The sequence below is a fragment of the Sapajus apella genome, unplaced genomic scaffold (assembly GCF_009761245.1).
Source record: "Sapajus apella isolate SASKATOON/1434 unplaced genomic scaffold, GSC_monkey_1.0 scaffold108, whole genome shotgun sequence".
Classification (NCBI taxonomy): domain Eukaryota; kingdom Metazoa; phylum Chordata; class Mammalia; order Primates; family Cebidae; genus Sapajus; species Sapajus apella.
In genome coordinates this window covers 4,174,815-4,246,903 of record NW_022437048.1, presented here as the reverse complement: position 1 = coordinate 4,246,903, position 72,089 = coordinate 4,174,815, and the positions used below count along the sequence as shown (strand labels likewise).

Below are 72,089 nucleotides of genomic sequence, written 5' to 3'. Positions count from 1 at the left end.
TTTTTTTAATATTGAGTTCTATAAATTTTTAATATGTTTTGGACATTAGCCTCTTATCAGATGGATGGTTTGAAAATATTTTTTCCCATTCCATAGGTTGCTTTCCATTTTTTCCAGCTTAATTGAGATATAATTGACAAATAAAATTTGTATATGTTTATGGCATACAATGTGATATTTTGATTTATGTATATGCTGAGAAATAATGACCACAATCAAACTATTTTACATAATCATGACATCACATAGTTATCTTTGTGTGTGTGTGTGTGTGTGTGTGGTGAGAACACTTAAGATCTATTCTTCCAGGAATTTTCAAGTATACAAAAAATTATTAACTCTAGCCATCTTGCTGTATGGTAGATTTCCAGAACTTATTCATCCTGTCTAACTGAAATTTTGTACCATTTGAGCAACACCTGCCCATTCTTCCCACCCACCGGACCAGCCCTTGGCAGCTGCCATTCTGCTCTCTGCCTCTGTTGAGTATGACTTTCATTTTCTTTATGATTCCACATATGAGTTAGATCAAGCAATATTTGTCTTTGTGCCTGGCTTATTTTACTAAATAGAATATCCTCTAGGTTTGTCTGTGTTGTCTCAAATGACAGGATTTCCTGCTTTTAAAAGACTGAATAATATTCCATTTTAAATTATATATGTATGTGTGTATGATATACATATATCTGTATATGTATATATTATATATTTTATCTATTTATATTTGTGTTGATTACATATCTTGGCTATTGGTGAATAATGTTGCAACGAACATGTTATTGCAGATATTAATATTTCCTTAAGATAGTAATTTTGTTTTCTTTGATGTATAATCAGAAATGAAAATGGATTGCTGGATCACATGGTAGTTTTATGTCTAAATTTTTGGAGAACTTTCGTTCTGTGTTCTATAATGGCTGTCTCACTTATATTCCTGTCAACAGGGTGCGAGCATTCTTTTTTCTCCACATCCTTGCCAGTGCTTGTTATCATTTGTCTTTTTTTTTTTTTTTTTTGAGAAGGAATCTTGCTCTGTTTCCCAGGTTGGATTGCAGTTGCACAATCTCTGCTTACCACAACCTCTGCCTCCTGGGTTCAAGAGATTCTTCTGCCTTGGCTTCTCCAGTAGCTGGGATTACAGGCACCTGACATCATGCCTGGATAACTTTTGTATTTTTGTAGAGATGAGTTTCAACCATGTTGTCCAGGCTGTTCTCGAACTTTTGACCTCAGGTGATCCTCCCACTTGGCCTCCCAAAGTGTGATGATTACAGGCGTGAGGCACTGCACCTGGCCAATCTTTTGTCTTTTGATAATAGCCATTCTAACAAGTGTGAGGTGATGACTTGTATTGTATTTCCCTGATGATTAGTGATGTTGAACATTTTCAGATATCTATTGGTTATTTGTATGTCTTCTTTTGAGAAATATCTATTCAAGTTATTTGCCCATTTTTTTCTTTGGCTATTGAGTTGCATGAATTCCTTATGTATTTTAGTTCTTAACACTGTGTCAGTCTTAGTTTTGTTCTCCATATTTGATGTTTGGTGCATTGCAAAAGATGGCATAGCTTAGTAGGATGTTATTTTATTTCAGTTGCAAGGTAGGAGGGCATTGATGATTGTAGAAATGGGGAGAAGGTTCATATATGAATTTGAGGCTGTATAACTTAGTTTTCTGAGCTTTGGAAATAGAGATTTTTTTTCAGTCTTAGTAAAGGAAGTATTTTAAAATTTTAGAAACAATCAGGCTATTGATAAATTATATTTAAGTGCTAGAAAGAGCAATGCACTGAGAATAATGATTTTAAAAAATCTTGAGGCCTGTGCAGTGGCTCATACCTGTAATCCAGAACTTTGGGAGGCTGAGGCAGATGTCTCTATTAAAAATACAAAATTAGCTGGGCATGGTGGTGCATGCCTGTAATCTCAGCTAGGCGAAATTGTGTCTCAAAAAAAAAAAATCTTGATTCTGCTAGTAACTTGCTGAACCTGGACAAGTCCCTTAATGTCTCCGAACCTCTGTCTTCCTGCTTATAAATGATATTTCTATATAACTTCAAACATCCCTTCTAGACATAAAATTATGTCACTCTGATTTTTCTCTAGGGTCGCAATGATTCTTTGCTTACTTCCACAGAGTATGAAGGTAACAGATATCCCTTATCAATGAAAATTGCCTTTAAAAGTATAAGGCAGCAAACTGTGTTGCCAACGGAATGCGTGGAAATGTGCTGTGAATCTTGAACCTAAAGGGGTTGCCTGTAGCTCATTCTCTTTGCTGTGCACCATCTGCAGTGTTGATTCCTGGTGTGCTGTGATTCTGAAAGAGAAGTACTCCGTCTTGAATCTGTAGTTTTTGGCAACCTGTTTCTAGATGGGACACATGTATTTCAGTGGTGACTTGCAAGGGCAATGATGCCCCAGCCTTAAGTGTGTAACTCTTAGGTAACACTAAAGTTGGCACTTGGCAACCATATAGGAAAAGAGGATAATGTCATGTTAGGCCTAATAATGTGTTTTGGGATGGAAAACGTCAAAATCTATACTCTACCTAAGTATAGATTTTGATAAAGTTATCAAAATCACTTTGTAGTAATCACTTTTTTTGTGATGTTTACAATGTATTCTATTATATATGGGGCTTACCATCTACCACTAAGGAAAGTATAAAAATTAGGCTGTGCCAAGTATTTTTCTCTCCTTAAAGTAATTTCCATCAGTATTTTCTCATCTTCCTCTGCTTTAATCTCTTCTGTGAATGTGATAGTGTTCTTAAGTCATACAGCTTGTAAGGCGAGGTGCTAAATCCTCAAATCTGAGGATTTAGCAGGGCAAGGGAGGGAGAGATAAATGGTAAGAAGGGAGGTGGAGGAGTTTATTGACTACTCATGTAGTGCTTCATTGTGAGTAAAGAAAAGCAGATTGGTCATCTATAATAAAATGTATCATTTGCACAGTTGTAAGGTTTATTTTACTGTAAATCAGTATGCATATTAGCATTTCACACATATCTCTGTCTCTCTGTCAAGGGTGTTTGCAGATTCTTTGTTGTTTCATACGTAAAGGCATTTTTTATCTTCTGGTGTCTTCCCGACGGACTGCCTCTTGAAAAACAAGTCTTCCAGTCTACACAGATGAATCTATCTCTTCATGACTACTCTGTTTCATTTTTGATTAGCTCCTCAGGAATCACAATTTCTGTTATGATTAGCAAAAATAATAAGATGGGGTCCATAATTTAACATTATAATTCAGCATCAAAATCACAGGCTTTTGTATAACTTTGAAGTCTTCCTGCTCCTTCTAAACAGAATTGCAGCTATAGCATCCTAGATAGGTGTTTTTCAAATTTCTTTTTCTTCCCTTCTTCTTCTTATTCTACTTCCCTTTATTGTTTTCCCACTCCCTTTTTCTCTTTTTCTCTCCCTTCCTCCCTCCTTTTGCCCCTCCTTTCTTCTCTGTATTTAAGTACTTCCAATAAAAGCACTGGCGCTTGGCAGCATCTGGAAAATTCCAGATTCAGTTTCATCAACATCTGTTGAATGCCTGTTATATTCTTGGGTCTATGGTAGACCTATTTCTATGCGTTGTCTTATTTAATTGTCATAAAAATTATTTGAAAAACCTATTTTATTCCCATTCTATCAATGAAGAAACTTTGGCATGATTCACAAAGCTAGTATGTGGCAGAGACTGAATGTGAAATTAGATCTTTCAAATTCTTCCTTTACTGGGTAGAAACTCTGTTTCATATGGGAAGTTGTATTAGGGTTCTCCAGAGGAACAGAACCAAGAGGATATATGGAGATATACATGTGTGTATGTATATTTATTATAGGAACTGGCTGTTGTGATTATGGAGGCTGAGAAGTCCCACAATATGCTGTCTACGAGTTTAAGACTGGGGAAAGACAGTGGTGTAATTCATTCTGAGTCCAAAAGCCTCAGAACTGGGGGGCTAATGGTATAAGTCCTGGTTGGAGTCTGAAAGCCCAAGAACCAGGAGCGCTGGTTTCTGAGAGCAGGAGAAGATGAATGCCCCAGCTAAAACACAAAGCTGAATTTACCTTTTCTTCATCTTTTTATTTGATTTTGTTCCACAACATATTCAAATGCTGATCTCTTTCAGAAACAACTTCACAGACAAACCCAGAAATAATGTTTTATCAGCTATCTGGGCATTCCTTAGCCCAGTCAAGTTGACACATAAAATTAATCATCACAGAATTGCCATTATAAAAGGAACCATACCTTAGTGTGGAAGCAAGCTAGCAAAGATTAAATGAGAACATGTGACCAAATTCTGGGTCCAGATTCTCAATAACTGATTTAGCCTTGGGCAAGGTTTTGAACTTTGTGTTTTAGAGTCACTACAGATTTAAAAAAGATAGTAAGAGTAGTCATAGAAGAGTCTGCATTTTCTGTGAAATCTTAGTTTTAGAAACTTTTAATTTGGTGGACAACTTGGAACTCTTTAGCTGGGAAATAAATTCCACATAGTTGTTTTTATAGCACAGCAATTAATAGAAGTTATGTTATCTAAATCAGATGTTAGCACATGTGCTCAATTTCTGAGCAGAATCTTATTTGATGGGACTATCAATACATATTTGTTGAATACCTACTATGTGAGCAACACTTTACATTTATGAGCTCATTTGACCCTTATATCATTTCTGATAGTTCTCAATTACTTATCTCAAAGATGATAAAAATGAGGCTTAGATGAGTTAAACAATTTTTCCAAGGTTACATAGCTAGTAGGTGGTGAAGTTGGGATTTGGATCTTTGAGAGCACAAAAGTAGCCCAATTATTACTAGTGTGGGATTTTGAGTTAGATTTAAGTTCCAGTTCTGTCTCTTACCAGCATTGTAACCTTGAGCAAATGACTTAATCTATCTAATCTTTCATTTTTAGATAGAGCAACTTAAGAGATCTGTACCTTTCTAAAGATTCAATTGCAGGTATCCCTTTAGCATGGGCTGACACAGTAAGTGAGGTATGCAGTGGCCCCTGCTTATAAGGGTTTAGCATGTTAAATAAGATATGAAGCATAAAGATGAGATGAGAGCATTTTTTTCACAGTGTATGCTAAAATGTTAAATCATGCAGTTTTAGCAAAAGATACCAGAGTGATACATGTGGACAATTAGAACTTTGGAGTAGAGATGGGATATGCAAAATCTTTCCCCATCTTTACCACTAGCACACTGTGAATCTCAGAGCACGTTATTTCACTTCCATGTCCTCTATCTGTGTTTCATCTGTTCAGGCATTCATAAAACATCTAAAGAGAGACATCGGTGTGTTCAGGCACATGGTACCAGGAATCTAGGCACTGCAAAAGGAGCCAAGACATGGTGTCTGTTCCCATGATGGGCTATGGAACTTACAGCCTAAGAGAGAAGAAACAGACATGTGAAGACTTTATAACGCAGTGTGAAGAGTGGTATAATAGTGCTTAGAGTCAGGGGAGGCTTTATAGAAGAGTTGACAACTGAAGAAGCAATGAAGATGAGGAGGGGCTCTGTCTTATTCATCTATATGGTAATATTTTCCAAAGCATTGAGTGCAGTGCCCAACACATAGTAGACACTCAGTAATGAATTGAATATTGATTTGCAAGCCTGACTTGTTCTCAACATCCATTCCTTCCTATGTTTCTTGTCATAGCTCCTCTACCTCTTTAGGGAGATCCATAGGCACTCAGTTCAAGTCCCTAATTATCTTAGTGACAGTACAGCGGCGTGGTTAAGAACATAGGTTCTGAAGTCAGACTTCCTGGTTTCAGTTTCTGTCTCTGCTTCTTATTAGCCATCTGACCTTGAGCAGTTACTTAGCTCTCTGTGCCTGTTTCCTTATTTATCAATTGAGATAATAATAACACCTAGCATTATTAAATGGAAAAAGTAAATGCAAAGAACTTAGAATGGGGACTAAGCACTAAGAAAAGTAATTGCTTAATGAATATTAGCAATTTTTATTTTTCATTTTGATACATTTTGCACTGAGTTCATTTAGTAGATTGCCACTTCACAAGTACTCAGTTACCTGCAAAAATAGAATTTCTCTAATTCACAGTGGACAGGAGAAGGTGACTTTATTTTAGGAGGCATGTTGCTTTTTCTTCACCTGCTCTTGCTTTAAAGCATGGATCACAGGGCCCTGGTTAATGCCACAAGGAGCTCACATGTATTTTGCTAATTATAAGTAATGCTTCTCGGTGGACCTTTTAATGGTTAAAGTTACCTTCAGATTCTGATTTTTCTTTACTCTTCATTAATAGTTAACATATTGTTTAATGCATATCAGAAAAGCCAAGTAAGCATTTAGAGAATGGTATGTGAATTCTTTGTAAACTGTTTCAGCAAACATTAAATGGGTGGCAATTACTTAAAGTGATTGTCTAAGCTTCATTAAAGTATTTAAAAGAAATATATGTGCTTAATGTATGTGCTTAATATATGTGCTTAATGTTGCTTTAATGTATGTGCTTAATGTGTGCTTAATAAATATGTGCTTAATATATGTGCTTAATGATGCTTTAATTATAAGGAACTTATTAGAGTAGCTTTCATTGGTTTACCAAATTAGCCTAATTGAAAACTTCACCCAAGGTATTTTTTTAATGGGAGGTGGTGGGGTAGACTATTTCTTGTTTAATTTTTTAATCTATATTTTATTGCATTTTTTCTCCGACTTCAGCAATTGCTAGATCAATGCACACATCCTACTTTTACCACAGAAATTCAGGCCCACAGCTTACTGCCTAGCCTATTGGCTTATGGCAACGATCAAACAGACCTACAGGTTATGACATCACTGCTTGACCAAGCTGTCCAATTGCATCAATTTTTCCACCAAAATTGGAGAAACTTAGCTAACAATTTTAACTTACCAAAAGATTAGCTAAACAAACTATCTGCAATGCCCAGGTTGTCAGCTCACAGGCACGTCCCCTCCTTCAACAAGCGTTAACCCTAGAGGACTAGAACCTAATCAGTTATGGCAGACAGATGTTACACACATCCCTGAATTTGAAAAAGTCAGATATGTGCATGTATCTGTTGATACCAACACTCACCTAGTTAGTGCACATGCTCTTCCTGGAGAGTCCACTTCATATGTCATTAAACATCGTCTCTTAACTTTTGCATTTATGGGGTGGCCCACAAAAATTAAAACTGATAATAGTCCAGCTTATGCCAGCTCACAATTTCAACAATTTTTGTCACACATGAAACATCCAACATTCCACAGTCATCCGTATAACCCCCAGGGACAGGCCATAGTATAACGTGTCCATTCCACCTTTAAAAATATGCTCAGAAAATAAAAAAGGGGGAAATGAGTAACGACTCTGAAACACTACTAGCGCAAGCCTTTTTACCCTTAATTTTTAAAATTTAGATGACAATTTAAATCAGCTATAGAAAAACACTTTGCTAAAACCTCTCCAGACATAAAACCTGTAGTTTTATGTAAGGTTGTAAATAATAATAAATAATGTGGTCCAAATGATTTTCTAACATGGAGAAAAAGATATGCTTGTGTTCATACCCCCTCAGGTCCTCTTTGGATTCCAGCAGGACACATCAAACTATCCCATGGTGTTGGTGCGACCCAACCTGATACCAGAAATGAAGGAGATGACCCTGCAGCACACATAGGTCTGGCAAATGTGGCTTCCTTGGACAACACAGGCCTCAAACAGAATGCTGAAGAAGGCAACTCAGAAGGCTAAGAGAGTCTTGCTCCAGACAAAAACACCATTCACTCCCAATATTATTTTTTCATTCTCTTACTCTGCCTGCAAGCTGTACCTGCTACACTCTATTAAGCCCATTTTTAAACCTGCTTTTTTTCCACATGTTACTTAGACAGATACTCCCTTTCCAGCCTCTAACGACTCAACTACTTGACTAAGAGGAATTAACATACCCCCAGTGGGGTCCCTCGGTAATGGCACACATTAGACTGAGGTGCCAAGTAACATTGCACACTACTCCTTGACTGGAAAAAGACTTCGTTGATTATACTCATGATTGTCTTATATTATTTACTAATTCTAGGCTGCAAAGCCAGAATATGAGCAATGGCCGCCACACATGACAGACCTGTTCCTTCACACATCTGTGATCTTCAGTCAACAAAACCTCATGCAAAAAACATAAAAGGAAGAGATGTATGAGTTCAGTCAGAGTAGTGGGAAAGAATTATAAAATGTACATAAACCTTCTTGGAAGGTCAGAGGATCTTGCAAAATCTCAGAATAGGATTTGGCTGAAGGCAGCCAGATTCTCTTATGTGGTGCCTGAAAGCTTAGGTTATAACAAGGAGATATAAAGAAACTGATTTAGATAACTTAGTTTACCTAGGCCTTGGAACCTCGCCTTTAATCATCTGTAGGACTGCCGTCTCCAGGGAGGGTGATCATGTTAATTATCCACAAGTGTGTTGACTGGAAGCCTCTGTCATTAAATCTATACTGAATAAATGCCTGCAGCACCAGCTGGTGAGGGTCATAGCAGTTGACTCTACAGCACCCTCCTCGGTGTATGGGAGTGGCCCGGACCCCTAGTCCACTCTTTCATTGGATATCTGCGTCTGAGTGCATTTGTTCATCCGTTGCTGGGTCAGGATCTGCAGGTAAGACCCAACATATTTCCAGAAAAACTGTTCTTCAAAAATTAGGTAGAAATTAAGACATTTTTAGATTTTAAAAATGCAGAGAAAGTGTACTATTTCCATACCATATGCTAAAGAAAATACTTTAGCTCTAAATAAACGTCTGCTATTCAGTAACACAAACACATGTAAAGGAATAAAGATTTGTAGTGAAGATAAATTCATGACAATTTTAAAAGAAAATTTTAGTGTTGGTCGTGATTCTACTTTTTATTTCCTTAATAATTTAGAAGACACTTGCTTAAAAGACAATTAGTAATCCATGTTATTGGGCACCCGATGTATAGAGATACAATTTGTCACATCAATAACAGAAAAAGAAGAGTGATGAAACTATATAGGAGCAGAGTATTTTTTATGCTATTAACGTTAACAACCAATAGGTCAAAACAAATCACAAGGATAATTACAAAATACTTTAAAATCAATGAAAACACAACATATCAAAATGTTGGGGATACAGTGAAAGCAATGCTCAGAGGAAAACTTATATCAATAAATGCTTATGTTAAAAAATGATTAAAATATGAAATGTTAAAGATATATACACAATAAAAATAATATATTAAAAAAGTATTATTTTATCACTAACTGTGTCTATTCTCATGAAATCAAGTGTATACTTCTCTGGGAAAATGATGACCATTTTTCATTCATATGTAACTGCTCCTTACATCACCTAACACACATCCAAGTTTTCCTACCAGAGACCAAACAACTAAAGCAACTAACCTTAGATTTTAAACAAAGCTGTGGTGATGAAATAACATCTGTATGTGTATTTGTAAATAGATAACTGGACACACAAAATGAGTAATTATTCTGGAAATTTTAGCTAAATAAAGATGACATACAAATGAAAAGTGCGTGTATTTAAAAATTCTTTCTATACCATTATAAAGCTCACAATTTTTTGTTCTTATTTGTAAATGGAAGGATCTCACAAGCTAAACTTGGCAACATGCTTATAGTGTTTGTAAAGAAAATGTCTGCTTAAATATCAAGTTATTTATAAAGGCAGATCCTAAGTGGATCCTAAGTGAAAACTAAGAGTGAAGGTTTTCCATAGCTTTTTTCTCATAAACTCCTTTAGTTCAGAGATAATAGTTACATATTTTACCCAGCAATTAACACAAAAGAAGTACCGTCCTGTGTGACCTCCATCATGTCGGGGTCACCACCTGAGGCGGCATCCACCACCTGCGAAGGTCTGGCCTGCAGACTCTGACCCAACTACGCATGAATGAATGAATGCACTCTCACACCATTACAGTGATTCAAGTGGGCTAGGGATGGTCGCCAACTGTTTTCAGAGAATGAACTGCAGCCGATTGACCAGGATTCCCTCTCCATCATTACATATATTGTTAGATTTTACAACACAGGTTCTAAGTTAACACACTTGTGCATAGTTAACATGGTTAAAAGAGTGGTTTTATGAATGATAAAAGCTTTAGGTTTTGAGCCCAGAGTAAACACTATGAACAGGTAATTCTTCTCTGATTTTCCCCTAAGAGGGTCATCCAGCACAAAATTTACATGAGTAAACAGAGTAGAGACAAAGGGATATGGGGTAATCAGACTTAAATTGGGAAAGCCTTTTATTCTCTTTCTTTCCTATGTTAATGTAAATGCCTGCCTCTGCCTTCAGCCTATCCCAATAAAACCTTTTCACCTTCCAAAATTTGAGATTACAATCTATAACTATTCCTAATATTTAATGTTATGCCAGCTACCCTGAGTGAATCTCAACCATCCTGTGCCTTAGTCCATTTGTGTTGCTTTAACAAAGTACCGCAGATTGGGTAAAATACAAAAATAGATATGTGTTTTTCACAATTCTGGAGGCTGAGTATGCAGGATCAAACCTGTAGTGGGTTTATCATGTAGTGATAGCTGTTCTCTCCTTGGAAAAATGCTGCCTATTCTTGCATCCTCTGAAAAGAAGAATACTGTGTTCTCAAATGGTGTAAGTTAGAAGGGCAAAAAGGCTAAACGCTGCGTAAATCTTCTTCTATGTGGGCCTGAGTTACAATCTCTAGTGAGAAACCCTCATGTCCTAATTGCCTTTTTAGGGCCCACTTCATAACACCATCACATTGGCCATTGTTTCAATATGAAGAGTAGTTTGCACAAAGTTCCTCTTTATGTAGATTGCAGTTACTTAACAGAGCAATTATTTTCTTACAAAAATAAGGAGGCGTAAACTCTGTGACTCTAATACTTTTGAGAGCTGTGAAAGAAACATTTTCTGAAAAGAAATCTGACATGCCTACATACAAGAAAAGTAAATCAATGTGATAATAATTATACCAGACATAGGAGGGGTTTATAAGTGGTCCTGGAAGTTATGGATTATCTCTTAATTCTGCTTTCCAGGAAAAAAAAACAGTTTACCTTTATCATCAATTTCTAATGACTATAATCCATTTCCATGAACTGTTTACTTGCCTACTAATACAGTTTGAATACTTGTCCTCATCCAAATCTCATGTTGAATAGTAATTCCCAATGGTAGAGGTGTGGCCTGGTTGGAAGTGTTTGGATCATGGGGGTGGATGCCTTGTCGCTTGGTGTTGTCCTCACAATAGTGAGTTTTCATGTAAGATCTGGTTGTTTAAAAGTATGTGACACCATTCCCCATCCCTAGGTTGACTCTTGCTCCTGCTTTTACCATGTGATGTGCTTACCCCACCTGTCCACCCCTTGCTTTCTGCTATAATGGTAAGCTTCCCGAGGCCATCACAGAACCCAAGCAGTTGCCAGCACCAGGCTTCCTGTAAAGATTGTAGAACCATAAACAATTAAGCTCCATTTCTTTGCAAATTACCCTATCAGAGGCATTTATTTACAGCAATGTCAAACTTGCTTAATACACATAATTTATTTGCAGTTTAAGGGATATAGGCCTTATATCATGCACTGTCCTAGGGAGAAGAAATGGGTAGTCTTAGGACATAGACTGGCTTGTAAGATTGGGGTAAGACATATAATTCTGATCCTTTTTCAACAGTAAGGAGAAAGATGTGAAGAACACATCTATAGAAAAGGTTCTGAAGATTCCAGAATCTCTATCAGCCTGACTGAGGAGGAGTTTCCCTTCCAAAGCAAGTCCATGAAGAGTAGAAGAGATGATTGCCTCCTTAAACACACACACCAAAATAAAGCTAAAAGAAACATTAAAAAGTAGGCAGATATGAATCTTCTGATGAAACAAAACAAATATTCAATAATTAATCATAAAGAAATTGAGATCAATAAATTTATGGCAAAAAATTCTAAATAACCATCTTATAAACATCAAAAAGCCACAAATGAACAACGTAAATAGAACTGAATGAATTCAGGAAAACAATACATAAAGAAAATGAGATATTAGAACCCACCCATGCATACATGCACTAAGCAAAGCTGTGTGAGGAGTTTCTGTGGGTTCCGGGGAGCTGCAGTATGGGGCTGGAACACAGACTGGTGCACAGTCATAGGGGCTGCCTCACTGGATCTCTCTATTGCTGAGGCATGGTCCTCCGGTGCAGCAGCTGTGGTGTGGGCCACCAGGGCACCCAAGGCTGTCATGTAAGTAGGCATGCACGGAAAGGCTGGGGCCCCAGGAGAGGGTAGAAGATCAAGGAGTGCTGAAATCAGACCAGCCTTGTCTGATGCGCAGGAACACCATGCAGGAATCAGGTCTGACTGTTACCCAAGGTCTAGGGTCTCTTATTCATGAAAGTTGAACTTAGAAAGATGGCCATTCCTGGCCACACTGTGCTACAGATTCTCCTGCACCCACCCCTCTAGGCTCCACATCAGTTGGCTTCCTGCTTTGCTACTTTGTTTATTCCTGTGGCTTCATTTCTGAGAGATGCAAGTCAGCGGTGGCTAAGTGTCCTTGCTCCTTTGGCCAAGGGAGGCGAGGAAACTTCCATTGCAGAGGCTGTGGCAGAGAGGCTTTCTGTTGCCCCGGGGTCTCTCTCCAGAGAAGAGCCAAGTTGGTACTAGCTAGATAGCTTGGACAGGGGATGGCTAGAGACCCAGGCCAGGAAGATCTTCCTGAGGAGTCCATATGGAAATAGGCACCTACATTACGCTCTAATCACTTTTCCGTGGGGCTGCTGTGGTATGCTGAGACCTACTCCAGTCACTAGTCACCTCAGATTTTCTAGTACCCGGAGGTATCACCTGTGAAGGCTGAGAAACAGCAAGAATGGCAGCCTAGCCTTTTCTCTGGTAGCTCCATCCCAGGGAGGTATGGACCTATTTCTGGCACAAACACACCTCTAAGAGGTGGCTGGAGACCCCATTTGGGAGATAAGAACCCTTGTCAGAAGGAATGGTATCAGGGACCTGCTTCAGGTAATCAAACCACATTTTGGTTAAGCCGCTGTGCTGTGCTGGGGGTACACTTCAGCCTTTGGTTGCCTTGGACACTCCAAAGCTAGAAGGCTGAAATGGCTAAGTTGCCCAAACAGCAAAGATGTCAGCCTGCCCTGCCCCCTGAGATCCCTTTACCAGGAAGGGCCTGGAACCTCTGTCAACTGTGGTGGTAGCCAGAGATCCCAGTTGGAAGGCTCCACCTGGTGATGAGGTGAGGGGTCTGGAATTCAATTAAAAGGGCAGTCTGGCCACATTTTTATATGGCTGTTGTGCTGTCCTGGTGTATCATTTTCACTCCAGTCAGCTTGGACTCTTCAAAACTTACAGACTGGATTTGATAAGTCATTCAACTAGCAAAGATGCCGGCCCATACCTCTTTCTGGGAGCTCTGTCACAGGGAGTTTTCAAATTTCTGTGGACCCGAGGACAGTGGTGGGAGTGGCTGGAGTCCCGGTGAGGTGGAACAGGATATGGTACCTGCTTAAAGAAGCAGTCTGGCCATGTTTTTGTAGAGAAGACGTGCAGCAACTGGTGGATTCCTTCCACCACCAGTACATTTGGACCTTCCAAAGCTTGAAGGGCAGTACAGCTAAGTTGTCCAAACAGCAAAATTGGCAGCCTGCCCTGCACACCACGCCTCAGTTGATAGTGCTGTATGGTGTATAAATTACGTATGAACAAAGTATACAAAACATTATTTGATTCATGTTTTGTTATTTTGTCTTCAGTTCTGTGTCAAATAGAATGCAGAAACATGAGCCTTCCATGACTAAGGTTCTGGAAACTCTTCTAAAATATATTATATAAGACAAGTGATGTGTCCATGCAAGAACGTCGATATTAGCTGAAAGACAGCACTTATAAACATAAAAGGGACATCAAACACACTTGTGTAAATAGGTCATCAACCTTCATTTATCTCCTTGCCATCTACATGCTCAGACTGTTAATCTGATGGTAATGTATTTACTTTGAAGTGTAAGTTACATTTTAACCTCTTGATTGATTTATCTGTGAATATAACCACAGGAAATGACAGAAAGAAACAGCAAATGAAAAAAAAAAAAGCCTTGAATTGTACCAGGATGTCTGTGAAATGGACTTCAGTTTTTCTACTCATACAGCTGAGCTGTTACATTAACTCTGGGGACTGTGGAAAGGTGCTGGTGTGGCCCACAGAATTCAGCCTTTGGATGAATATGAGGACAATCCTGGATGAACTTGTCCAGAGAGGGCATGAGGTGACTGTGCTGGCATCTTCAGCTTCCATTCTTTTTGATCCCAACAGCCAATCTACTCTTAAATTTGAAGTGTATCCAGCATCTTTAACTAAAACTGAGTTTGAGGATATCATCCTGCAACAGGTCAACAGATGGGTAGACCTTCCTAAAGACACATTTTGGTCATACTTTTCACAAGTACAAGAAATCATGTGGACATTTGGTGACATACATAGAAAATTCTGCAAGGATGTAGTTTCAAATAAGAAACTTATGGAAAAGCTACAGGAGTCAAGATTTGACATTGTTTTTGCAGATGCTATTTTTCCCGGTGGTGAGCTGCTGGCTGAACTACTAAACATACCCTTTGTGTACACTCTCCGCTTCTCTCCTGGTTACACTATTGAAAAGCATAGTGGACGATTTCTATTTCCTCCTTCCTATGCACCTGTTGTTATGTCAGAATTAAGTGATCAAATGGCTTTCATGGAGAGGGTAAAAAATATGATCTATGTGCTTTATTTTCAATTTTGGTTCCAAATATTTAATATGAAGAAATGGGACCAGTTTTACAGTGAAGTTCTAGGTAAGTAATTTTTTTCGGTTGGTAACATGGAGATCTAACTTTCCTGTGCCTTTGAAGCTGAACTTATATAAAGCAATAAAGTCAGGGTAGTGAGTTTTGTTTTTATTTTTTTATTTTTTTGGAGGCTTGCTCTGTCTCCCATGGTGCCAGCTTGGAGTGCTGCAGTGCAGTGACACCATCTCAGCTCCCTGCTGGGATTATACGTGCATGTCGCCATGCTTGACTAATTTTTTTGTATTTTATTAGAGACAGGGCTTCACCATGTTGGCCAGTCTGGTCTTGAACTCCTGACCTCAAGTGATCCACCTGCCTCTGTCTCCCAAAAAGTGCTAGGATTACAGGTATGAGCCAGCATGCCCGGTTTGTAGTAAAGGTTTTTGTAAGTGAATTTATGAAATGAAAACACAAGATGATCTATGAATCACATAAATATTATAGAAAAGTTTAAATTATAAGATCATTCAATACCCTGTGGCAATTGCTCATACAGAACACTCTAGGAAGCCATATACTGGTATATTAGTGCACCTAATATTTCTTTAATCACACATCTGTTTTACTATACAGATTTTCATCCTAAAAAAAGGCCCATCAACAAACATCTTGCTGAATGCATACATGTAGATTGTCACACATTTTTCTGCAACTATCTATGTAAGATTACAGAAATTTTTTCTTGTATATCTTAGTTTCCTTATTCTGAAATTAAAATATGTCCTCATTCTACCAGGTTTCCTTCACAGTTGAGAGAAATACTGTCTCCATCTCAAATGCAAAAACGAATAAGGAATTTGTAGTTTCTAATGTCTCTGCATTCCCTTACTAAACGATGGGAAATCATTCTTTTTAAGGCAATCATCTTGTTGAAGTCTCAACATTGTTATATATGTATTCATTTTTTTGAAACTATGTCTATTTATTAAAAAAATATGAGCCAAATTAAATTTGAGTACAAATCTCTATTTCAATAATTTCTCAAAATTTTCTAGCTGTAATTTACAAATGTATTTACTTAAAAGCTAATATTATTAATACCTTAGGATGAATCAAAAGCAGTAGTGGGCACAAGTATTTCAGCCATACTCTCAAAATAGCCCACAGTTCACTTGAGTAACTAAAGATGAAAGGATTAGCTTCATGAATTATGGAAACTAGACTATTTCTTAGAAAATTGTTTCATAGGTACAGCAGAATTAGTTGATCATGTGGCTCGAAGAGTTAATATGTATATGCTACTATTTTGAAGCTTTAAAGGGTAAAGAAATGGATGTTTAATTCTCTAGGGATTATTTTAATAATTGCTTATGATTGTGAGTATAATGATGCGGCATTCACGATATCGTTTATCCTCAAAATTCTCTTATCACTTTGCTTTTCTTATAAGTACACATGGGCAAAATATATAATTCATAAAAATTAAATTATGTCTATATTTGAATATATGTTTATGTATTTCAAAGCACAGACACTTTGCCTACATTGTTCTCATCCATTTCAGAAAACTACCAAGTGTAATTATCTTGTGTCATCTACCTTTTCTGTTCTTTATTCCTGTCAGGAAGACCCACTACTTTATCTGAGACAATGGGGAAAGCTGACATATGGCTTATTCGAAACTCCTGAGATTTTCAATTTCCTCATCCACTCTTACCAAATGTTGATTTTGTTGGAGGGCTCCACTGCAAACCTGCCAAACCCTTACCTAAGGTAAGGAAAAAAAAAATTTTTTTGGTTTTAATTTGTTTGCTTTGAATTTTTAGTAGGAATGATCCTATAGTCTTCATTCCAAGTGATTGACTTACAGTGAAGGAAAGATGGGAAGTGGTCAGGGTGAAGCAGATACCAATTAGAAACTCATGTGCATGTTGATTTGTTGATACCATCACAATTATGTGAGTTTAATCATTACTAAAGATAGAGAAGTGTACTAAGGAGACTTCGAAAATAGGATTGGTTAAATTAAAGTCTTGATTACGCAACACATAAGCATGTAAGAATGTATTGGTCATTCATTCAAAGAATATTTATAAAAAGTTTAGCACAAACCACAGGCAACAGAAAAAATAATAGACACAATTTCTGTCTCCACACATGTTACATTCTACTTCAAAAGATACAATATGTGCAAGTAATAAAAACTATGCAAAGCTATTATTTTGAGGAAAAACCCAATGCCAAGAAAGCGTCAGTGGAGATTTAAAAAGTATCCTGAAATCACCAATAATTAAGATGGGAGCTGAACAACGGGAAAGGCTGAGTGAGAATCAGGTGATTCTGAGAGTCACGTTAGAGCCAGATACTAATTAGGAGTTAAAATATTTATTAAGCACCTTTGGAAACTGCTAAAAAGAGTTAAGAAATGATGTGTGATAAGATCATTTTTTTTAAAAGAAAGCAGACAAATTGGGAAATTTTGCATGGAATCTGGTAGCAGATGATGGAAAAATAAGCTAGAATGTTTACAGAAATAATTTTGCCTTCATTTACACTAATAGTACCCACTTCATATTGTGTTGTGTGGAATAAAGGATAATATAGACAAAACACTTAAAATGTCTCTGTTATATAGTCAGTGATTTAGAAATATTATTAATTTTGCAATTATGGTTATTTTACTATGATCACTAATACTACTGATTACTTAACATGTACAAGTCACTTGAGATAACATTCTTCATTTAGCAGAACCAGAACCAGATTGTTCAGCACATCAAGATTACATTCTCTTGCAAAGTCATAGATAGCAGATATTCTGTGGACCTGAATAAAAGTAGATATGCTAGTTTTGCCAGTAAGATGAGCAAGTTGAATTTCTAAAATTCTACTCTAAGTGATAAGGATCTTAAGTATTGTAGCTGAAAATAAAATAATTACTTAACAACACAAATATGTAACCCTAATAATAGTTGCAGCCAAGCTTAGTGTTCATCTGATTTTACTCAAGGATATAACTCATTGTACACTGAGATCCCAGAGGTTTACTTCATAGAACAGAAACACACCCTATTAAGCAGGTGTTTTTGGCCTTATGACAAGCAACTCAGTAAAGCTTCCTGGGGGAACTTGTGTCTAGATACCATAGCTGCCTACAGAGAAGCAGGGAGAAGATGAACAACTTACATATAATAAAGACCAAATAATTTCTATCATTTGTATCTGAATATAAACTTAGTTTACAATAACAAAAGAATTCTGTCTGCATACCAGTAGAAGATGATATATTTTATAAAGGAACACAGGAATCTCATATATTTTAAATTAATATCATACTTTTAAGACATATGTAGAAAGTAAGCATTCTTTAATACATTATTAAGTAATCTCCTAAGATCTTTGTCTACATAAAACTGAGAATTTATTCCATGGTTAAAATCCAATATCTATGTTGCATGCAAATTGTATGTGCTTTATATAACTTTCTAAAGAGACAAAAGCTGAGGCAAGATTAATAAAATTTTTATGCCACCCTGTCCTGCTATTGAAAGATTTCCCTATTCACATTAAGGGAAAGTGATCATGCCAGTAGGAGGGGAAGAGAGTAGGAGGCATAGAAAGACAAGAAAAAGGATGACTTTTCTTTACAATGGTGATAATTACTAATACTAGCTGTTGTTATTATTTTGCAGAAAGATTTCAATGCAAGTCAATGGTTGTGAAATCATTTCTCTAGTTGTTTATTACATAAAATAATTGTTAACCCAAGTTGCTTTATTTTCAATATATTAGATTCTCAGATAATTGTATATTTCAAAACAAAAAGACACTTGACAAAAGGTATCAAGTGTTTAAAGATGCACATAGCCATTGGTTTCATAATATATTCACATGAAATCATACAGAGAAAAAATAATTCAAGATGTACAGGCAATATTTATGGAAAATATTCATAAAATTGACATTGGAAGTAACTCAACATCTTAAAAGAAGCAATGATTAAAAACTTATACTATGTACACACTATAGCATTACAATAATTTTATTAATCAAATGTTAACTTACACTGTCAGCCATAATAAAAGTAAAGTGAGGTAGAAAATTATACATATGACAAGACGATAAGTTTTTTGTAGGAGGAAAAGGTATGTACAATAAGGTTAAAATTTTCTAAATAAATGTTACATGTACACGTGTAAATAGAGCGAAAGCCATGATGGGAACATACACAATTTACATCCATAATATCTCTAAATAGAAATTTTAGAAAAATTTCCTTTTCTTTCTAAACTTTTCATACTTTTATCAAATTACTTACATTGATTTTGTATTATTTTTATGAAGTTGCCACAGAATGGTAAACAAGCAGCCCACATCAGTGATGAATCAGTAAACAGAGGTTAGATTACTTCAACATTGGGTGGATAAAGAAGGCTCTGGGCATCAAGCCAGTGAGAGTAAACACTGAACATGGGTTACATTAAATGTGGCAACAGGTAACTGCAATTACACAAAATGCCTAGATTCCCCATGTATTACCTGTAATAGTAATACAATGGCTCTCACGTTAACACTGATGTCGGAAGATTAAAAACCATATTTTTCAAAATACACAGCAACATATGGTCTTCACAGTCAATATTTGGATATTTTTTATTTGTTTTATAAACAACAGTTAAAAAAAGTTTTACCCTAATGATTAAATCCGAAAGTATATAAATTTAAATATTGGCACAGATTGGAGAAAGCAAATCAGAATAATTATCAATCAATTTTTGCCAAGCACATCTTCACTAGGAGTTTATGTAGTGTGAGTGAGCTACTCATGAGGGTGACCAGATCTCCCACGTGGGAAAGCCTGGTGGCCTCTTCTGTCATGGTGCAAATGCTGCCTCTGAGACACAGCAAAGTAAAGATGAGAGTTCCTCATATGCAGTTATAAACAGCACATCAATTTAACAGTGTGATTTCAGGGCAATAGGGGTTCCGCCTAAACAATAACCTGAGAAATACGATCATACAACTATCTAACTATATACTATACAATTCTGTGTTACAAATGAGACTCTCAGGACTAATTCATAGAAATTTCAAATCAAAACCTGACTCCAGAATGTCAGTAATTCTTAACCACCACCTTTTATGATTATTTTTTTCTTTATTTGAAAAAAGACTGGAAAACTCTGACAAAACTTAAGTGAAGTGTAAAGGATTATACAGTAAGATAAATGTAGACACAAACTCATCCCAACTGTGAATAACTTTTCCTCAGTGCTAATAGTTAGGAAAGCAAACCACTGATGGCTTCAAACTAAAAGAATTCTGTAGAAAACCTGCCTGAAAAAAACATGTGATTTAGTAAAATGACAATATAGAGTTAAAGGCAAGTGGTACCACTTTTCAAGACCTATATTAGTAACTACAATATTATAAGTGAAGAGTCTGGGTATAATACTTCTAGCATTATTGTAAGGGTTATTGCCGTGTTTAAAATGAGGAAATTGAGGCCATATAAGAAAACTAAATGCCAGTTTATTTAGCTCACAGTGAGGTTCTATGGTCCGGGGAAAGGGGGCCAGAGAAGTCTCGCTGACTTCCTGGGGCCGGGTGTTTTTATGGCTATGAGGAACGGGCAACAGCAGGATGCTGTGATTGGGTCTGGGGGAGCGGGATTGGACAGGGCAGGACGCTATTGGTTGGTAGGTTGTAGGGCAGGTTTTCTGGTGCAAGAGCCAGCCATCAGCCCAGGCTTCCCAAGGGAGCTGTGCACAGAGCTAGGTACCGAGCGCAGGGGCAGGTGCTGGGAGCAGAGATAGGTGCTGAGTGCAGAGGTGGGTGCTGGGTGCAGAAATGGGTGCCAGGTGCAGAGACAGGTAGGTGGGTCTGGCTTCCCAGCGAGGTGACTGGCCTTACAATTATCTTCTAGACCACTATGTAATAGCTCCATTTCATTTCTCTCTTATACACACACACAAAAGCATGTACACACACAGACACACACACATTTTCACAAATAGTTTTCGTAGAGGCCACCCATCTCATAGTATACATCTTCTTGATGAGAAATTGAATGATTGAGTCAGTTAAAAGCTAAAATTTACTGCAATAATAACTGATAGTATTTGCTTTTCTTTCTTTAGTTATTTGTACCAAATCTTTCAGTGGTGCTTGCTGAGCTGATGCTCTTTTGTGATGGAACAAATTCTTTTTTTCATAGGAAATGGAAGAGTTTGTCCAGAGCTCTGGAGAAAATGGCATTGTGGTGTTTTCTCTGGGGTCAATCATCAGTAACATGACAGAAGAAAGGGCCAACGTAATTGCATCAGCCCTTGCCAAGATCCCACAAAAGGTTAGATCAAATGCCTTAGTGGTTTGGAAAACTACTGAAAGAGGCTGTCAAAATCTGTAAATAATCCAATTACATAAATTTTCTGCCTAAAAATTTAGTGTTGGGATAGCACTAATTATCAGATATTAGTTCAAAATCAGAAATATACATGGAATATGCTAAAATAATACAGAAGCTATTTTATGGATAAAAGGAATAAACATATTTAAGTAGTGTAGGGAAAGTTTTGGTATTACCATGATGTTGGGGCCAGGTAAGGGATACCGCCAAATTCTTCCCCTGTCATTTGACACTTAAGTTTAAGGATTCCTGTGGGCATTGTACACACTACAGATGTTATCAGAAGAAGTTACATTTAAAGGTGTGACTTCACTAGCACACTAACAATAGCAGGTATTTCAAAATGTGTAACATGCATCATGAAATTTAGGCTTGCCACGTAATCCAGCCTCATATACTTCATGCACATTTTGGAATAGGCACAATTGTATGATGTTCAGGTTACTATTCAGAGAAAGGATGACCTAGGCTGACATACAACTAGTCCAAGTTCCCATCCAGTCAGATAGATTTAGAGAAAGAGAAAAAGCAGCCTCCCTTGCTGGACTGAGCCCAGCCAATGTCTGAAGCAGGAAGATGAAAGAGAAAGGGTGGAGATGGGTCCTGTCCTGAAGGTGGATCCTGTGCTGTATAAAATGTGGCCACACAAGGACTCTGCACTATCAGGTTAACAACTTGTCCCAGTGGAAGCAGCAGAAGAGAATATAGGAAGGAGTCAAACAGAAGGAAGCCAGGCAGGGGAATAGGCTCAGATACCCCCTCTATAGAACATAGTAGGAACATACTTTCTTCTGTGTAGAATTGACCTGTGTGTCTTGGTCAATTACTTTTTAGTTCCTTATCTGATATAGTCTTCTTGTAATGAACTATACTAATGTTTTTGCTGAAAATTCAGTTACTTTAATACTGACAAAACAATAGTTAAATACTCTAAGTATTGTTCAGTTCATAAGAATTGCTTGGGAGTTCTAAAGTTAGTAACTTAAACATAAAAATGTCTTTGCTATAGCAGAACATATTAATAACTGTTGTCAAGCTTTGTAGCACATTGTTGAAGTGTTTACAATCAGTTGACCAATTTCAGAAAAATACAAGTTTGAATTTATTCAAAAGCTGTCTCTTTATTTATGACACCAACAGGTTCCTTATTTCAATACTGCAAAAACATCTAAAATTAGCAATATCGATAATACTCTGAATTTGTCTCAAAAATTTCCCCTTGAAATTTCTGCTGGAAGTAGTGTTGATAATTCATAATTTCAAAGAAGTTATACATGCTATCTTTGTTGCATTAACTCATTTCTTACAAGTAGTTTATTTTATCAACTTGCTTTTTTGTCAATCAAGGACACCAAACTCTAATATAATTACTTATAGACAAGTAAAATGAATGTATTACTTCCCATGTTACTAAAAAATGAAGAATTTAATATTTGATTTGGAAGATAAAAATTAGTATAAAATACATCAAACAAAATGAATATATAGGTCATTACTAAATTGTTACTGCTTTTTCACTAGCATTATAATGACTACTTGAATTTTTTTCATACATATAATTTTTTAGAATTATGTGTTTAAAATTAAATTAATTTTGTTTCTTAACTTTCATTTTAACTTCAGGGGTACATGTGCAGGTTTGTTACATAGGTAAACTTGTGTCAAGGGGGTTTATTTCACAGATTGTTTCATCACCCAGGAATTAAGTCCGGTACCCATTAGTTATTTTACCTGTTCTTCTCTCCCCTCCCATCCTCCACCCTCCACCCTCCAATAAGCCCCAGTGTTTGTTGTTCCTTCCATGTTTCCATGTGTTCTCATCTTTTAGCTTCCACTTAATAGTGAGAACATGTAGCATTTGGATTTCTGTTTCCATGCTAGTTTGCTAAGTATAACAGCCTCCAGCTTCATCTATGTCCCTGTAAATACAAAGTCTTGTTCTTTTTTATGGCAGCATAATATTCCATGGTGTATATATACACCATTTTCTTTATTTAGTCAATCATTGATGGACATTAAGATTGATTCCATGCCTTTACTATTGTGAATACTACTGCTATGAATATACATATGCCTTTATAAGAGAGTCATTCATCATCCTTTGGGTATATACCCAGTAATAGCGTTGCTGGGTTGAATTGTATTTTAGCCTCTTGGTTTTAGAGGAAGTGTCACACTGACTTCCATAATGGGTGAATCAACTTAAACTCCCACTAACAGAGTATAAGCGTTCCTTTTTCTACACAATCTTGTCAGCATCTATTACTTTTTGAGTTTAATAAATAGCCATTATGACTGGCATGAGATGGTATCTATGTGGTTTGATTTGCATTTCTCTAATGAGCAGTGATGTTAAGTGTTTTTTCATATGATAGTTGGCTGCATCAAGGTCTTCTTTTTAAAAGAGTAACAGTTTTTTAAATATTTGAACTTTTCATTGATATCTCATTTTTCTAAGCTATTATTTTGGAAAATCCTGGTTTCCTTTTATACTTAACTAATTATAAAAGTTAAGAAAATGAAATGTAAGTATTCTATTTACATCAGTCTTTGAGTAGTATTTATTACCTAACATCCCTTGATCTCATTCTTAATCTCTTTAGAGTTCTAACATTCTGTAGCTTTGGAATTTCACCCATGGAATAAGATGTTTTCTTTACTGTAACAGGTTCTGTGGAGATTTGATGGGAATAAACCTCATGCCTTAGGACACAATACTCAGGTGTACAAGTGGATACCCCAGAACGACCTTCTTGGTATGACTCTGGAGAACAAATATATAATATATTAATAACAGGCAATTAGAGTGTTAATAATTCATCATGAAATAAGATTATTTGTTATGGAAAAACTTTAAAAAAATGAAATTTCTTTATGTTTATTCCAGTACCATAGGAACAATAATAAGCAGTAATTGTCAGCATTGTATTACATATGCTCACAATCTTTATGGTCGGAAACAGAGTATCTTTACTTCAGGTGTTATTTATTACGTCTTACAGAATTTTTAAATAACTTCATGGGTTGTCTGTCTCCTACTTCTATAACTTTACACCTGTTCTTTCTTTTTATGCAGGTTTATTTATAATGTCACTAAAATAAGAGCTCCTCTGCTATCATCAGGGGCTCTGCATTTTTTGAAGAATTAAACTCCTAATCTTAATCATAAAGTGATGACACATTTCATGATGAAGAGTAACTTGTCCTTCCTCAATCCTGACATCACCATCACCCAACTGCCTGCTGCCTTACACATGTCATATCACATTCTGTGACCGCACTTAAGAGAACACATTCTTACATGTCCATCACTTTTTTGGGGATTTCTTTTCTGCATAGTTTATTTCTTTTATTTAGATTGTGCTTTTTCTTTAATCCTACTGGTAAGCTGGTATTAATTTTTTTCAGTCTGAAGACTTTCATATAGCTTTCATATAGCTTTCACTTACATCTACAGCAGAAGTAGGTGCTCCTTCCTCTGAAGTCTGAAACACAATTTTAATTTGGTTCAATGTGTTAGCTAGAAATCACTGTCACTTTTAGAGTCTTTAGTTGTGGATTTCTCATTTTATTCCTATGAATAATTTTGCTAACATTAATTTAATCCTAGGTCATCCAAAAGCCAGAGCTTTTATAACTCATGGTGGAGCCAGTGGCATCTACGAGGTGATCTACCATGGGATCCCTATGGTGGGCATTCCATTGTTTGCGGATCAACCTGATAACATTGTTCACATGAAGGTCAAGGGTGCAGCTGTTGGATTGGACTTCAACACAATGTCGAGTACAGACTTGCTGAATGCACTGAAGACTGTAATTAATGATCCTATGTGAGTATAATAATTTTTACTAGGTGGTATTTGTATAGACAGCTTATCTTGTAAATACTAAGTATGAGATTCATCCTTTTTGCAAGAGACTAATTTTGAAATAATTTAAATGATGTAGCCAATCTGAAATCTTCTTTGATTTTTGAGCAGTTATTAAAAAATTGTGTTTGGACCCCATACATTTAAGGGACATCCAATTAGTGAAACAATTTTCTACACAAAAATAATTTTAAAGTAATATAGAAAATATTTAAAAGGCATTTTAAAAAATTGATACAATCAATCCATAATAGGAAAAATAAACTTGAAGAAACATCATTAAATATTTTAAATACCTAAAATGTCTAAAAGTATAACTATTTTCCTGATGCAAAATTCACTTTTATTGTTACAATTACTGTAACAGACTTGATAATTAGATATAATTTCCATAACTTAAAACCCATCTATTTACAGTATAAAATCCCAATATATTTAGAATGCTTAGAGTCATGAAGCCATCTGGAATTATACTTTTTAAGGTGTTGTGTCAATGATGTCTTTCACCTAGTATAATTTTTAAATTTTTTAATGGTTTTTGAGATTCATTCATGTTGTAGTGTGTATTTATACTTCTTTTTACAGCAGTGTAACATTTTGTAGTATGGATATGCCATAATTTATTTGTTCACCTATCAGTTCATTGGCCTTTTGCTTGTTTCCAATTGTGGCAATTAGGAACATTGCTATACATGTTTTTGCATAAACATATTTTCCTTTCTTTTGGGTTGATACTGTAATTGGAATTCCTGGCTGATGTGGGAACTGTATGTTTACGAAGAACTGCTAAACTGTTTTCCAAATGACTTGCTCCATTTGCCATTACCACCAGAGTACAAGAGGGTTCAAATTCCTCCACAATGTTGCCAACACCTGTTATTGTCTTTTTGTTGTAGCCTTCTTTGTGGGGGTGAAATGATCTCTCATTGTGCTTTTGAATTGAATTTTCATTATGGTTAAAAATGTTGAGCATTGTTATATGTCCTTATTGAAGATATATCTTCTTTGGAAAAAAGTCTATTCCAATCCTTGAAATGTTTTTTAACTTTGCTCCTTGTTACTGAGTTTTAAGAACTGTTTACATGTTATGGATATAATCTTATATCAGCTATGTAATTTTCAAGTATTTTGTTTCATTCTGGGTCTGCTAACTTTTTACTTTTTTGTTGATGGCTTTTGAAGCACATAAATTTTAATTTTCATAAGTTAAATTTGTAATAATTTATTTACTTATACTCCAAAGGAAACAATGCAAAAAATGCCTAAAATTCTCAACCCAGCTACCATCAATTCAGCATTTATAATTACTGTCAATAATATTTTTATATGAAAGGTATCACCTAAAGGAACACTTTAAAACAGGTTGGACCGTAAAACATGTTGGACAAATATAAAAGAAATATAAGGTGATCTATTTAAATGGAAATATATAAATACTGCCATTAAATCAAAACAGACTTTAAAAAGAGGAGCAAATAATTAGTAAGAACAAAAAATATTAGAATAACAGAGTTAACAAATGGAACATGATACACTGTCATATACATAGATATGTATAAGCACACATACATATATATGTATAAATACACATATATGTATTATATATATTGACTGGAAGATACATTTTCTTAGAGCATGTTGAACTGTTAATAGCTATTTGAAGTGATATTTGGTGGGCTGTAAGACTCAGCAAATATGAAAAGATTCAATATAATAAAGTGTATATAATACAGCCTTAGTGGAAGTAAGGGACATTATAAAAATAATAACTAAAATAACTTTGATTTTTGAAGTTAAAAAATATACTTCAAAAGAAATTTAAAGTCCTGCCTCAGCTTCTCAAGTAACTGCGATTACAGGCATGTGCCACCACGCCCAGCTAATTTTGTATTTTTAGTAGAGAGAGGGTTTCACCATGTTGGTTAGGCTGGTCTCAAACTCCTGACCTCAGGTGACCCACCTGCATTGGCCTCCCAAAGTGCTGGGATACAGGTATGAGCCATCACTTGAACCTGGAAGATAGAGTTTGCAGCGAGCCAGGATCATGCCATTGCAGTCCTGCCTAGGCAACAAGAGAAGAACTCCATCAGAAAAAAAAAAAGTAAAAAATTAAAAATTAAAGTCAAGAAGTAAATCATGACTATGCATGCATTTTTATCTCAGCAGTGCTGCTTTCAATTATATACTGAACAGATATGTATACATACATAAAACTTGTGCTATATATAATATGGACAGGAAACAGGAAAATACTGGGTAGAAGAGGTCAGTTCCCCAGCAAAGTTCTCACTTTCAAGCCTGAAAACTGATGGCCTTACATGAGAACACACATTCCTCTTTTTGAGCCCCAAAGCTGCCTTTTGGACCCCCCATGCCCCCCTCTTCTGAACCCATATAAACCCCAAATGCCCGGCTCCATAAGGAGATGAACAGAAGAGCAGAAGAATGGCAGAATGGTGCATTAGAGAGAAGAGAAGGAGCTTCTGAATGGTGAGAGTAGTTCAGCTAGGGACAGTCAGAGAGGAGAGGAAATTGGACACTGGATGGCCAAACTCCAGGGGAAGATCATCTTCCCACTCTATTACCATTCCAGCTCCCCATACATCCCACTAACAGCTAACTCCAGCACTGAATAAAAGCCATGCATTCTGTCATAAACATTTACATGTCATCCTTCAATTCCACATGCGACCTGATTCTTCCTAAATGCCAGACAAGCACCTGAGTACTAACAGGGCACTGAACTGGTTAACACTTAAGCCATCAGAAGATGACAAGGCTAAAAGAGTACCCTGTAACACCACCCACATGGGCTTTGGGAGTTACAAACACACACCCCTGGATGGTGACTTGGGGCCAGAGGCCAAGGGTGCTCACCCAGGCTCCTGCACCTGGCTTTCTGTGTGCTCCCCCTCCTGTAAGGGGTTTGTGTGTGAACAGGGAGTGAACAGATGAGCCACACACCTGTCGGATATCTTGTGAGGGGGACCATGAAACTCTTGAATTTCATATACAAAAATGTTTATGACAGAATTATTACTACTATCCAAAAATTGTTTGCAACTCAAATGTCTATTGGTTATAAGATGATGATATAATCCACGTGTTAGCAATCAACAAAATACTACACAGCAATGGAACTAACCAACAACTGCTACATAAAACGTTTTTAACAACTCTAATGAATACATATTATATAATTCAATTATATAAACAAGCAAAACTAATGTATGGTATTTGAAGTCAGACTAATGCTTAATTGGAGGACAAAGCTAATGACTAAATAGTTCAGGAACAGAGAATTATTCTAGGTAGGTTGTGATATCCTGTACCATTAACTGAGCAGTAGGTAATTGGTATCTTCTCTTCAAGATGATCTTACACTTTTGACCTACTTAGTGTATGTATATTTATCTTTTGGTTTTAATATTTAAAGGTTTATTTTAAAAGATATGTAATATATTTTGAATTCTAGGAATCAAATGTCAAAATAATCATAAAAAAATAGAGAAAATCCTAGGGGTTCCATCATAGTGTGGCCAAGAAAAGCCTCTCTTAGAGGTAACATTTCAAGGGAAGCCTCAAAATGAGAGAGAAGCTTGCCTTGGTTGTTGCAAGAAAGAATGCTCCAAGAGTGGGAGAGAGGGGACAAAATGTGTAAAGGTGCTAAGATGAGAACACCTGTGGGAGCGTCAAGAAAAATAGGTCAATGTCTCTAGAAGACCTAGTGTCCATGCAAAAAGTGTTAGGAGAAGAGCTTGCCAGTGTTTGACATTGCAGGCTCCTATAGACTAAATAACAGAGTTGGATTTTATTATTTTATTTTATTTTTTCATTATACTTAAGTTCTGGGGCACATGTGCAGGTCGTGCAAGATTGTTACACAGGTATACACATGCCATGCTGCATCCATCGCCCTGTTATCTACATTAGATATTTCTCCTAATGTTATCCCTCCCCAATCCCCCAACCCCCTGCTATCACTTTCCTAGCTCTCCCACCCCCTAACAGATCCCAGAATGTGATGTTACCCTCCCTGTGTCCCTGTGTTCTCATTGCTCAACACCCACTTTTGAGTGAGGACATGCAGTGTTTGATTTTCTGTTCTGCGGCAGTTTGCTGAGAATGATGGTTTCCAGCCTCAACCATGTCCCTGCAAAGGACATGAACTCATCCTTTTGTATGGCTGCATAGTATTCCATGGTGTACATGTGCCACATTTTCTTTATCCAGTCTATCACTGATGGGCATTTGGGGGTTGGTTCCAAGTTTTTGCTACTGTGAGCAGTGCCACCCAGTAATGGGATTGCTGGGTCAAATGGAATTTCTATTTCTAGATCCTTGAGGAATCACCACACTGTCTTCCACAATGGCTGAACTAATTTACACTCCCACCAACAGTGTAAAAGTGTTCCTATTTCTCCACACCCTCTCCAGCATCTGTTGTCTCCAGATTTTTTAATGATCACCATTCTAACTGGCGTGAGGTGGTATCTCAATGTGATTTTGATTTGCATTTCTCTAATGACCAGTGATGATGAGCATTTTCTCATATATTTCTTGGCTGCATAAATGCCTTCTTTTGAAAAGTGTCTGTTCGTATACTTTGTCCACTTTTTGATGGGGTTTTATTCTTAATATGATGAGAAGTCAGGCAAAAATCTAACTCAGGGGAGTGTCAAAATCTGACTTTTATTTCAAAAATATCATTCTGGCTACTGGATAGGAAACAGTAGGAGATACAGGGGTAGGGTAAAAGCAGAGTGACTAGCTCTGAGGCATTTCACTCACCATGACCACAATTCCTTTTCAAAAATTAAAAATGATATTTCTCAAATTATATTTTCGCTATTTCTTAAAGCACTTAAAATTGCTCACGATGTTGAGTATGTTCTCATATGCCTATTCCAGCACCAAAAGAGTATAATTGGATTGTTCATAACACAAAGGATAAATGCTTAAGGGAAGGATACCTTATTCTCCATAATGTAATTATTTCACATTGCAGCCTGTATCAAAACATCTCATGCAACCCATAAATATATACACCTACTATGTACCCAAAAAACTAAAAATTAACAAATTTAAAAAAATAATGAAATAAATCATATTTGCTTTGCTTGAGAAAAATTAGTTTTCTCATCTGATTTTTTCCATTTTTAGGTTAAAAATATTTATCAATGATAAAATTCCAATTTAGAAGCCAAAATTTCTACATTGACTCAAATTAATATATACAAATTCTATGTCAATTCTATGACATTTATTTTGAATCATTTGACACTTTGAAAACCTTTCATGGGGTGGATGTGGTAGCTCACACCTGTAATCTTAGAACTTTGGGAAGCTGAGAGTGGTGGATCATTTGAAGCCAGAGTTCGAGACCAGCCTGGGCAACATGGAAAAACCCTGTCTCTACTAAAAATACAAAAATTAGCTGGGCATGGTGGCATGTGCCTGTAATCCCAGCTACTAAGGAGGCTGGTCCAGAAAATTGCTTGATTCCCCCAGGAGGTGGAGGCTACTGTGAGCCAAGATTGTTCTACTGTACTCCAGCCTGGGCAACAGAGTGAGACTGTGTCTCTAAACAAACAAACAAACAAATGTAAAAAATAAAAACCTTCCATGGACTTGATATGCTCAGACAAATTAACTTAATTTCCATATTGGTATCTCTATGTTTATCCTTCGGATATAAAGAGAACGCTATGAAATTATCAAGAATTCATCATGATCAACCAGTGAAGCCCCTGGATCGAGCAGTCTTCTGGATTGAGTTTGTCATGCGCCACAAAGGAGCCAAACACCTTCGGGTTGCAGCCCACGACCTCACCTGGTTTCAGTACCACTCTTTGGATGTGATTGGGTTCCTCCTGGCCTGTGTGGCAGCTGTGATATTTATCATCACAAAATGTTGTCTGTTTTGTTTCTGGAAATTTGTTAGAACTGGAAAGAAGACAAAAAAAGATTAGTTGTATTTGAGGCTTGAAGCTGGGAAACCTGATAGATGGGACTACTTCAGTTTATTTCAACAAGAAAGGCTATGATGCATGGTTTCTTTCTTTCCATGACAGAACATCACTTCAAAACATGCTGACCTTGTCAAGTAAAAATTTGTGTTTCAGAGATTTAATACCTATTTAATGGTTAGAAATATTTTTTGTCAAGAAGGAAAACACCAACAAAAATATAAAACTATATAAAGCCACATGATCTTACATTTAAATTTGTTGAGCTTCTATTGAAATTTGTTGCTCCCATTCACAGGTAACATGAAAAAATTTTCACTGAGCTTAACAACATTTCACATATTGTACATAAACACAAGAACACAAGAAGTTCACTGAGAATGTCAGTACTGATTTGCAAATACTCAGAATACTTTGGCTTCATTTGAGCAGGATTTTGATATTTTTAACTGTTGCTAAAGGAACTATTAAGCAATTGAATTGTATAACAAAAACCTCTCTCTTGTTTTTGATATTTTGAGATGAGTAGTGCTGCTTGGCTTTTATGGTGCATCCTGCTTCAGCCTCAGTTTTTCCTAAAAGTTATGGCAAAATTTTTATCATTTTAGAGCTTAAGTCATTTCCCAATGGAACATAGGTGGAATTAGAAATACAGAAACTCTTACGTGCTTCCTACAGTAAAATTGAACTATTTTACAAAGGTGTTTGTTCTATGAGTCAATTCAGGCTTTCCTAACTCAGGTTTTCCAAATAATATCGGCAAAATCAATACATGTCTGCCCAAAAACATATTTTAAATGGAGAAATGAGTGAGTGAGTGGTGGAAAGAACACTGAGCTAAAAGTCAGGAGAGCTGAGATCAAGTTCTATCCTTTTACTAAGCCAATCTTTCACCATGAGCCTCAGTTTACCCATTTTTTCAGGTCACTTAAAAATATTCATCTGGTTGATTTTTTTCTCATTTTAAAATTATTTCAATACTTTTTAGGGAACAGGTGGTATTTGATTAGAAGGAAAAGTTCTTTAGTTGTGATTTCTGAAATTTTGGTACACTCATCACCTGACCAGTGTACACAGCACCCAACGTGTAGTCTTTTATCCTTCTCCCCACTCTGACTGTTCTCTGAGTCCTGAGAGTCCATTATATTATTCTTATGCCTTTGCATAAGACATAAGAATATATACACATATATATTACATATATAAGACATAGTAATATATACACATGTATATTACTATACACATATATATTACTATATACATAGATCTGTATTTGTATTCATTTACATAAACCTGAAAAATCTATTTTTGAGGGAGTATAATATAAAATAACCTTCTAAAATAAAATGTAAGTATATAGCGTTAAACTGAAGTTCTACATCTAGAAATCTGCCATGCAGAAATTCTTCCATATAAGCACATATATGAAAAGAATATTTCCTCCAGCACTTAAATAGTTGCAGTCAATGAACACATGTTCCTCCTACAAATGTGAGTGTAGCCATTGCAGAGAACAGCTTATTCCACTGCTAAACAGAAAAAATCATTTCCATCAAAACAGTAATAAAAATAATAAAAACCAGATATATGATGGCAAAGTTATCTCAAGGTAAATGCTGCATCTGCAGCTTCTGTTAGCAGGTATTCTCTGGGCAAACAAAAAAGGTTTAAAAAATGAAATTAATTAACAAATGAAAACTGTACTAGGAATTGTCTTTAAGACATGCAGCAAACAAACAAGTAACTACTAAAGAACATCTACTAAGAGTTGTTAACAACAGCAAGGGCCTGTGGCAATTAAACGATGACTTGTTTTCTAGCCTACCCTCACTCAGTGTGACAGAAATTTTACTGCAGGCAGGTGTAGACAACAGCATTAAGCTCTACCTCCATGAAACTTCTACAGGAGGGCTATATTAATTTTTTAGAGGGAAAAGCCTCCTGAGTTTTGCATGCACACACCTCATGTATATGTTACAGAGGCTAAATTCCAGGCAAGAGAGGCCAAAAATATGTCTCTTCTTTCTTCTAGCCACTGTCGTAACACAGAGCTTTTACTCAGGCACAGCATACTAAGAACTCTGAGTTCCAAATAGTCATTATTATTCATTCATAGGATGGAGGTTCCCTGAGAAAAGAAGCAAACTAAAAAAGAGGCTAGCATCTTACCCTTAGTGGCACAAAGTGTGCCACTGCCTCTGCCCCAAGCTCTGGAGACAGGGCTGATACATTTCACCCAAAGAAACTGTCAGACCATTAAACAAAGAGCTCTAAAGCTCTCATGAGAGTAATTTATTTTATCTGAAAGAATATGTAGGAATTTCAAGCCTAAATGTGTGCTTAAAATATGAAGAGTTTAACAGTAGACAGTTTAAAAGAAGGCGGTAATTTCACGAGAGATACAAACAAGATCATGGGCAAGCTAATAACAAAACAAAACAAAACAAAAAACAAAACAAAGAGAAGGACAGTAAAGTAGAGCCTTTCTTGTTTCCAAACCAATCTGAAATGTCTCAAAAGCTATCACTGCTAATGTGACTCAATGATATTTTATCAGATTGTGAAGTAATGTTTGACGCTGAGATACTACCAAAAGCAAAGGATGAATAAACCACAGTTTATGAAGTCTAATAGCTAGACGGGGTATGAAAAACAAACAAATAAGCCAACAAACAGGAAGGAGTCAAAGAGGGCTTCTACTAAAACCCTATTATTATAGGCCTGTGAAAATGCCCCAGGATGTATCCTCTGTGTAGAAATAGCAAGGAAATGACACTACTGAGAAAAGAGATTTAATTAAATAATTCATTACTCAATAAACAATTAATAATTGCAATTTTCAAAAGGTGTGGGTTTAATTCTCAGAGTAACTATGACATACTACATAAAATAAGGAAGGTTTAACAAATTTTAAATGATCTATAAAGAAATAGGAAATTCAGATTACTATATGGGGAAAAATGGACAAAAAAAGTGTTATGAAAGTGATGAGTTGCAGATTTAACAAACAAAACTTTAATATAGATATTATAAATATTTTCAAAGACCTAAAGGGAACCACATCTAAAGCTGAAAAGGAAGGTATAATAATAATGTCACATCCAATAGAGAATACATAGAAAGAAATAGAAGTTATATTTTTTGAAAAGAACAAAGTCAACATACCAAAATGAAAATTATGATAACGAATAACAAACGCACAAGCAGAATCCTGCTTTATATTTGAAGCAGAAGAAGCAAGGGCCAACAAACTTGAAGATAGATCAATAGACACAATATAATCCAAAGAACAGAGGAAAAAAAAGAAAAAAATTAAACAGAGTTTTATTATTATTAAACAGACTTTTGAGATACACTTACGCACAGTAACATATGCAAATAGGGGTACTAGATGACAAAGAGAGAGACAAAGATTCAGTGGAAAATTTTCAAAATAATGTCCCAAACTTCCCATAAATGATTTTAAAAACCACTAATTTACACATTTCAGAGTTTCAATATACTCTTAGTTTAGGAAAAATACAAAAAGATCCAAACACAGATAAAACAATAGTAACCGGCTAAAAGCTAAAGGAAGAAAATCATAAAGCGCAAAGAGAAAAACAAGTCATTATATACAAGGGAACTAAAATAACATTAATAGCTGAGTACTTATCAGAAACTATGCTTCCGCTAAGGCAATAGCATGAAAAGAAAAAAATGTCAACCAAAAATTCTATATTCTACAAAATCATCTTTAAAAAGTAAAGGGGAAATAAAATCATTCCTAAACAAACATAAAATAAGATTTATTAGTAAGTAATCTGCCTTCCTTAAAAAATTTCCAAAGAAATTTTCCAGGCTGAAAGTAATAAACAGAGAAAAAATTCTAATCCGCATAAAAAAAAGAGCACCTGAAAAAAAAATTATAGAAATTAACAAATTGTATAATCCATATTTATTCAACTTCCTTCAACAAATTTAAAAAGTATGTAAAGCACATATATAGTTACATTGTTGGGCCTTTAACATATACATATGTAATACATAGTCAATAATAGAACTAAGGTGGTATATGGATGCAAAAGTGAATTGGAGCAAGAAATAATACCAAATGATAACTTGAATTTATAACAGCAAACAAATGGTAAACAAAAACCTATATATCCAATGATATAGGTATATATTTGCTCTTAAATTTTTTTTCACTTCTGAAAAGACATAACATTATATAATGTAATAATAATAAAAATGTTATTTTGGTTTGGAAATGTAATATATACATTTAAGTGTAATAAATACAATAGAAAAGCACATAACAGAAGAGGAAATAAAGATTTGCATGAGATACAAATATTTAAAAATGAATTAATAAAATCGAGTAACTAACAAATACTGTACATTAATAATAAACTGCATTTTTGTATATTAAAGATGAAATTTAAAAATATCCTTTGCTAAAAGTTGAAGAACACAGAAAACAAAAAAAGATATAAAAAGTTATGAGAACAGAGTTATTTAGGGGAAAATTTACAACTGTAACAGAAAAAATCCAAAGGTAACAGAAAAAAAAGAAAATAGTAATTAGTGCTAAAATAACCGACCTGAAGAATAAAGAATCCAGAAATATAGACAAATGTAGAGTCAACTAATTTTTGACAGGAATGTTAAAGCTGTACATTGGAGAAAGAAGAATCTCTTTAACAAATGCCAGTGGGTAAACTAGCCATATACAAATGAACAAAATTGAACCCCTGTCCTCAAACTATTTACAAAATAAGCTCAAAATGATCAAAAACTGAAATATAATATCTAGAATTACAAAACTCTTAGCAGGAAGAATATGGGTATAACATTGTAACTTTGAATCTGGCAAGGTTTTTAGATATGACACAGCAGCAGAAGAAACCAAAATAATACTGATAAATTGGATTTTTAAAAATTAAAATCTTTGCACATCAAAGAACACCATCAATAAAGCCAAAAGAGAAACCAGAGTTTGGAATATATATTTGCAAGTTACATACCTGATAAATGACCTGTATAAAAAATACATAAAGAAGGCTTACAGCTCAATGTTAAAAAGACAACCTAATCAAAAAATGTTTAAAAGATCTAAACAAAGATTTTACCAAAGAACATGTAAATGTCCACTAAGAACATAAAAAAAAATTTATGTTGGATTATATAGTTGAGAGAAATACATAATGTCTTCCCAATAACAAGTGACTTTTCCTTTGTGCTCATAGTCAGGGAAATTAGTTGTCATGACTAAACTAAGATACTTGTTCGGAAAAGCTGCCTAGAATGAACACAAGTTATTTAGCAGAACTATAACAATATAAAATTAAAGATAAAAAAACAAATAGCAGTAGTCTTAAAAATCTACATTAGGGACTAAAATATTTTAATAAAGAGTCTGGTTCACATATTTTTTAAATATCTCTCCTCATTAGTGTATAAAGTTGCTATTTTAATTATTATATATACTCAGTCAAATACACACACAGGCACACTTGCATATCTATGCATTAATAATAGAGGAAATATATTTTGTAGCACATAGTTCCTTCTGAAGGAACCAAGTGATGAGGTTTCTTTAAAACTTCGGCACTACTAATATGTGACGTTGGTCACGTTGGGGCCACCACCTGTGGGGGTCTGTCCTGCAGACCTTGATTCTACAACAGATGAATAAATACTCAAACACAGCGTACAGTGAACAAGCAGATTAGGGGATCATGTGCTTCCCAAGGAGAAAATTCGCAGCCACACAAACCCCACTAGTTCTCCTTCCTCACATTATTCAGTATAGATTTAACAACAGGGCCTCAAGTAAACACACGTGTGGATAATTAACACGGTTAAGACAGTAGTTCTTTGAAAGATTAAAGCTCTCCTAATGTATAGATATTGCAAATGCAACTGAAAAATGACAGCTCTTCTTTCATTACCAGCTGCTGCATTTTCTATGGGAATAAATCCCCAGTCTTTATCATGGAATGCTGGGAACACATTTTATGATGGAGTGTGACCTGTCCTTCCTCTATTCAAGTACCACCACCACCCCGCTCCCTGCTGCCCTGGATACTGTGCCCTATCATACTCAGTCACTTCACCATTTCTCTAAGAGAACATGTTCTGGCATGTATCCTACTTTTTTGGGGAGGGTGGTGATAGGAAGTGGGTGATATGCAGTTATCTTTACCAACAGTGTGCGCTATTTGTCCACTTGACAATCTTGTATTAATTCTTCAAGTCTCAACTCAGGTAACCCTTCTTAATATGTAACTTTCACTTATTGCCCCAGAGGACTTGATGCTTCTTCCTCAGTGATCTGAAAGTGATTTTAATGCAGTTTTACTATTACAGTAATTTGTTATCTAGAGAACACTGCCCGTTTCATTGCCTCATATTGTGCATTGATCATTTTATTTCTAAGACTTATAATGCATAATTTTTCAAAAAATCTTATGTCATCCTCAAACCAAAGCTTCTGTAACTCAAGATAGAGCCAATGGAATTTATGAGAGAATCTACCATGGAATCCCTATGGTGGGCCTTCCTTTATCTGCAGATCAACCTGATAACTTTACTTACATGAAAGCTAAGAGGAAGCTGTTAGATTGGACTCAAAACAATGTAAATTACAGATTTGCTCAATGCATTAAAGGCAGTCACTAATGAACCTACATGAATGTAAAGTTTTATACATGCCGCATAGCATGTATTCATAATTTCTTACATGAAAGCCCAGGGAGCAGCAGTGACTCTGAACATGAGCACAATGCTGAGTACATATGTTTTGTAATGCTTAAAGGCCATGATCAATACACCATTGTATCACAATATTTTTTGATGTTGTTGTTTTGGTGAAAAACATTTGACAGAGGTTTTAGAATCATGCATAAGTTCTAAAATAGTCAAAAGGTAAAATAAAAGGAACCGCTAAAGATGATAACAGGTTTATAAAGAAGATTGCTAACAAAGTTGAAACAGGGAACCATAAATATTATTATAATACTGACTAATTTTCAGCACACTTATGTGGCCTTTCAGCATGAGAGTTCAGCAAATGTTCATTTAAAATTTTTTTAATGTATATTGAAGATATACAAAGTCATATTATAGAATACAAATACAAGAGCAGCCGGAACTCCAGCATGGAGGCCTTCGCTGTCTGTCAGGGCTATGACCCTCCCGAGGGCTTCATGCCGGACCTGAGCAAGCCCTTGCTGGACCACTCATACGACTCAGATTTCAACCAGCTTGATGGTCCCACCCGCATCATTTTGCCTTTTGTGACCCGTGGGGACCTGAGCTCCTATGACTCGCACTGCAGTTACCCACTGGACCTAGAGGATGGCTCAAAGTACAAGTATACTCCACCTACACAGCCCCCATCTCACCACCATACCAGGAGGCCTGCACATTGAAGAAGACGGGGCAGCTGGCCAAGGAGATCCACCCCCAGGACTGCCCCATCAGCAGAGTGGACACATTTCCTCAGCCCCTGGCTGCCCTTCAGTGCCACACCCTGCTGGCCCCTGAAATCTAGAAATGTGACTCTGAGCCTGCATTGACCCCTTCCCCACTTGCCTCTTTCTGACCCAAACCTCATGGTTTCTGGGGCCAAAATTCTCTTTCCTGCCTCCCAACAGCTATAAAAAATTGGTAAAACCAAGCATAATGAATGGAAAAGTTTCACCAAAAAAAAATATATATATATATATATATTTTTTAATTTTAATTAAAAACATTTTTTAAAAAAATTTTGAAATACATTTTTAAAATGTTACCCTAATGAAGCTAATAAACATGGTCATGATCTCACATTAGTTACTTACTTTTTTGTTTTTAAAATTTTTTTTAAACGATTTATTTTCAGTAATCAGCACAACCTAATCAATCTCTAATTCCCATTATATTTGTCTCCAAATTTTTATGCTAAAATTTTGATCTCATCATTAATAAATTATAAACTACTAAAGCTTCCAAATTTGCCTTTTCAAAATTATTGAAAAGAGTTGATGTTAGTATAAATGCAGCCATTTCTTTGTTCTTACAGTGGTGGTTGCTAGCTTATTTAGAAGAATTCTAAAACCAAAATATACTTAACCAGAAATGGATAAGTTGGAATATTTCTGTTTAACAGCCAAAATTTTTGAAACCAGAAATATGTAGTTGATATATTATTTCAGTACATACATTAATTTCAGTTATGCTATTACTATTATATTGGTAATATCAATTTTTAATAAACAGTGCTGGTGTTGAAAAATATAATTTCTAATTAGTTGATACATAAATGTGTATGACATGACATGTTTTCTATTGGTTTTTTATTTTTATTTATTTACTTATTGTATTTTCCATGATACTTTAAGTTCTGGTGTAAATGTACAGAACGTGCAGATTTGTTACATAGGTATACATGTGCCATGGTGGTTTGCTGCATCCATTACCCTGACATCAACATTAGGTATTTCTCCTAACGCAATCCCACCCATAAGCCCCCACTCCTGGCAGGTTCCATTGTGCGATGTTCCCCTCCCTGTGTCCATGTGTTCTGATTGTTTGACACCCACTTATGAGTGAGAACATGCAGTGTTTGAGTTTCTGTTCTTGTGTTAGTATCCTGAGACTGATGGTTTCCAGCTTCATCCATGTCCCTGCAAAGTGTGTGAACTCATACTTTTTATAGCTGCATAGTATTCCATGCTGTAAATGTGACACATTTTCTTTACCCAGTCTATCATTGATGGGCATTTGGATTGGTTCCAAGTCTTTGCTATTGTGAACAGTGCCACAATAAGCATACATGTGCATGTGTCTTTATAACAGAATGATTTATAATCTTTTGGGTATATGCCCAGTAATGAGGTTGCTGGATCAAATGGTATTTCTAGTTCTAGATCCTTGATTAATCGCCATGCTGTCTTCCACAATGGTTGAACTAATTTACACTCCCACCAACAGTATAAATGTGTCCTATTTCTCCACATCTTCCCAGCATATTGTCTCCTGACTTTTTAATGATCACCATTCTAACTGGCATGAGATGGTATCTCAGTGTGGTTTCGATTTGCATTTCTCTAATCATCAATTATGATGAGCATTTTTTCATGTTTGTTGGCTGCATAAATGTCTTCTTCTGAGAAGTGTCTGTTCATATTCTTTGTCTGCTTTTTGATGGGGTTGTTTCTTGTGAATTTGTTTAAGTTCTCCATAGATTCTGGATATTAGCCCTTTGTAAGACGAGTAGACTACAAAAATTTTCTTCCATTCTGTAAGTTGCCAGTTCACCCTAATGTTAGTTTATTTTGCTGTGCAGAAGCTTTTAAGTTTATAGCTAAATTCCATTTGTCTATTTTGGGTTTTGCTGTCATTGCTTTTGGTGTTTTAATCCTGAAGTCCTGGTCTGTGCCCATGTCCTGAAAGTTTTTCTTCTAGCATTTTTATGGTTTTAGATCTTACATTTAAATCTTTAATCCATTTTGAGTGAATTTTTGTATAAGGTGTAAGGAAGGGATTCAGCTTCAGCTTTCTGCATATGGCTAGCCAGCTTTCCCAACACCATTTATTAATAGGGAATCCTTTCCCTATTGCTTGTGTTTGTCAGGTTTGTCAAAGATCAGATGGTTGTAGATGTGTGGTGTTATTTCTGAGGCCTCTGCTCTGTTCCATTGGTCCATATCTCTGTTTTGCTGTTGTTGCTGTGGTTGTTGTTGATTGAGATAGGTCCCTATCTTTCGCCAGGCTACAGTGCAGTGGTGCATTCTTGGCTCACTGCAAACTCTGACTCCCTATTTTATGCAATTCTCCTGCCTCACTCTCCTGATACCTAGGATTACAGACACATGTCATCAGGCCCAGCCAATTTTTGTATTTTTGGTAGAGACAGGTTTCACCATGTTGGCCAGGATGGTCTTAATCTCCTGACCTCATGATCTGCCTGCCTTGGCCTCCCAAAGTGCTGGGATTACAGGCGGGAGCCACTGCCCTTGGTCTGGTTCTTTGTATCATGTAACTTCCTTATTGTCTTTCCCAATTGTATGAAAATACGTATCAGAATTAGTGCCCTCCTCTGAAAAACACAGTCCTCCCACTGTGCTTTTTAAATAATAAGGAGAAAAGTTATCTTGCTGTTGCTACATGTCATGCTTTAGCAATTTTGGTTTCAATTTGGTAAGCAAGACACTTATGTGCATGCTTTTTCTTTTGCTATTAGTCCATAATTTTTTCAATATTAGAAATTAATGAAACTACAATGCCTCAAAGTAAAATATTGAAAGCCACTTAGATTCTAAAGTCACAATACAAGAAAAAGCAGTAAAGAAAGTAAATATTTATTGACAATCACTATATGGTGAGAATAATTCTACCAGGTATTCTAAGAATCATTACATTACTACTCACATTAATCAGGCAAGAATGATAAGATTCTCATTCATTCAATTTAACAGTAAAAAACTCTGAAAAGATACATTTTGTTCCTTTTTTTTAAAAAAAAAAAAAACAAACAGTAGCTATCAGGCTAGTATTCAAACTAAAACCATCTGCTATTGTACTTTTAACCACGAATCCATTGATATAATGTTCATACTAACCCTTGGTCAGTGTAAACTTCGTATGCACTTTGCCCTGACGTGAACCAGACCTTACCAGATTTGTCTCCTATCTCTAGACTTTGATATTATTTCAAAACTTGTACACTAGGTCCATTAAAAATTGTACTGGATAATTTAACCTCTGTACTCTCAAATATTTATTTAACCCTTTGAAGTTATCTGATTTGAAGTTCTACGCTAGAAATACTTGTTTATTCTTATATTATCTCATCACATCTTGAAATCTTATGCATCCAATAATTCTAGCCCATAAACTAAAATCGATATAACCACCATGAAATAAAATATTTTATTTTTTGTCCACTTTTATGTGGCACTCATTTTTAGCATCTACACAAAGATTTCACATATTTATATTTTCTGGTTCATTACATAAGTTGGTGTCTATTTTATGTTATTTTAGCTGTAAAGAGAAAGTTTTGTGGTTATCAATCATTCATTATGATAAGTCTCTAAAGACCAAAAACTCTTCTGGATTGAGCTTCTCATGCACCACAATGGGGACAGTACCTGCTGCCATCTTCCCACAACCTCACATGGTACCAGTACTGCTCTCTGAGTGTGTTGGCTTGTGTGGCAATTGTTACTCTATTTGTCATAATATGTTGCTTGATTATCAAAAGTTCATGAAGACAAGAAAGAAGGAATAGAGTGAAGCACTGTTTGACATCTAAGGTAGGCAGTCATGATACAGAAGATCATGCCAATTAAGGCCACCACTATGCATCAAGATACCTACTAAATTCTTGGCTACATTTTATAAGACCTGTGCCTTCTTGATTTGTTCAAAATTTTTACTCTTTGTTAAACATTAAGTAGTGTACAATCTTAATTTCAGAAAACCTGTAATAATTCAATTTTGATGCTTAATTATGTATATTTTAAAACAAAATAAAATGAGATTCACTTGAAATTCATGCTGTTTACTTGAGAAAGTCAGAAAGACTGTTTTTTCTGGGCATCTTTTGGAATCTTCTTGATTTATACATATATTATATTTTACATATTTATATATTTTATGTATATTTATATATTACATATTTATATTTTATGTACTTATATATTATATAATAAATATATATATTATATATATTTTTATAATATGTTTATATATTATATTTTTATTGTTTTATTTCAACTTTTAAGTTGAGAAGTACATGTGAAGGATATGCATGTTTGTTACAGAGGTAAGGAAACCTCTTCTCTATAAGCAAATGCAATCACATGGAATATATGTGTCCCTGTCAGAAACAACAACAACAAAATCAGAGCAAGACCCTTGTTAAAAACTGTAAGACAAATTTTACTTTGACTACTGAGGCAGGAGATAGAGACTGCTGTATGAACTGAGCTCAACTTCAACTAAGACAAAGGTAACTGAAACTTTTCAAGAAAATCTGTTTAGGAATAAAAAGGGAATATGAGGAAATAAAAATAAGGAAACAAAAAAAGAGTGGTGGGCTCTATGGAAATAGAAAATTGCATAAAAATTCAGTGAAAAATGACTGATAATTATTGGACAAGGTGAGTTAAACAGTGCAATTTTGCAATTTGGCAGGATCACATTTTATTGAGCAAAGCCTCAGCAAGCTAGGGTCACCTTCAGGACAAATCCATGATATAGTGCACAAACAAGCCAGACTAAACTTGACCAAGTTTCCTAATATGGTGTTTAGGCAAGTCCTTTGTGTTACATGGCAGTTTCCAATTCATATCCTTCATGAAATACCAAATATTTTCTCACGAAAAGTTTTTTTTTGTTTAAAAACTCTAGCTGGTTGTAACTGGCTTCCTAACTAAAACTATGCAACTTGGTAAAATCTTTGGTTAGAAAGACTAAAGATGTTTTGCACTTGAGGCCCTGAATATGCTTGAGTTACTATTTTTGCTTTAGTAATGACCCTTTGTAATTGGATAGTAAGCCACAAAATAAAAGAAAAGGCTAGTTCCCTTTAGTTAGGAATTATAAATACGGTCCAGCAAGTTTAGTCCAGTCTCCCTAGATTATGTTACATGATTTCTCTCTTGCAATCAGATCTCATGTTTCTTGCCCTTATCTTGTCAGGTATGATATTTACAATTACTTTAATTTCTGAAATACTGAGGATATACAAACCAGAAATGTATACAATTATTTTACTTATTCTCTCCTCATAAGGACAAATAAATTGTAGATGGAATTAAGAGCCAAATATTCTGTGCAACAATTTTTAAAGTCTATACTGAAGAAAACATAAGAAATGGCAAAAGCTCTCCGATACCTGCATTTAAATATTCCTCATTACAGACTTTGGACTCAGAACAAAGTTTGAAAAGCAAGTAACAGACAAGAAGGGAACCAGCTTCAGAGCGGTTCTCACAGGAGACATGTCTAAAATAGTTGAATGAGCGAGGTGTAATGATTATTTCTGACACATGGAATACATTTTTATAGTACTTTTCTCTATGAAAAAATATTTTGGCAATAATTGATAAAACGAATTACTATAATGTCTAGAAAAGAAATATACACTAAATATTTTTCTTTATTAAACTTTGAACATATATTCATGTCATTAGAAAAAAATAGCAAAATTGAAGAAAAAAATTATAATGCATTAGTGCTCTTTATAGTAATGTCTTCTTTAAAAAACAGGGGAAACCTTATATACAAAGATTAGTCTGGAGAAATAAGGAAGCTCAACATGTACTACACAACCTAAATTTCAGTCTACTTATATATTCTTAATGAAACAACTTCTGAAAATGCATCAAGGGCCTTACCAAAATAGATCTTCTTTGCAATTCTTAGACCATATATCCGGATATAAAAATCTATGTCTATTGATGAGTTATCAAAGAATAATTGCATTTGCTTTAATTTTGAGAAGTCTTTTCACATAAAGCACTATGTATACATATAGTTAGGAAAGTATGTAAACATGAAGGTTTACTTGATAGAGAACCATAAAAGCACATAGCATGTTAATTTCCAAAAATCACAATATTATGCATGTGTCTGTTTCTTTGAGATTAATTCTACAAGCTTTTAACTATCTTAGCAGTTAAGAAAATTTAAACATGGACACTCTAAGTGCTCATGTGGAATGACTGAATTGAAAATAGCATTCTTCATCATTGTGATAATCTTTTTCTATAAAATTTTTAATATGTTGCTTAAAGACTGGAACATGGAAGCACCACAGAAGTTGACGACAAAAATGTAATAATTGTGAATTTAATCATGAAGATAACATATGCATCTAACTCTATCTAGGTCAAGGACAGATGGTTTATGCAGGAGTTTTCACAACTAGTATCTGTGTGGAATGCAACGTTTCTTAAAAGATAAAACAAATGTGCTAATTAGAAGTTTCCTTTGAATATTCTTTAGTCTTTAATATTCTTATATACGTTCTTTAATATTCTTAAATAATATTCATATACATTTTAATACCCAATGATAATCATAAAAATTACTGAATAACAGTAAAGAGTAGGATTTTAGAATTTGGGCTATGTCTTCCTGCATCTACCACTTGACAATCACTCCAGTGTTTTCTACTGATGAGGCTTAACATTCAACTAGCTGGCAAAGGATGAATGTTTATGGGATCCTGATTCAGTATCATAAAGCTGTATTTGCACCCAAGGAACAAAAATTGAAAACTTGTAAAGCATAACATTTCAAATTTCTCATTTGTTATTATTCTAAAAGTTATTGTTCCTTCAGACAGTGAATCATGGTAAAATTCAGATGAATAGGAGGCATGGCTTCTTTTGAAAATAACATTTTTGAAAGTTGGGGCATGTAGAGGTTCTGAGAAAAATGAACTTAGAGTTGACCCACTGGGTTCACCATCCCACTGGTGGTCGCTTCCCTAATGTCCAAATGTATAATAAGAAATGAGATACTAGCAGATTGGATTTTTAATTTCAGTAGTATCTAGCTTGGACTTAGACGGATTCTCGTGCTGGGCCCAAGTGTACCTTCCCCTATCACCAGTCTACTCATACTCCCAACAAACCAACACTGGCGTAGCAAGTTATTTGGTGCTTTTCTTATGATGGATGTTAACTTTCACCAATTCAAACCACATCAAGATGTATCATTGATTTCATTGTAAGTTCCTAATTATTAGTTTGATTAATCACCTTTTTGGTTTATGATCCAGTGAGAATTTTGTTTATCTACTGCACTCATTTTTTCAAGTGATGTTTTTCTTTGATTCTTCTTTGGTATAGAGACTTTATTAAGGATGAGTTCATCTTCGTAAAGATCTAGAATCCTGACTCCGTATGACAGTGGTTCAAGTGATTGAGAAAAAAAAAAAAAAAAAGATTAATAAAGGGGAGGTAAACAAGTGAAATTTAATGCATAATCCTTAGTCAGATAAGGTGAACTTTGTTGTTTGGATTGATCAGTCATAATGAGGACATGCAGTTCGCAATAGGTAGAACAGAATGAAATAAAAAATGAGACAAATACATTGAATCAGGTCAGAAATGCTTTAACAAAGCATGTAACTGGTTGTTAAGACCAAGAATACAAACAAAAAAAGAGGGCTTTGGAAGAAAAACACGTAATCAGGAAATTTTTAATGTAAGGTATTAACAAGCAACACTCTTAGGTTTTTATCAGTTTACTCCAGTTTGTAGGGCATTGTTGATTTCTCCTGAGGGCCCTATCAGTCAAGCATTTGGTTTCATTCTATTTCATATAATAAACAAACATTTTATATATTTAGGGAGCCTTTTTCTGATTTCAAAAATATCTAATTATGTTTGTATTCATCCTTCTCATCTTATCCTGTTCCTGTTTTATATTAGCGACTCTTGCATCTCTGAATGTTTTAATCATGCCCATTTAAAAATCTCATTTTGTTCAGGCATGTTGTCAAATCTGTAAGCCCAACACTTTGGGATGTTGAAATGGGAGGATTGTTTGAGCCCAGGAGTCTGAGATCAGCCTGGACATCATAATAAGAGTTCATCACTACAAAAAAATTAAAATACTAGTTGAGTCTGGTGGCATACAACTCTGGTACCAGCCACTTGGGGAGCTGAGGTGAGAGAATCACTTGAGCTTGGTAGGTTTAGGCTGTAGTGGTCTCCCTGATCACACTACTGCACGTCAGCCTAGACTACAGAGCAACACCTTGTCTTAAATATATATATATTTATCTCAAAAATTAAAGTCCCATTCTGATTGTTTCCTCCATCTAAAATCCTAGGGTGAAAATCTTCCCATATGTATAACTGGCTATTTCCTTATGTGGTTTTCTTGAGGAAAATTTCAACAGGTGTTGATTTCTACAATATTCCTCATATTCCTGTGCTGGTCCCATGTGTACCCTTCACCTATCACCAGTCTATTCATACTCCCAAAGCACTGTAAGAGCACTTCTTCACTATTTTAAAATTGCCTCTGTTGCAGTCTAGGGAGATCTCCAGTTATACACATATTTTATTGTTTATTTTTTTCACAAAAGTCACTGCACTCTGTAGAGTAAATTTTTGTTCCTTACTTCTAGGTACTATGTCTCATTTGGCTTCCTCCCAAACGTCACTTTTTCATAGTTCTTACAAGTGACTATTTACAGAATTCCTTCCAATTTTAACAACTGGTGGACATCCATCCTTCATTTTATACTAGCTTGTGTGTGTTGTCCAATGCCATTTTTTCTGTTGCTGGTGTATGTTTCTGTAGCAGAAGAGGAGGGAGAAAGTCACTTATGATCACCTCAGTATACTATGTATTTTATTTGAGGGTAATTTTTAGGACACCTATTTAATATATAAGACTCTATGAGGGAACATTTAGAAATGCTTAATACATGTTGCAGTATTCGTAAAAATATAAATTCACACAACTTATAGGATTTTGTTGTGTTTTTAATGTCCATATGTCATGAATTTCATAGTTGCTTAGAGGCTTCTGTCGACCAAATCAAAGCTTATATTTGTGAAATTTTGAGACATCACTGCAAATAGTTTCACATTGTTTTCAAACCGTGGTCCCTCCCTTTGAAATGTGGCAAGGCTTGTGGCTTTCTCAGAGAAGAAAGTATAGTGAAAGTGACAACATAATTTTGAAAACTGTTAGAAAAGGCAGCACATTATCTCTGTCTTTCTGTCTTTGTCTATCTGTCTGTCCCTATCTTTTAATTACATCTTTTTTTTCTCTGTCTCTGTCTTTCTCCTTCTCCCACTCTGTCTTTCACTCCCTCTATACACTTTGGAGCCCAGTGTCACACCCAAAGTCCTGATGATAAATGACAATTTTGGGGAGAGATGCAAACAGGAGACTAGGAAGTTATGATTATTCAGTCCCATAGGAATTAGAGTCTTGGACCTCAATCACCAAGTATGTGGCTGAATGACCTTCAGATAATTACATCCCAGCCACCATATGAAAGTAATGGCCTGAGAAATGCAGTGTATGAACCACCTAGCTGAGCCCACCCAATACTCATGATATGGGAGCTGTAATAAAATGCTTGTTTTTCAAAGTCTCCACAAGTGAGGGCAGTTTGTTAAAAAGTTATAAATAACTACAAAGATATCTCTAAAAATTTAATTATACATTCATAATTTACAGTTAATGTAGAGTCAAGAAAATGGAAACTACAAATGTAGCATTTTGAAAATAACTATAAAGCAGAAAGGGAAGTCAGCACAGGATGTTGGTTAAGAGCTCTTGCACTCTGGATCCAGTTAGCCTGAATTCAAGTCCCTGCAAAACAATTACAAAATTTTGTGGGGTTAGGCAAGTAGCCTCACCTCTATGCCTCAACTTCTCTATCAGTGAAACAGGGATGAAGTAATGCCATTATCTGCCTCATGTGGCTGATCAAGGGATAGACCCATTAACTTGGTAAAGCACTACAAACAGTTGCTGTACATAGCAAATTAAATTTACATTAATTACAGTCATTATTAAGTAGACAGAAAAATTTCCACAATGATTTGAGTCATTATCTAAATTACTTCATATATTTTTTTAATGAAGCATGTTTCAAATGGAAATGATATAAATAACAGCATTTGCTATTTTAAAATATGTAGGAATTACATTTATTATAATTTAATTAACCAAGGGCTGACAAATCAGTGCCTCTGAACAAAATCTGGCCAGCCACATGTTTTTTTAATATTTGAGGTAAAAATCACACAAAATAAAATGTACATTTTAACAATTTTAAAGTGAACAATTCAGTGGCATTCACAGTAATGTATAACTATCACTGTGATCTAGATCCAAAACTGTCACCAACCTAAAAGGATCTGTATGCACATTAGATAGTCACTTACCATTCAAGCAGTCTGTAGCCTGGTAACCCAGAATTTTGTGTTAAAATCATTCTGTAGTATATTAGGAAATTTTTTAAAAGGCATACCACAATATAATTTTCAACTAGAAGTTTTTTTTCTTAATTTTTGCATGTCCCATTTGTTCTTAAATTGCAATTTTCTCATATATAAAAACTTACTTTTCATGTCTTTTGTCCAAGTTTTTTCCTTTTATATTGTACTTTAGGTTCTGGGGTACCTGTGCAGATCATACAGGATTGTTGCATAGGAACAAACATGGCAAGGTGGTCTGCTGCGTTCATGTCCCCATCACCTACATCTGGTATTTCTCCCTTCGTTATCCCTCCCCATGCTCCCCATCCCATGTTGCCCTTCCCCTAGCCCAAGTTTTAGGGAGCTGTTTGTTTTGCTTTGATTTTTGTAAATTTGTTTAAATTACGTATAGATGCTGGATATTAGAACTTTGTCAGATGCATAGTTAGCAAACATTTTCTCTCATTCTATGGATTGTCTGTTTACTCTTGATAGTTTCTTTTGTTGTACAGAAGCTCTTTAGTTTGATTGAATGCCATGGTTTTTGCTTTTGTTGTAGTTGCTTTTGGTTTCCTCATTATGAAAACTTATCCCATTTCTATCTCTAGGATGGTATAGCCTAACCAATAAGCATTTGAAATATATATATATATAAAAACCCTCAATGTTACTGATCATTAGAGAAATGCAAGTCAAAACGACAATGATATTCCATCTCACACAAGTCAGAATACAATCTCACTTCAGGTACTGGTGAGGATGCAGAGAAAAAGGAGTGCCCATAAACTGTTAATAGGGGTGCAAATTAGCACAGCCACTGTGGAAAGCCACGTGTGGTGATTCCTTGAAGGCCTAAAAAGGCAGCTACCAATAAATCCACCAATTGCATTCCTTGGTATATACCTAACAGAATATATATCATTCTATCACAAAGACACCTGCATATATATGTTCGTTGTAGCACCGTTTGCAATAACAATATAGAATCAATCTGAATGCCCATGAATGATAGACTGGACAAAGAAAATGTGGTACATATATACTGTAGAACAGTATGCAGCCATGAAAACAAACAAGGTTACTTCCTTGGTGGAAGCAAAGATAGAGCTAGATGCCATGATTCTTAGCAAACTAATGCAGGAGCAGAAAATGAAATATCACATGTTCTCACTTATATTGGGAGCTAAATGATGAGAACACATCAACACAGAGAGAAAAACAACAGACTTAATGGAAGGTAGAGGATGGGAGGAGAGAGAGAGGATAAGAATAATTAAAAATGTCTCATGGGCTTTAGGTTTAATACCTAATGATGAAATAATATGTACAACAAACCTCTGTGACATGAGTTTACCTATATAACAAAACTGCACATGTATTCCTGAACTTAAAACAAAAAAATGCTTTTTTCTCCTTGATTGTTGGTTTAATTTTTCTTAAATATATTCAGAAGGTAGAGATACTTTACAAGAAATTTTGTTCCAGTCCCTTCTCAGATGGTAGCATAAGAAGGTCCATGGACTAAATTTCAGGTGAAACAGTAATAACTAGTGAAAATTGTGTTTTATAACGACCGTTGGATAGCTCTGAAAATAGCCCTGAATGAATACAGTAAATGAGGTAACATATGCTGAAGAATAATTACTAATCTGTGGGGAAAATAGTGAGAGTCTTTGGCATTTAAACCACGACATGCTCATTTGCCCATCCTCCTAATTCACAGTGACAGAAACTTTCTTTGCTCCAGGGAGATGCCGACACTAACCGCACAGCTCCCACTCCCTAAAGCTCCCAGCTGAGGACCAGGGTATGCTTTTGAGAGGAGATGTCTCTCAGAATCTCTTATCTACACCCAGTGAGGCATATGCTGTCGTAGCTAAACTCTAGGCAAGTGTGGCTAAGAAATCTCTCCCATCTTTAATCCAGCTAGTCATAACTCAGAGGTTTAACTTAAAAATGGCATGGAAAATACCAAGTACCAAATAATCACAGCTCAAGCTCATTCATAGGATGAAGTTACCATGATGGGAGAGAAAAACTAAGAATGAAGGCCAGAGGCTTACTTATTATACTTTAGGTTCTGGGGTACATATGAAGAACGTGCAGATTTGTTACATAGGTATACACATGCCATGGTGGTTTGTTGCATCCATCCCCCTGTCATCTACATTAGGTATTTCTCCTAATGCTATCCCTCCCTAATTCCACCACCCCCTGCTATCCTCCCCTAGACCCCCATCACCTGACAGGCTCTGGTGTGTGATGTTCCCCTCCCTGTGTCCATGTGTTCCCATTATTCAATACCCACTTATGAGTGAGAACATGCAGTGTTTGATTTTCTGTTCTTGTGTCAATATGCTGAGAATGATGGTTTCCAGCTTCATCCGTGACCCTGAAAGGACATAAACTCATCCTTTTTATGGCTGCATAGTATTCCACAGTGTATAGGTGACACGTTTTCTTTATCCAGTCTATCATTGATGGGCATTTAGGTTGGTTCCAAGTCTTTGCTATTGTAAACAGAGCTGCAATGAACATATGTGTGCAGGTGTCTTCATAACAGAATGATTTATAATCCTTTGGGTATATATCCAGTAATGGGATAGAGAGAAGTGTATCACTGTCTCTGCCTCCAGCTTTATAGCCAAGGTTAAGACATACTGCATAGGGAGAGTTAGGCCGTAAAAACATATTTCCAAATCTCTTCCCAAGGAAACCAGTTTTATTTTTAAAAATGTGAGAAGTTTTATTTTAAAAAAATGTGAGAAGCTTAAGAGTATTTTAAAAATGTAGATACGGGTGCATATGTAAAATTAATACATTTATTAATTTTTTGTTAAGGGTATGTTTAAAAAATATGAAGTTTTTCATTTTCTCAATTAATACTTTGACCTGAATTATGTCTACTCTGATAAGATTCTTGCTGTTTCTTTTTTGCATTTATTGCATTTACTTCATATTTCTTAGTCGAAGTCATTTCTGTTCAACTAATAAAAAGCTTTTCTTTCTTTAATTCCTGTATACTATTCTCTTTTATTTCACACCAAGTATTTTTAGAGATTATATTTAGCCTGCTATTGAGCTCTCAAAAGAAGGTGAGATCTATGTTATAAGCAGCTAAACTCTTTTTCACAAAATTTACTGTGTAATGAAAATGTTTTCACTTGACTAGAGTTAGACTTTGTCACCATGCCATAATTAGAAATCTTTATAAGGTGTATTATAAGCCCTTATGTTACCTCATAATACTAATTGGATTATAATAATTATTAATATGTTGCTGTGACACGAATTGCCAGAGTTTAAATATATCATCACATACCCCTTATGCAAAGATTGAGAACATATGACCTAATTTCTACATAAAGTGTGACAAATGTGAAGTGTGGTTTTGATTTTACATACTTTATATGAATTTCATAAAACTGGAGTAACAGGTAAAGTTGAGTATGGACAAGTGAAATGAAGTAGATGGTTAGACGAAGAATACAGATTTGGTGAGATTGTTACTATTTGAGAATAATGTTGAAAATAAAATACAAATGTAAATTTTAGAAATATAAAGATATATGGGAAAAGGGCATAAGTAATGTGTATGAAACTGATATATGAGGTATAAAGAAGGCAGGAATTAACACTTTGGTAATCTCTAATATCAGAAATTATCTGCATATTTACTGTTTTTAAAGTTTTTACATTAAATCATATATATGTAAAATATATGCATAAATAATGTATTATAAAGTTTCATGTGGAATGTTAAAATTATCCAATTTTTGAGGCATCGTTAAAGTGACTCAAGCAGAAAAGGTGTAAACTGGAATATCCCAAAAATCTGGGAACTATTAAAACACTCTTTATATTATTTAACATGTATAGATGCTTTTTGCAAAATATATTTTTTAGGAGATAAATTTCTAAATTTCTTTAAATTGTATAGTCCAGTAGAGCCTTAAACTGAAAGTTGTAGTTTGAGGATGTTAAAAATTGTTTTCAGTAAGACCTATGGTGCACAATCACACATCTATTCTATAAATATTTTATATTTAATGTTATTTACTTTAGTGCATGAGACTTTCCTAGTATATATTGTTACTTAGCACTTGTACTACACTTATGAATTGTGATGATGAGAGACACACACCCACATGACATGCATCTACAAAGACATGGGTTAGGCAACTGTAAATCACACTAACTAATGGCTTTTAGGATCAGCCAGGTTCCTAGAGTTTCATATGCACATGAACATGGACAAGACTTCTGAGACCAGCTCTGCTAGATTAGATCAAAATTCTGAGAACCATGAAACCATGAGCTAAACACGTTTTGTTTTGTTTTTTTTAATCTACAAAAAATTGGGTAGTTTGTCATGTAGCAACAGAAAACTAATAAAAGGCTACTTTCTTTGAGTTATCCTATTTGAGAAATCTTAGAATCTACTTTTACTCTACATATTGACTCTGTTTTCTGCATTTTAGTAGCTGGTGATGTGCTATTAATGTTTAGCAGCTATTTCTCCAGTAAATGAAATAAAAAAGAAAAAATATTTTATAGCACTTTGTCAATTTTGGTAATGTAAATCACCCCATTATGTCTAATAAAATTAATGTTATAGCAACCAGCTAAGGAAAAAACTTGAAAATTAACGACCAACTCTCCTGAGTCTCTTTAAGTGAGTATAAGATAATTATATGAATTTAGCATAATAATCATGTAATCATACCAATATGGGGCAGTAGCCTTGAGACATTCATATGCTCAAATTTTATGAACATAGCTTTTATTATTTGGATCTATTTAGCTTTCTTCAACTCACGCTGCAAATTCTTATCTAGGCCAATGCCTTTTATCTCGAAGATATTCTTTTTCTTTATATACCAAATATAAGCATATAAAATCATAACAGCACTGTATACTCCATAAGTATACACAATTACAATTTATCAATATGCAATGAAGATAACTCAATAGATTTAAAAAAATTATTTACATAGCGAAGTACAAACTTCTCTTTCTCAGGAAAAATCTAATCTCCACGAGGAATTTTGAGGAATAAATATATGCCCATCTGTACAGCTTTTTTTTATATCCACAACTCTTCCCATCTCAAATTATGCTTATTATCAACATGTGTCCTTTCAACATATATCATGTTTTTACCTCTCAAAAATTGTTACTCTTTTAATATTTCAATAAACATGTAGGTATTCCACTTTTTTGAACACCTTTCTAAATATTATTTAAAAGATTACATCTAGCAAAGATTATTTTTCTAGGGAAAAATATGTAATCACAAAGTACTCTAGGAAAGAATCACTACAACAAATGACACCTTGAACATTTCAACAAGATGTTTGCAATTTCTATTAAAATATGTTTAAAGCACTATATTATGATAGAAGCTGAAAAAGAAATGTAAAGTAGCAATGTATTGTATATCTCAAACAATACTTTTAATTCATTTATTGAAAAATTAGGAACTCCTTTTAGAATTTAGTTTTACTGAATCTGCCAACTGTTCTCCAGCTGGCATCAGTGAAGTCTTTCAGATCAGCTGGCATCAGTGAGGTCCTTCAGAGCAGCTGAGTCAGTAGACTTATCAGTATGCTGGACCTGAAGGAATACCTCAAAAGGAAAACTGATATTTTCATAATGTTTAAGTTATTACTTACAGAACATTTAAGAGGAACTATAATCTTGTAACAGGTCTGCATAATTCTAGGACAATAGCCAAATAACACTGAGGAAGTGAGTCAGAGAGCAAGCTAACCTAATGATTAATGCTGAATGTACTACAAGCTTGATTAACTTTTTCCTTTTTCTCCCTTTATCTTTGATTATTTTAACAAAGTTTATAAAGACAGTATCATCTTGAAGCTCTCAACGTTTTGCATGATGGTTGTAAGGATCAACAAGTATATGTTATATAATAAATTGTTTAAAATATTACGTTACATAAAAGAAGCCAGGCACCATAGCCTTGTACTATAGTGTGAAGTCAGGTAGTGTGATGCCTCCAGCTTTGTTATTTTTGCTTACAATTGTCTTGGCTATGTGGGCTCTTTTTTGGTTCCATATGAAATTTAAAGTAGTTTTTTTTTTCAATTACGTATAAGAAAGTTAGTGGTAGCTTGATGGGGATAGCATTGAACCTATAAATTACTTTCGGAAGTATGGCCATTTTACAATATTCATTCTTCCTAACCATGAGCATGGAATGGTTTCTCATCTGGTTGTATCCTCTCTTATTTCCTTGAGCAGTGGTTTGTAGTTCTCCTTGAAGAGGACCTTCACATCCCTTGTAAGTTGTATTCCAAGGTATTTTATACTACAAGCCTACAGTAACAAAAACAGCATGGTATTGGTACCAAAACAGATATATAGACCAATGGAACAGTATAGATGCCTCAGAAATAATGTCATACATCTATCCAAACAGCTAATATCCAGAATCTACAAAGAGCTTAAACAAATTTACAATAAGAAAACAAACAGCCTCATCAAAAAGTCGATGATTTTTGAACAGACACTTCTCAAAAGAAGAAATTTATGCAGTCAAGAAATATTTCTCAAGAATCTAAAACCTGAGATACCATTTGACCCAGCAATCCCATTACTGGGTATATACCCAAAGGATTATAAATCATTCTACTGTAAAGACACATACAGACATATGTTTATTGCTGCGCTGTTCACAATAGCAAATACCTGGAACCAGCCCAAATGCCCATCAATGATAAACTGGATAAAGAAAATGTGGCACATATATTTCATGGAATACTATGCAGCAATAAAAAAGGATGAGTTCATGTCCTTTGCAGGGACATGGATGAAGCTGGAAACCATCGTTCTCAGCAAGCTAACACAAGAACAGAAAACCAAACACTACATGTTCTCATTCATAAGTGGGAAATGAACAACGAGAACACATGGACACAGGGAGGGGAACATCACATACTGGGCCTCCTTGCCATCCACATGCCCAGGCTGTTGATTTAATGGTGATGTATGTACTTTGAACTACAAGGGTTACAGTTTAACTTCTTGACTAATTTATCTTTGGATACAACCATGATAAATGACAGAAAGAAACAGCCATTGGAAAACAAGCATTGCATTGCACCAGGATGTCTGTGAAATGGACTGCCGTACTTCTGCTAACACAACTCAGCTTTTACTTTGGCTCTGGATATTGTGGAAATGTGCTGGTGTGGGCTCCAGACTACAGCCATTGGATGAATATGAAGACCATCCTGAATGAGCTTGTTCAGAGAGGACATGAGGTCACTGTACTGGCAAAGTCATCTTCCATTATTTTTGACCCCAACAATCCATCCACTCTTAAACTTGAAGTTTTTCCTACATCTTTAACTAAAACTGAGTTGGAGAATATCGTTATGCAACAGGTTAAGAGATGGTCAGACTTTCCAAAAGATAGTTTTTGGTCATATTTTTCACAAGTACAAGATATCATGTGGTTATTTAGTGAAATAAGTAGAAATGTCTGTAAAGATTTAGTCTCAAATAAGAAATTTATGAAAAAACTACGAGAGTCAAAATTTGATGTCATTTTTGCAGATGCTATTTTTCCCTGTGGTGAACTGCTGGCTGAGATATTTAACATACCCTTTGTGTATAGTCTCAGCTCCTCTCTTGGCTACACTCTGGAAAAGTATGGTGGGAGATTTCTTCTCCCACCTTCCTATGTACCTGTTGTTATATCTGAATTAAGTGATCAAATGACTTTCATGGAGAGGGTAAAAAATATGATTTATATGCTTTATTTTGACTTTTGGTTCCAACTCTTTGATATGAAGAAGTGGGATCAGTTTTACAGTGAAGTTCTAGGTAAGTAATTTTTCCAGTTGCTATCATTAAGATCTAACTTATTTGTGTCTTTGAAGCAGAACTTATGTAAAGTCATAAAGTTAGAGTACTGGGGTTTTTGGTAAGTGAATTTATGAAATGAAAATACAAGATGATCCATCAATCTCACAAATATTATAAAAATTATAGAATCAGTTAAAACCCTGTGACTATCATTCATATTCAGGAAATCATAAACCTGTATATTAGCGCACCTAAGACTTTAAGTAATTACACATCTGTTTTACTACACATTGTTTTACATTGTAGAAACTATAAAATCCATCAAGTAACATCCTACTGAATGCATAGGTTTAGAAAGAATAGTTACACATTTTTCTACAACTATCTATATAATTGCAGAAATTGTTCTTCCTTGTAAACCTCAGTTTTCTTATTTAGAAATTAAAAGATGTACCATGTTACCAGAAGATTCCTTCACGGTTGAGAAAAATAATGTCTGTATCTCAGATGCAAAAATCAATAAGGGTAAATTGAAGTTTCTAATGTTTCTATACTCCTTCACTAAAGAATTGGAAATCATTCATTTAAAGTTCAATCATTTCGTTGAAGTGTGAAGGTTGTTATATATATATAGTTTTATTTGAAACTATGTCTCTTTATTAAAAAATATGAGATAGATTAAGGTTGAGTACAAATCTATATTTCAATAGTTTTATAAAAATTTCTATCCATCATTTATAAATATATTTACTTAAAAATAATATTATTAAGATCTTAGCTTGAATCCAAAGGGTTGGTTGGTACAAGGAGTTCAGCCATACTCTCAAAATAGTCCACAGTTCAGTTGAAGAACCAAAGATAAAAGAATTAGCTTAATGAGTTATATAAACTAGACTATTTATTAGAAAATTATTTTTATGGGTACAGTAGAATTAATTGATTATGTAGTTCAAAGAGTTGTCTAAATGTTTACATGCTACTATTGCAACTTTAAAGAGAAAATAAGTTGATGTTTAATTCTCTATGGCTTATTTTAATAATTGTTTATTATTGTGAGTAATCTGATCTGACATTAGAGATGTAGCTTACTTCACAATTCTCCTACCAGTTTGTCTTTCTTATAAATACACAAGGGTAAAATATTTAATACTTAAAAAATAAATTATGCCTATATATAAATATGTATATATAAATTATGCCTATATGTATATATTTTTCAAAGCACAGACACTTGGCTTACATTTTTGCCTGCATTATTCTAACCCTTTCAGAAAATGACTTCAAGTAATTATCTTGTGTAATCCACCTTTTCTTTTGTTTATTACTATCAGGAAGACCCACTACATTATTTGAGACAATGGGGAAAGCTGACATATGGCTTATTCGGAAGTCCTGGAATTTTCAATTTCCTCAACCACTCTTACCAAATATTGACTATGTTGGAGGACTCCACTGCAAACCTGCCAACCCTCTACCTAAGGTAAACAAACTTTTGTTGGTTTTACTTTGCTGTCTTTGAATTTTCAGTAGAAATGATTCTATAGTCTTCATTCAAAGTGTTTGACTTACACTGAAAGAAAGATGGGAAGTGGGTGGGGTAAAGCAGATACCAATTAGAAACTCATGTAAATGTTGATAGTATCACAAATATGGGAGTTTCATAAATATTACAAATAGAGAGGAATACTAAGGAGACTTCGAAAATAGGGTTGGTTAAATTAAAGTCTTGATTATGCACACCTAAGAAGGTATTGGTCATTCCTTCAAAGAATATTTATAAAGGGATTATCACAAGACACAGGTAAGTGCAGAATTTTCAAAGAAGAAAAACAGACACAGTTTCTGTCCCACATACCTTACATTCTACTTTGAAATATAGAATATAAGCAAGTAATAAAAATTATATAAAACTATTATCTCAAGGAAAAACCCAATGCCAAGAAAGCATTAGTGGAGATAATAGAAAGTATCCTGAAATTACAGATTAGTAAGATGAAAGCTGAACAATATGCAGGAATAGGTAAAAGAATGACACGGTCAGACCTGTTTCAAGTCTCCAAGTTCAGCTTTCAGGAAGCGACTAAGAATCAGATAATGCTGAGAGGCAAATTAGATCCGGACAACTATCAGGAGTTGAAATATTTATTAAGCACATTGAAAAACTACTAAAAGAGTTAAGAAATAAAAATATATGAAAAGATTTTCTTTTTTAAGAAATTCTTCCAAGATATTCAATGGATTAAATTGCAGAAGAGCCAGACTGTTAAGAGCTGACCGTTCAAGAAATTTTGTGTGGATTCCAGTAGCTGATAATGGAAAAGTGGACTAGAATGTTGACAGAAATAATCATGCCTACATTTACAGAACCAGTACCAACTTTATTTTGTGTTGTGTGGAAAAAACACTAACATGGACAAGATACTTAAAATGTCTCTGGCATATAGTCGGGGACTCAGAAATATTAATTTTGCAATTATGGTTATTTTGTTATTAATAATACTACTAATTACTTAACATCTGTAAATCACTTGAGATATTCATTTAATAGAACCAGATTGTTCAGCACATCAAGATTATATTCTCTTGCAAAGCATAGATGACAGACATCTTGTGGACCTTATTAAAAGTAGACATATCAGTTTTGGCAGTAAGATGAGCTAGCTGAAATTGTAAGATTTTACTGTAAGTAATAAGGATCTTCACCAGTACTCCAGCTTAAAACACTTCCTCAACAATATAAATGTGTGCCTTTAATATTTGCAGGCAAACCCAGTGTTAATATTTGCAGGCAAACCCAGTGTTCATCGGATCTTCCTAAAGCATTTTAATCATTCTGCATTAAGATCCCAGAGGTTTACATATTAGAGCATAAACAAACTCTATTAGAGCAGATGATTTTTGCCTTATGACAAGCAGCTCAGCAAAACCTCCTGGGGGAACTCATCTCAACATCATAGCTTCCTGACAGAGAAGAACGGAGAACAGGAACAATGCATGTATAATAAAGACCAAATAATTTCAACCACTTGTATCTGAATAGTGCCTTTAGTTTCAATACAAAAAAAAAAAAACAAAACTCCATCAGCATATAAGATTATATTCTTTATGAAGGAATACCAGAACCTCATATATTTTGAATTAATATCACACTTTTAAGGCATATGTACAATGTAATCTCTGACGGTAGTTTGTATTTCTGTGGAATCAGTGGTGATATCCCCTTTATCACTTTTTATTGCATCTATTCAATTTTCTCTCTTCTTTTTTATTAGTCTGGCTAGCAGTCTGTCTATTTTTTTGATCTTTAAAAAAAAAACAGCTCCTGGATTTATTGATTTTTTGAAGATTTTTTTGTGTTTCTCCTTAAGTTCTGCTCTGAGCTTAGTTATTTCCTGTCTTCTGCTAGGTTTTGAGATTTTTTTTATCTTGCTCCTCTAGCTCTTTCAATTTTGTTGATAGGGTGTCAATTTTAGATCTTTCATTCTTCTCATGTGGGCATTCAGTGCTAAGAATTTCCCTCTAGACACTGCTTTAAACAAACCAGTAAATCTGGAGTTACTACATTTTAGTCATGTAACTACATCATATCCAAGTTACATTATACTCATGGGGTATAATATTTTTTAACATTGTCTCCCTGACTACAATGTAATAGCTCCATTTCTTTTCTCCCTTACACATATGCACACACATACATATATACATAGACATATTTACAGAAATATCCTCAACAGAGGCCACGTATCTCATATTTACAAATTGCAAAGAAACTAAGTTAAAAAATACTTACTCCAAAATTTCCTGAAAATATTTGATTTTCTCTCTTTAGTAATTTATACCAATTCTTTCAGTAGTGCCTGCTGTGTTGATAGTCTTTTGCAACTGAACAAATTCTTTTTTTCACAGGAAATGGAAGAGTTTGTCCAGAGCTCTGGAGAAAATGGGATTGTGGTGTTTTCTCTGGGGTCAATGGTCAGTAAAATGACAGAAGAAAGGGCCAACGTAATTGCATCAGCCCTTGCCAAGATCCCACAAAAGGTAAGATAAAGGGCCTTAGTGGTTTGGAAATCACTGATAAAAGCTGTTAAACTTTAAAATAACCAGTTTTAGAAACTTCTGACAAATGTGAAGCTGGCCAAAAGTTAGAAACTGAGAATGAGGATAATCCTGGAGAAACTGTGATAACTTAGAAAATGGTGATTGCATTTTAAAAAACAGTTTTAAGTATGAACACTCCCCTATGTAAATATGCTGACAGTAAATTGTGTGGAGAATGATATTTAAAGGGGAGCACTACACACTGGGGTCAGTTGAGGGGAAATAGGGGAGGGAGGGTGGGGGGTGGGAAGCTGGGGAGAGATAGCAAGGGGAGAAATGCCAGATGTAGGTGATGGGGAGGAAGGCAGCAAATCACACTGCCACGTGTGCTCCTATGCAACAATTTTGCATGTTCTTCACATGTACCCCAAAACCTAAAATGCAATAAAATAAATAAATGGGGGAAAAAAGTGTTTGGAGACTTTTCACCTCCTTTCCTATAAAATTTTGAATTGTATATGTGATCTACAGAGAAAGATATTAAAGAGTAGGTTGAACTCTTTATACCAGAATACAGCCTTAAATATGCTTATATAGCATCCACCGACAGAAGTAATACTTCTGCTTCAGACTTACGGGCTGCATGTAGCCCTGGGGGTGTAATACTCTTGGTATGCGTGAGTGGTTCCTGCTAACATCTGTGGGAACTCAGTACTCCATAAATATCCACAAAAGGGAACTTGAGACCCACAGTTATTTTTAATTTCTGATATTAACAGTCATGCATACTGATGAATTTAACTCAACATATTTCAGGTAACTAAAAATGGTGCTTATTGTAGTCTTTAGAATGACTTTCAGGTGCTTTCAACTAAAAATATATATCCAGAACTCCGTCCTTGTAGAAATACAAGTAAGACTTATGATAATTTGCCTTCAAAACAGTTTTCCTAACTCAGCAGTATCCGACAAGTAAAGGCTACTTGACTGACTCTTGGGCCACCTCTATTACTTATTGTGCTCCGGAAGCTCTTGGTGAATGTTTACAATTATCGGATATTGTATTTCTATTTGCACTTCACATCAAATGCTTATATGAAATATGTGACAACAAATAGAGCAGACTGGCTCTGTTAGTAATTATGCAGGATGGAATCTGTTTAAGGATCTGTGGTAGTACAACATGATTAAATGTCATTAATTTAGGAATAATAACTGCCTCATGTGGGGAGTAAGGTAGTAAGGAGAATGAATCCCAATCCTGTGATTAAAAGTGTAAACTATAGACTCTACCTTAGTACATTTAAGAATCTAGAAGTTTTACTTTTATAAAGATGATGCCTGGAAGGTGTTGCTAATGCATTTTACTCCAACATAAGGAGCAAACTTTTTAAGTATATAAACAAATATTTCTGTGTGGTTAGTTTTTAACAATTTTTAAAATAAACTTTATGGATATGACAAATTAAAAAAGAAACTTCCTGACTAAAAAACCTGTTGGGAAAACACTATCTCAGCTATTAGTTCAAAATAAAAATACATACATGGGAGATGCAAAAATAAAACAGAGAGTGTTTTTCATTGATAAATTTTGTATCAGTAGTATAATCAGTAATAAATTTATGTAAGAAATATAGGTGAAGTTTTGATATTATCATGATATTGAGGTCAGGAAAGATGTATCACCACATTCTGCCCCTGTCATTTGACCCTTTTGTTTAACGGTTCCTGAGGGCACTTGTACACACTACAGATGTTAGAAAAAGTTAAATTTTAATGAGTAACTTCACTAGCACAATAACAATAGCAGGGTTTTCAAAAAATCTGACATGCATCATGCAGTTTAGGCTAGCCATGTAATCTAGCCTCTTGTACTTACTGTACATTTTGGAATAGGCCTATTGTCATGTTTAGGGAACTATTCAGAGAAAGAACAGCCTAGGCCAACAGACAACTAGTCCAAGTACCAACACAGCCAGATAAATTTAGGGAAAGAGGAAAAGCAGCCTGATCTGCTGGACTGTACCCAGCCAACGTCTGAAGCAGGAAGATGAAAGAGAGGGAGTGGAGATAGATCCTGCCCTGAAGGTGGACCCCGTGCTGTATAAAATGTGGCTCCACGAGGACTCTGCACTGTCCGATTAACAACTCCTCCAAATGGAGGCAGCAGAAGGAAATATAGGAAGACGTCAAACAGAAAGAAACCATGCAGGGGAATAGGTTCAGATGCCTCCTCCATAAAATACAGTAGATATTTACATTCTTCTACAGAGAACAACAGCGACCTTTGTGTATTTGTCAATTAGTTTTTAATTTCCCATCTGATAAAGTTTTCTTGTAATGACCTCTTCTTTTTCCTGAAACCTGAGTTACTTTAGCACTGATGTAGCAAATATAAGTTAAACACTATAAATTCTTGCTCAGTTTATGAGGATTACTTGGGAGTTTCAAAATTAACAACTTAAACATAAAAAGGTCTTGGCTGTAGAAGAACATATTAATCACTGTCGTCATGCTTTGTAGTACGTTCTCTAAGTGTTAATTATCATTGAACAAATTCAACAAAATACAATTTTGAGTTTATTCAACAGCTGCATTTTATTCATAATACCAACAGTTTCCTCATTCCCATGTCAAAAAGAAAAAAAAAATCCCAAATTAGCGATACTGATAATACTCTGAATTTGCGTCAAGAATTGTCACCTGAAATTTTTCTTGGAAGTAGTGCTTGATAATTTTTAATTCCAATGAAGTCACATGTACTACCTTTGCGGCATTAATTTATTTCTTATAAGTTGCTTATTTTATGGACCTGCTATTTTGTCGATCAAAGGACAACAGGCTGTAATATAATAACCTACGGGCAAGTAGCTATATGAGAACTACTTCCCATATTACTCAAAAAGAAATGAATTCATCAAAATTGAATGTGGAAGATGAAAACTAATATAAAATACATAAAACAAAATACACATATTGGTCATTACTAAATTGTTACTGCTTTTTTACACTAGAATTATAATGACAATGTTTAAACATTGTTTTATTTTCATTTTTTAAAAAATGAAATTAATTTAACTTTTATTTTTAACTTTTAAGTTTAGGGGTACATATGCAGGTTTTTTACATAAGCAATTTTGTGTCATGAGAGTTTGTTGTACTGATTGTTTCATCAGTCAGTTATTAAGACTAATATCCATAAATTATTTTCCGGATCCTCTCTGTCCTCCCATCCTCCACCCTCTAATACACCTCTAATATACAGTGTTGTTCCCATCTATATATCCACATGTTCTGATATTTTAGCTTCCATTTATAAGTAAGAACATGCCATGTTTGGATTTCCATTCAGATGTTAGTTTGCTAAGGATGATGGCCTCTAGCTCTATTCATATACCTGAAAATAGAGAATTTTGTTCTTTTTTATGGCTGCATAATATTCTGTAGTGTATATGTACCATATTTTATTTATTTAGTCCATAATTGATGGGCATTTATGTTCATTCCATGTCCTTGCTCTTGTGAATAATACTGCAATTGACAAACGTGTTCACAGGTTTTATAAAATAACAATTTATAGTCCTTTGGTCACATACCCAGGAATGGGATTTCCAGGTTTCATGGTATTTTTGCCTCTAGGTTTTTGAAGAATCATCACACTGTCTTCCACAATATTTGAACTAACTTACACTTCAACCAACAAGTTATAAGCATTCCTTTTCTATACCACCTCACCAGCATCATATTTTTTGTTTTTAATAATAGCCATTCTGACTGGTGTGAGATGCTATCTCATTACCTTTTTGATTTGCATTTCTCTAATGATCTGTGATGTTGAGCTTTTTTGTCATATGATGGTTGGCTGCACATAGGCCTTCTTTTAAAAAGTGTAACAGTTTTTAAAATACTTGAACTTTTCATTGATAGTCTAATTTTTCTATGGTATTGTTTCGTAAAGTCATGATTTCCTTATACACCTAACTATAGAAGTTAATAAATGAAATGTGGGTATTCTATTTACGTCAGTCTTTCTTATTTACTAACATCCCTTGATCTCATTCCCACTCATTTTACTGTTTCAACGTTCTATAACTTTTGAGTTTCACTCATGGAATAAGATATTTTCTTTACTGTAACAGGTTCTGTGGAGATTTGATGGTAATAAGCCAGATGCCTTAGGTCCCAATACTCGACTGTACAAGTGGATACCTCAGAATGACCTTCTAGGTAAGCCTCTGGTAGACAATAATGGTGACTCTGGTGAATAATACAGGACTCTGGTGAACAAATACTGATACTGAATATATTAGTAACAGCACATTAGAGTGTCAATATTTCATCATGAAACAAGCTTATTAAATATTTGTTATGGAAAAACAAAACGTAACTTCTTTATATTTATTTTCCAGTCCTAGGGGGAAAATAATAAGCTATAACTGTTGGCATCTTATAGACTCACATTCTTTATGGTCAGAATCAGAAGAAATCTTTATTTCAGGTGTTATTATATCTCACAGTATTTTTCTTTTCTTTTCTTTCTTTCTTTTTTTCTTTTTTTGAGACAGAGTCTCACTCTGTTGCCAGGTGCCAGGCTGGAGTGCAGTGGCACAATCATGGCTCACTGCAGCTTCCCTCTCCCGGGTTCAAGCAATTCCCCTGCCTCAGCCTCCCAAGTAGCTGGGACTACAGGCGCACAACACCACGCCCAGCTAATTTTTGTATTTTTAGTAGAGACGAGGTTTCACCATGTTGGCCAGGATGGTCTCGATTACTTGACCTAGTGATCCGCCCCCCTCGGCCTCCCAAAGTGCTAGGATTACAGGCTTGAGCCACCGTGCCCGGCCCTCACAGTATTTTTTAGTACTTTCTGGGCAGTCTCTTTGTCTCTTATTTCTACATTACACCTGATTTTCCTCTCCTGCAGGGTTATTTCAAATATCACTAAAAATAATAGCTCTTCTATCACGAGTGACTGCATTTTCTGGAGGATTAAATTCCTAATCTTAATCGTAAAGTGATGACACGTTTTACGATGAAGTGTGACCTATCTTTTCTCAATCCTAGCACCACCACCAACCCACTGCCTGCTGCCTTGTACACTCCACAAATCACACTCTGTGACTACACTTAAAATAACACTTTATTTCATGCCAATCTTGTTTTGTTCTTTTCTGCACATTTTTTTAAAAACTACAATGCACTTTTTCATTAGTCCAACTGGAAATCTTGTATTAATTTCTGCAGTCTGAAATCACACAAACTATATAGTCTTCACTCACATATACAGCACAAGTACGTGTTTTTTCCTCTGAACTCTGAAAAGCAATATCAAATTAGTTCAATGTGTTATCTAGAAAACACCGTCATTTTCAGAGCCTTTCATTGTGCATCTTATTTTATTCCTATGAATAATTTTGCTAAAATTCATTCAATCCCAGGTCATCCAAAAACCAGAGCTTTCATAACTCATGGTGGAGCCAATGGCATCTATGAGGCGATCTACCATGGGATCCCTATGGTGGGCCTTCCGTTGTTTGCGGATCAACCTGATAACATTGCTCACGTGATGGCCAAGGGTGCAGCCGTTAGAGTGGACTTCAACACAATGTCAAGTACAGACTTGCTGAATGCACTGAAGACAGTAATTAATGATCCTTTGTGAGTATAACAATATTTTCCACTAGGTGGTATTTATAGATAGCTTCTTTTGTCAGTGGTGAGTGTGAGTTTCATCCTTTTTATGAGACTAATTTTGAAAGAATTTAAATGACATAACAAATCTGAAATCTGTCTTTATTTTTTATCAGTTATTTGAAAGTTGTATTTGAACCCCATATATCTAATGGGTAACTAGCTAGTGTAACAATTTTCTAAACAAAAATACTTTTAAACTGATATAGAAAACATAAAAAATACATTTCTTAAAAATTGACATAATGAACTCTTACTAGGAAGGAAGAATAAACTTGAAATAATATAAAATATTTTAACAAAATATCTAAAATGTCTCAGTACATAACTATTTACTTGCAGAAAAATTAATTTTTGTTATTATAATTATTCTAACAGACTTGAAAATGAGATTTAATTTTGATAGCATAAAACCCACATATTTATGGTATAAAATCCAAATAGATCTAGTATGTTTAAGAATCATGAAGCCATCACCGCTAAATGGTTTTAGAACATTTTTATCAACAAAAAGGAAACTGCAATAACCCAGAAGTAACTTCATATGGCTGCTTAGCCCTAGTCTAATACCAATTGGTTTTCTTCTCTATAGATTATTCTCTCTAGATATTTCATATAAATAGAGTCATACAGTTTAGGATGCTGTGTAAATGACATTTCACCTAGCCTAATTTTTTGTTGTTTTTTATGGTTTTTAGTTTTATTCATGTTGTTCTGTGCTTTAATACTTCAGTTCTCTTTACAGCAGTATAATGTTTCATAGTATGGATATGTCGCATTTTATTTGTTTACTTATTAGTTCATTGGCTTTTTGATTGTTTCTAATTGTGACTATTATGAACATTGCTACACATATTTTGCATAAACATGTTTTCCTTTCTTTTGGGTTGATACTATCAGTGGAATTGCTGGCTCATGTGGGAACTGTGTGGTTATGAAGAATGGTTAAACTGTTTTCCAAAGTACTTACATTCATCACTATCACCAGCAGTACAACTTGGTTTCAATTCCTCCACACCGTTGCCAAATGTTTGTCTTTTTGTCACAGCCTTCTTAGTGAGTGTAAAATGATCTCTCATCCTGGTCTCGGATTGCATTTTCATTAAGGATAAAGATGTTGAGAATTTCTACATGTGCTTACTGATCATTCATATATTTTCTTTCTTTTTTTTTGTACTGTAAAATTACATTTATTCATTATTTATTTTTTTTAAATTATATTTGGGCTCTGGGGTACATGTGCACGTCCTGCATCCTGCAGGATTGTTGCATAGGTACATACATGCCATGGTTGTTTGCTGTCTCCATCCCCGCCCTCCGTCACCTACATCAGGCATTTCTTCCAGTGTTATACCTCCTCATCCTCCCTACCCCTGCACTGCTGTCCCCTGATCCCTTCCCCTCCACCCCTGCAGCTAGCCCTGTGAGTCTTGTTCCCTTCCCTTTGCCCAAGTAATCTCATTGCTCATTACCCACCTATGAGTGAAAACATGTGGTGTTTGGTTCTCTGCTCTTGTGTCAGTTTGCTGCGAATGATGGTTTCTAAGTTCATCTATGTCTCTACAAAGGACACAAACTCATTGTTTTTTATGGTTGCATAGTATTCTGTGGTGTATATGTGCCACAATTTTTTTGTTGTTGTTCACATATTTTCTTTGAAAAAATGTCTATTCCAATCCTTGGAACATTTTTAAACTTTGCTATTTGTCTTATTATTAAGTTTTAATAACTATTATATTATGAGTAAATCAGATATATAATTTTTAAATATTTTCTCCCATTTCAAGTGCACTAATTTTTACTTTTATGATGATGGTCTTTGAAACCCAAAAAATTTAATTTTAAGTTAAATTTTTGATAATTTATTTTCTTCATTCCCCAAGATAAGAATGTGCAAAATGCCTCACACAGTCCAGCTACCATTAATTCAGCATTTATAACCACTATCAATAATATTTTTTATAAGGAGGGTATCATCTAAAGGAATATTTTAAAAATACTTTATCACAACGAAAATAGAAGGATAGCAAATAATTAAATAATACCTTTAAATAAAATGAGAAATAAATGAAAAGAAACATAAACCAGCTTGGACAAATAGAAAATAAATATAAAATAAGTGGTAGATTTAAATGTAATTATAAAAATACTTTCACTCAATCTAAACAGTTAAAAAAAGAGCAAATAATGAATAAGGACATAAAACATTTGAAGAATGCAATTAACAAATGGAATCTTAAAATGTAAAATAATACACACACATGCACATATATACATACACAATACACATATATGTATATATATATACATATATATTATATATATCAACTTGAAGGCATATTTTCCTAGAGTAATTTGAATAGTTAATAGTTATTTGAAGTGATGTGGTGGGCCATAAATAAAGACCTAATAAATACAAAAAGATTCAGTATTATAAAGATTATATGGTCCAGCCAGAGTGGAAGTAAGTAAGGTTATAAAAATGATAAATAAAATATCTTTAAATTTTAGAAATTAAAATAATACCCTTGAAAAAAAATTAAAGTCAAGAAGTAAATCAATTATGCATGCACTTTTATCTCAGCAATTCTACTCTCAATTATATACCTAACAGCTATGTATAAATATATAAATCAAATCTTACATAGAAGAATGCTTATGACAGAATTAACCATAGTGTCTAAAATATGTTAGCAACCCAAATGTCAATTAATCATAAAATGAAGACATCATCTATGCTTTATCAATCAACAAAATACTCTACAGCAATGGAATTACACAACAACTGCGACATTAAAAAACATGAATGAGTACATTTTATATACTTCAATCAAATAAACAAGCAAAACTAATGTATGCTATTTGAAGTCAGCATAATGCTTAATTGAAGGTCAAAAGTAGTGACTAAATGGTTCAGAAAAAGAGAGTTATTCTAGGCAGGATGTGATATCCTATACCATGATCTGAGCAGTAGGTAAATTGGTATCTTCAAGATAATGCTCAAGATGATCTTACAGCTTTTAGCTATTCACTTAGTGTATGTATATTTATCTTTTGTATTTAACATTTACATATTTATTTTATGTGTTACATAATGCATTTTTAAATTTTAGGAATCAAATAGCCAAATAAGTGCAGAACACAGAGAAAATCCTAGAGGTTCCATCATAGTGTGACCAGCAAAAGCCTCTCTTAGAGGTAACACTTAGAGGGAAGCTTCAAAAAGGGAGAGAATGGTGCCTTTGGCTATAGCAAGAAAGAGTGCTCCAAGAGCAGGAAAGAGCTGACAAAACGTGTAAGGTGCTAAAATGAGAACAGCTTTGGGAACTTAAAGAAAAATAGAAGGCCAATCTAGAAGAGAGTGTGCAGGGGAAAAGTGTTAAGAAAAGAACTTGGCAGTGTCTAACAATGTGGGGTTCCATAGACCAAATAACCGACTTGGATTTTATTATTAAAATAATGAGAAGCCAGGCAAAACTCTTAATCAGGGAAATATCACAATCTGACCTTTAATTCAAAAGATCATTCAGGTTACTGGGTGGGAAACACTAAGAGACAAAAGAGTAGAGTAGAAGCAAAGTGACTATCTATGAGGCATGTCACTCACCATGACACAATTCCTTTTTAAGAACTTAGAGGTGATAACGCTCACTTTGCATTTTCACAATTTTTCTTACAGCACTTAAAATGGCTCATAACATTGAGCACATTCTCATATGCTTGTTTGAGAACTAAGAGTGTAATTGGATTGTTCATAACACAAATGATAAATGCTTTAAAAAAATCTTATTTGCCATGATGTGATTATTTCACATTGTATCAAAGCATCTCATGTACCCCATAAATATATACACTTACTACATATCCACTAAAAGTTAAAATTTAAAAAGTAAAAAATTTAAAAAGGCTTCTATTTTCTTTGCTTGAAAGAAATTAATTTTCTCACTTGACCTTCCATTTCTAATTTAAAAATATCTGTCAGCTCCTTCAAGTCATTTATGTTCTTCTCTATGCTGGTTATTCCAGTTAGCATTTGAATAGCTGAATTGATCAAGTCAGAAAAAGAGTATCAGAGATTGAAGATCAACTCAATGAAATAAAGTGATGAGGCAAGATTAGAGAAAAAAGAGTATAAAGAAATGAACAAAGGCTCCAAAAAATATGGGATTATGTGAAAAGACCAAATCTATGTTTGATTGGTGTACCTGAAAGTGATGGGGAAAATGAAACCAAGTTGGAAAACACTTTTCAGGATATTATCCGGGAATATCCCGAACATAGCAAGGAAGGCCAACATTCAATTTCAGGAAATACAGAGAACACCACAAAAACATTCCTTGAGAAGAGCAACCCCCAGGCACATAATCGTCAGATTCACCAGGGTTGAAATGAAGGAAAAAATGCTAAGGGCAGCCAGAGAGAAAGGTTGGGTTACCCACAAAGGGAAGCCCATCAGACTCACAGTGGATCTCTCAGCAGAAACCCTACAAACCAGAAGAGAGTGGGGGTCAATATTCAACATCGCTAAAAAAAGAATTTTCAAACCAGAATTTCATATCCAGCCAAACTAAGCTTTATAAGCAAAGGAGAAATAATATCCTTTACAGACAAGCAACTGTTGAGATTTCTTCACCATCAAGCCTGCCTTACAAGAGCTCCTGAAGGAAGCACTAAAAATGGAAAGGAACAACCAGTACCAGCCACTGCAAAAACATACCAAATTATAAAGACCATCATCACTATGAAGAAATTGTGTCAACTAATGGGCAATACAACCAGCTGGTATCAAAATGGTAGGATCAAATTCACACAGAACAATATTAATCTTAAATGGAAATGGGCTAAATGCCCCAATCAAAAGATACAGACTGGCAAATTGGATAAAATGTCAAGACCCATCAGTGTGCTGTATTCAGGAAACCCATCTCATGTGCAAAAACACACATAGGCTCAAAAGAAGGGGATGGAGGAAGATTTACCAAGTAAATTGAGAGCAAAAAGAGCAGGGGTGGCAATCCTCATCTCTGATAAAACAGACTTTAAACCAACGAAGATCAAAAGAGACAAAAAAGGGCATTACGTAAATGGTAAAGGGATCAATGCAGCAAGAAGAGCTAACTATTCTAAATATATATGCACCCAATATAGGAGAACCCAGATATATAAAACAAGTTCTTAATGACCTACAAAGTGATTTAGACTCCCATGCAATAATAGTGGGAAACTTTAACACCCCACTGTCAATATTAGACAGATCAATGAGACAGAAAATTAACAAGGATATCCTGGACTTGAACTCAGATCTGGACCAAGTGGACCCAAGAGACATCTACAGAACTCTCCACCCCAAATCCACAGAATATACATTCTTCTTAGCACCACATCACACTTACTCTAAAATTGACCACATAATTGGAAGTAAAACACTCCTCAGCAAATACAAAAGAGCAGAAATTATAACAAACTGTTTCTCAGACCACAATGCAATCAAATTAGAGCTCAGGATTAAGAAACACACTCAAAACTGCTCACCTATGTG

The 72,089-nt window shown here is 34.9% G+C and overlaps 2 protein-coding genes and 1 pseudogene across 2 annotated transcripts in view; all 3 read left to right on the top strand.

Moving 5' to 3' along the window:
• The first annotated feature begins 14,106 nt into the window (after window positions 1-14,106).
• Window positions 14,107-31,753, top strand: LOC116537255 (UDP-glucuronosyltransferase 2B4-like). Its single transcript, XM_032259311.1, is given in 6 exon segments — window positions 14,107-14,871; window positions 16,430-16,578; window positions 21,023-21,154; window positions 23,883-23,970; window positions 24,825-25,044; window positions 30,776-31,753. Coding segments are annotated over 6 exon segments (1,623 nt in total). The 5' UTR covers window positions 14,107-14,117; the 3' UTR covers window positions 31,056-31,753.
• Window positions 31,754-38,128: 6,375 nt separating this feature from the next.
• On the top strand, window positions 38,129-38,741 carry LOC116537306 (annotated as a pseudogene).
• Window positions 38,742-56,079: 17,338 nt separating this feature from the next.
• Window positions 56,080-72,089, top strand: part of LOC116537257 (UDP-glucuronosyltransferase 2B7-like) — an 18,203-nt gene continuing 2,193 nt past the window's right edge. Inside the window, exons 1-5 of the mRNA XM_032259313.1 lie at window positions 56,080-56,839; window positions 58,153-58,301; window positions 60,728-60,859; window positions 64,999-65,086; window positions 66,298-66,517. Of these exons, the coding sequence (XP_032115204.1) occupies window positions 56,119-56,839; window positions 58,153-58,301; window positions 60,728-60,859; window positions 64,999-65,086; window positions 66,298-66,517 (1,310 nt within the window). The 5' untranslated portion in view covers window positions 56,080-56,118. The remainder of the gene's footprint in view (window positions 56,840-58,152; window positions 58,302-60,727; window positions 60,860-64,998; window positions 65,087-66,297; window positions 66,518-72,089) is intronic.